The sequence below is a fragment of the Cibotium barometz genome, chromosome 21, assembly GCF_041138505.1.
Source record: "Cibotium barometz isolate CiBa-2024 chromosome 21, ASM4113850v1, whole genome shotgun sequence".
Classification (NCBI taxonomy): Eukaryota; Viridiplantae; Streptophyta; class Polypodiopsida; order Cyatheales; family Cibotiaceae; genus Cibotium; species Cibotium barometz.
The window spans coordinates 41,933,745-42,005,833 of NC_141066.1; the positions used below are offsets into that span (position 1 = coordinate 41,933,745).

Sequence of the window (72,089 nt, forward strand, 5' to 3'; positions counted from 1 at the left end):
GTCAAAGAACCTTGGCCTGTGCTAGAGGAAGAAGAGCATCGAGTCTAGAGGACATGGACCAGTACACAATCAGCCAACATAGTTGTACAGCCAATTGCACAAGACCTTGTGTTCCTTGTGTGCATGATGTTCATAAAGATATATACTACCCCATTGTCTTCAAGTTATCAAGAATAACTTCACCAAGACTCTTGGCACAACCTTAGTTAACTCAGTGGTACTTTCACCTACAAATGACATCAATAAACTCTAGAATAATAAAAGATATTGTGATGAAATAATTCTTGCAAATTTCAGCCATATGCTTAGTACGTACACAGCCCTAAACTTTTACATATATACAGAGTCCTTGGTCCAAATAATCACAAGTCAAAGGCAATAGCCCCAAAGAACACCTGCACACTAGTAAGAGGATACTCACAATGTTGAGAAAGCACAACACCCGCTTGTTGTACTCAGATCGCATAGCTCTACACAAGGTTTTCTCAAGCTAGCTAATGCCCTCATAGCATTGAGGCTTGCTAGAAAACTGCATGCAAATTCAAGTTATGTACCCACTTCATAATTTCACTTCATGCAAACCTTGCCCCACACGGCCTTGGGAAAAAATCACTGCCGTAGCCAAGCATCGTAAAATGATGCTGCCAACTTCTGCAGGCCATGCATAGGGCAGATGGAGTTACTCTCAGGACACATTGTCCTCAGGTTGTGAGGCTTGAATGGCTGTGACTCCATCATTATGCCAACACAGCACTAAGGGTTTTTTTTCCTTGCAACGATGGAAGCTAGTCGTCTTATAAAGGTCTTTTTCTTGATTTTATCCTGTTCTTTTGTTAGGTCTTCTAGTGGTAAGACCCTGTTGAGCCTTTCTGAAGCAGGTACCTTGAGGCTCAAAACCTGGGCCAAAGAGTCCAGACCTACCACCTTTTTTTCTTGGAAAGATAGAGGCATGCCTTTGTCTTGAGTAACAACTTTGGCAGCCACTTCCTCACTGCTAAGTTTTCTTTGAGAACTCTCAGCTGTGGCCTTTTTGGGTTCAAGTGTAGTGTTTCCAGCTCTCCGCCATGGGTCATGCTCGGCCCGCCATTTCCGAAGCTCCCCCTCAGCCGCCAGCTTTGCTTCCTGGGCGTCGTCCGCTTTCTTCTGCACCTTTTGCAGCTCATCCCTACCCATCTCTGCCTCCTTGACAGCATCATGAAGTCTTGACTGAGAACCTAGTTCGCTGACCTTAGCTTCCTCCACCTGAGCTAGAACTTCTGCGACTTTCTTGTCGGCAAGATCCTCGGCTTCGTGGGCTGCTTGCTTCAGAGCGCTATACTCTTCAAGTGAGATAGTGACCCCTGTCCCTCCCTCTGATTCTGATTCCATGTCAGCACCTTGTGTTTCTGACTCTGTCAAAGCTTTGAACTCAGCCAAAGCCATGGCTTCTGAGGCCCGGGCTGCTTCTGAACCCTTCAAGGCTGCTTGTTGCCTACTTATCGCTGTGCTAGTGGCTGCCTTGGCTTGTTCCATTTCTTGCCTTGCTTTATGCGCTTTTTCTTTTGATGCCTCTGCTGCAGCCTTGGCTTGATCAGCCTCAGATGCCACCTGTTTTATTGCTGCTGGCAGGGTCTCTTTCGCCTCTATCGCCCTTGCTTCACCTGATTGAGCGGCCACCAGTAATTCCTTAACTTTGTGCTGATCGTCTTGCAAGGATGCTAGCTTTGCACATGCCATCTGCTCTTTCTCATGCATGCTGTCAAGCTCCATGCGACCTCTTTCCCTGTCTGACTTGAGCACCAGGACTGCTGAAGAGAGTGTGGCTACACCCTCTGTTGCCTTTTCCAGTTTTTCCTTCAACTCATCAAGTTCTTCCAATACTTTGCCAAGTTTTCCAACAGTGCCCAGCTCTTCAGATTTGGCCAGCTCCAGCTCTAGCTTCACCTTTTGGATCATCTGATGAGCTTCCGTGGCAGCTATGACTGCCGTGTTTCCCACTCCTTTTGATGCTGTCAATTGATCTTTCAGCTGCATTGCCATCGCATTGGCTTCTTCTAGCTTTAATTCCAGACTCTTTATTTCTGCTGATTTTCTCTCCATGAAATCACTGGTCACCTTGTCCTGCAACTCAACTTTGTCACCAGACCTCAACAGCTCCACCTGCTCCTCCGCATCCACAAGAGCAATTTGAGCAGCAGCCACAGCCTCATTAAGAGATGCCTGCTCTTCAGCAAGCTCATCAACCCTCTTCGATACCGTATTCAGAGTTGTAAGAGCTTCTTGCAGTCCTTTCGCTGCCACCTCTTTAGAAACCCTTTCTGAAAGGAGTTCCTCCTTCACACTTTCAATCTCTCTGAATATTGTCTGCAGTGCGACCATTGCATGCTTGTCCATAACAGATGTCTCTCTGTTCTTTGGTGGTTCAGCAGCCTCTGCAGCTTTGGGCGGATGTACATGCTGATAATCCAAGATGTCGGTACCTTCCAGTGTTCTGGCAGATCCTCGAATCAGCTCTTTTACTTTCTCCAATTCAAGGAGGACAGTAGCCGTGGATGCCTGCGTCAGAGAAAGCTGCTCTTTGTATTGAGCAAGGTCCTCTTGGACCTTGCGAAGTTCGGATTCTGGTGCCATGCGCCTCTGCAATCCAAAAGAAGGTAGTTAAATACTTCCTCTTAACACAAACAAAACACAACAATGAAACAGAGAGCTGCAGGGCATGCAAATAGGCGACCTAGTCTTAGTCCACAAAGCTTACCTCCACACTAGACATTTGCAGTTGAGGCATTCGTGGTTGAGACTTCCAGTCCATCCTCTCCCCAAACAAACTGACGGCTGCTTTCACGGATTCAAATGGTGCAGCCGTATCAATTTCTGCTTTCCTGAGCTTTTGAGATGATAGGGCAAAAGTTGTAGATTCTCTGGCGGTAGCCTCCTCTGTAAAATATTTCTTTAGAAATGAGGTCTCACTTCTAGCAACACAATGCCACTACATTCTCTTGTCCCCAGTTGGGGAGCACATAACTTATATCACTTAACTACTTAACTGACCACAAGAGTACCATACTGCAAACCATCAATAAAGCACCACAATGTGCTAAAAATGGCTGGGCCGCATGGAGGAGAAACTCACATTGCAGAGCTTATTTGTTTTTAAGCTGGATGAGTCACAATTGAGGTTTGCAATTAGTCTCGTACTGCTTTATTAGCTAAAGGCAGGACCAATCAATGCAGAAACACATTGATATACATAATTTCAATTAAAAATACGCCAAATGCCTTCATTCTTAGGCCCAAACGGAGATTAAAACAAGATTAACACTTGATTAACAAGATGGGATTAGGGATTAATCACAAGATGAATAAACAAGGGGCATGAGATTAGATAAAAAGATTAGGCATACTTTGCACTATAATAATGGTCCTTTTTATAGGAGAGACCCTATTATACGAGGTGTGTGCATATGCTGCCACCATACATGCCACTGGCAAGGCATGATGCCAAGGTGTCACCTTTACAGATCATTGCTTACATAAGATCCTTCTAAGGGGCTGTTCCCAGAGATAAATGAACCTACACACTAGAACCACTTTATTTAAAGCCTACAATACTAAGTTTAAGTGCCAGTTTACAGAACTGGCACTTGTCCATTCCCACATTAATCATTATTAATATTTAACATTCACCATAATCACGTGGATATGAAACAACTAACACAGATTTCATCACCGCAAGCATAGCTGAATGTATGGGAACTTTTACCATTTGGAGACCATCACAAGAACCACGTCCTATAAAACCGTGGACGTAAAACTGTACCCTACTAACACTTTAAATAATTTTGGTGAAAGCTATGTTGCTCTAATTCGTGTTTGTAGGTTCACACTTCCTTAAAACTAGAGTGAACATTTTGTGTTAATAAGGACACCTAGTTATTTTAATTCGGGTATGGACCCAAATATTGGGCATTTTCTTTTTAAGTGTTTTTTTCTAACCTTCCACGGGTGCCCTTATACATATGGTGGCTGGCTGCATGTATTTTATCAACCTTGGGGTGAGGGATCCTTATTTTGCATAATCGTGGCCAACTACCACGTGGACCACCCCACCATCCCCTTCGCCAACCTTCTACTCCTCGTGGTTGCATAATCGTGGGGGATCGTTTTCCCTCTCCCGCATATGCGCATACAGCCAGCTTGCTCTCGTGGCCCCATGCAGCTGCTCGTCATCACTCTCTTCCTCTCTCTTGTGTGTATTTACTAGATGGCATTCATAATAGCTGATGGCTGTTCAAAATCGTGATCTTTGCTCCCCTGCATAGAAGAGTGGAAGCTCGGTGGATATAAAAAAATCGGTAACTTCAATGTTCAGAATTCAGCAATCTTTCTCGACAAAGATAACGCACAACATAGAAAAAGATGTGTAGAGAAATGAAATGAAATGAAATGATATATTAACGTCTCTAAGAGGCCATAGTGGCCTATGAGACCAAAACTGAGAGTACATCTGAAGTTGGTGTCTCATCAAAGAGAACAACTAAATGAGACTAAAAAGTACAATAAACTGATTGTCCTACAGTTATAAGAACAGAACTATAAGACTCTGAGATGATACTGAGTAGAAAATACTGAAAAATGTATATCAGGTAGATCCATGTATGCTGATCAGTTGAAGTGTTGCCCTCTCCTTAGATCAAGTATCTCCGCCATGGCGCTATCTAGAATGGAGAGGTCGTAGAAGCGAGGTAGGCGCCTCCGATGCCGAGCAATAATGGCTCTGATCTAGCAATGGTGAGGATGCCGTGGTCGGGATCTTGGTGGGCGTGGCCGACGAGCAAGACATAAGATAACTGCTCTATCAGTGGTGACTCCCTGGGAGCATCGTCGGTGCCCTGATGGCCCAATGGAGAGAGAGAGAGAAAGAAAGAAGAAAGAAAGATTTTATTAACGTCTTCCAAAAGACCAAACTCGACCTATGAGACAAATCGGTGTACCTGTATGGGGTATCCTCTGTCATCCCAACAAAATGAAAAAGTACTGAACTAAAAAGCTGAATCTGGGTGTGCAATAAGTACAATGAGAGAAAGAGAAATGAAATGAAATGAAATGATATATTAACGTCTTCAAAAGGCCAAAATGACCTATGAGACCAAAAAGGTTACAACAATTGGTGGATCTGATACAATGTCTGTGTAAGAAAAGCTAAAAACAACTAACTGAAACTGAAATAACTATTGAGGAAAAGTACGGTACTAGGAGCTCCTAATGGATAACATCTGGGAGGAAAACTCCAGCAACAAAGGTAAGCATCATACACATCACTATCCAAAGAAGTCTCTCATCGGTCGATGGCGGATATCCTCAATGTCCTCCATGGTGAGTACTCTGATTGGACGTCTCCCATGCCGTGCTAGTATGGTCCTGATCCTCTGTTGTAGTCTCCGCCGGTGTCGAGATGGGCCTCTCATCTTGGGGCGCCTGGACCGCCCCAGCTCTATAGCCCGATCAATCAGTGTACCTCTAGTGCGGCTATACTCTGGGGCTAGCTGCAATGCCTGCTGGCCTGACTGCTCAATCTCTGGTCGAAAGAAGTCTGTAATCTGCCTCTGTAGGTGTCTCTCCCTCTTTGATCCCCTCCCTCTCAAGAGACCCTCTCTATGTCTACGAAGCTCCAGCAAGTATAATCCGAGGCATCTCTGATCCTGGTATCTCATGACTCTAGAAAGTGGTCCGAAACCCTCTCTAAACAGGCAGTGAAAACGGCCTCGTATCTCATAATATACTGGACAGTGACATATGTAATGTAACTCTGTCTCTGGCTCCATCTGGCATAGCTGACAAATCCTGGCCTCAACTGGTACTCCTCTGAATCTGCGAGTCTCAATCTCTAGCTGGTGTGAGGATGTGCGCATCTGACCAATAGCACACCGTACCCCATGAGAAAGATGAGTATCCATGTAGCTGGGTCTAATCACAAACCCATCCTACGTGAGCTGGAGAAGATGATTGCCATCTTCGTACCAAGCTCCTGTGTCGGCTATATCCATGTCCTCCTAGTGTCCAGCTGAATCAAGTCCTGCCTGATAAGTCTGGTAATCTCTGCCCGTGTGAGAGAGAGGGAGGGTGCATCCAGGCCTTTCCATACTAAAGCCATGCAACTGGAACCAAGCTGTCATCTGTGCATACCAACATGATCCGTCTCCCTGTGATGCCAACTGTCGTGAAGACTCCAGGGCTAAGCGAGCATATCTGTCTCTAGGGAGAGCCCAAGTGCTATGTATAAAGGAGACTGATCGAGTGAGTGCCTCTACTACCAATGGGGGGGCAGCCATCTCTGCACGGATAATATCATGTGGTACGGAGGCCTTGGCCCTAATCATCCGGGAAATCATAGAAACCAAGGGCCTCTCCATATGTCTCCATTCATCAGTGCTACCAGCTCGACTGTGGTGATCTACTGAGGGTCCCCATATCTCCACTCCATACAGCATGGCTGAAGTGACCAAAGTGTCAAAGAGCCAGAGCTTTGTTCGAGGTTCCTGAAACTGAACCTGCGAACACATCCTCTCTAGTCTCCCCAATGCTGCATAAGCTCTGGTCAATCTGGTCTCCGTTGCTCTCCTCAAGGAAAATAGTGGGCCACTGAAAACCACACCAAGGTAAGTATATGCATCTGTTATATTCCACTGTCTCCTGACCATATGTAAAGGTGGGTACTGACCTCCAAACCCACTGTGCTGTGGTGTTAAACACCATCACCTTGGTTTTACCAAGGTTAACAGACAATCCACTGTCCTGTGCAAAGGTGTGCAATGCATCCAAATGACGCTGCATCCCCTCTGGAGAATCTAAGATCAGCACAATATCATCAGCATACAATAACAGCGGAATCCATCTCCCTGCTAGCTGTGCTCCTCTGTCACCCTCCCGCTCTACATAGTCTGAAACCTCATCCACGTACATCCCAAATAAGGTGGGAGAAAGGGGGCAGCCCTGTTTCACCCCAATAGTGGAGTGAACCATCTCAGATATACCCTGAGTAGTACGTACCTACCCCACAACTGTCCTGTATAAAGCCATGATTCCCCAAATCAGCTCTGTGGGCACCCCCATCTCCTGTAGTCTGCGCATCAGTCTGGCTCTCGGTACTGTGTCAAAAGCTTTGCGGAAATCCACAAAGCAACAATAAATCCTCCTGCCATATAATCTGCCCTCCTCAATAATAGCTCTGAGTGTCAAGATATGGTCAAGAGTGGAGAAACCTCTCCTGAACCCTGCCTGCCCTGATGCACGTATGCCCTCTCTCTTTGCCCATCTACTCAACTCCTGCTCAAGAATAGATGCATATAATCTATAGAGCCAATGTGTGACCAATCATGATGGTACGATAATTCCCAGGAAGCATGGGATCCCCTAACTTGAAGATAGGCACAATCGTGGACATATTCCAAGTCTCAGGAAAACCCTCACACATGGCTCGGTTAAACATCATAGCAATAAGCTCTCTGGCATGAATAAAGTGCTCTGCTACCAAACCATCATGATCATATGCTCTCCCAGTCCTCATCCTGTCAATAGCTTTCCTTACCATCTCAGCAGTAAAGAAAGCACATGTCTCTGGGCATGGCTCCGATGGGTCTGGCAGGGGCGGCTGTCCTGCTGCTGTGTACAGGGATGCTGCATACTCACACCAAATCTCTGTGGAGGTAATGGCTGGTGATGGTGAATGCTCATGGAATAGTCTCCATGCCTCGCCTGAGTCCTAACTCATAAATAACTGATACAAATCCCTCTCTAACTGAGCAAGATAAGCCCTCTTCTTCCGTCGCACTAGGTGCAGAACAGAGTATTGGGTCCCAAATACCCTCTGTAGAGCCCCCACCATGAATGGTGTGTTTGCTTTATTAGAATGATGTACAAATAACGCAAATCAAATCTGGTCCTTGACCTGCATGAATGGGAGAATTAGGGTTAGAGTTATTCATGTGGGAGACATACACAGAGAGAACAAGGGAGAGAGAGAGAGAGAGAGAGTTGTGGGGATAAGTCAACTCATGATATGAGTGTGTGACTCCCCTATCACACATGTATATTGCACTAGTACACATAGTGCACTTAGTACATTAAAAGTACTAAGTGTACTATGTACTATAACTTATGGGCTTGTACACACTATAAGGGTGGGCATAGTGCCTTTACCCCAACAACCTCCCACTTAAAGGCAAAGTGCCCTTAAGTAAAGGAAAAGAAAAAATCAGCATGTACATGATAATATACAAGGCCATATCAAGGCTGAAACTCGCCTCATCCCCAAGTGTCTGCAATGAGCAAACCGCTCTGGAGGCAAACTCTTTGTCAACAGATCAGCCGGGTTGTCATCCGTATGAATCTTAACAAGCTGAATTTGCTTGTTCTCTATCACCTCTCTGATGAAGTGATACTTCACATCCACATGCTTCGTCTTTGTCAACAGATCAGCCGGGTTGTCATCCGTATGAATCTTAACAAGCTGAATTTGCTTGTTCTCTATCACCTCTCTGATGAAGTGATACTTCACATCCACATGCTTCGTCTTTGCATGAAAGACAGGGTTCTTTGCCAACTGGATGGCACTCTAACTGTCACAATGCAACAATGGAATATCCCCTGTATAACCCAAATCAACCACTAACCGAGATAGCCATAATGCCTCCTTGCAAGCCTCTGTGGCTGCAATATACTCGGCCTCTGTAGTAGATAAGGCACTGCACTTCTGCATCCTGGATATCCATGACACAGCACCTCCTGTGAATGTAAACACATAACCGGTAGTAGACTTCCGGTTATCTGGATGACCGGCATAATCCGAATCCATGTAGCCATGCACTAATGCATCCTGTTTGCCAAAGCAAATGCACATATCCTGTGTGCCCTTCAGGTATCTCATGACACCTTTCACTGCTTCCCAATGCTTCTTGCCAGGGTTGGCCATGTATCTAGAAACCACTCCCACTGCAAATGCAATGTCCGGCCTAGTAGCAACCATGGCATACATGAGACTGCCACAAGCTGAAGCATACGGAATCTTGGCCATATCAGCCCTGTCTCTATCTGACTGTGGGCTGTCCATAGCACTGAGTTTCACATATGGAGGCAAAGGAGTACTAGTATTCTTCCCCCCGTCCATATTGAACCTCTGCAAAACTTTGCCAATGTATTCCTTCTGAGACAAATACAACACATGCTGATTTCTGTCCCGAAGTATCCGCATACCCAAAATGTGATTTGCATCACCCAAATCCTTCATATCAAAGGTTTCATGCAGCTTCTTCTTCAAGGCATCCATCTCTTTACGAGATTTCCCGGCAATCAACATATCATCAACATACAAGATGAGGATCAATAGACTGCCATCCAAAGCTTTCTTGGTGTACAAGCAGTGATCTATGTCACTTCTCCTGAATTTCTGAGATTTCATGAATGTATCAAATTTGTGATACCATTCCCTTGGTGCCTGTTTGAGCCCATAAAGACTCTTTTTCAGCTTGCATACAAGCTTCTCCTTTCCACTCACTGCATAACCCTCTGGCTGCTGCATATATATCTCCTCATGGAGATCACCGTGAAGAAAAGCAGTCTTCACATCCATCTGAATCAAGTCCAGATCATCATGCGCAACCAAAGCTAACACAGCTCTTAAGTGTGGTCATTTTGACCACTGGAGAGAAGATCTCATCAAAGTCCACACCATATTCCTGCTTGAAGCCCTTAGCCACTAACCTGGCTTTGTATCTTGGCTTTGCATCAGGTGCAACTTTGAGCCTGTATACCCACTTGCATGGCAAAACCTTCTTGCCTGCAGGCAAATGCACCAACTTCCATGTTTCATTTTTGTGCAGAGAATCCATCTCTGACTTCATGGCACGCTCCCAAAGAGCCTTGTCTGCCCTCTGTAAAGCCTCTTTATAACATGAGGGCTCCCCACAGTTAGTAAGCATCAAGTAGTCAACCCCTGGAACAAACCTGTCAGGGCCTCTGGAGGGTCTTGTGGACCTCCGTACCCAATGACCATCATTTGCAGGTTGCTGTCCAGCCTGCATATCACCCATTGGTGGCTCCTGTTCCATGCCATAAGGCTGAAAAATCATGCCCGGTATCTCCTCTAACTGTGGTATATCCATAGGGATATCTTCTGCCATCTCTGGCTGTCCATTTGGACCATTTTCAGCACCATTTAAGGGCTGGTTTTCCTGCTGTAATGGCTGATTTACAGCCCTTTGTTGTTGTCCATGATGTCCATCATCATCAAAGATGACTCTGCCAGGCTCCTGTTGCCTTGCAGGCTCCTTATACATGCATGTTTCATCAAAAATGACATCATTGCTGCGTATAATCTTTCTATTCACGGGATCCCAAAGTCTATACCCCATTTCACCTCTGTCACCATATCCTAGGAATATGCATTTGTGAGACTTAGGATCAAGTTTGGTGCGCATTTCCCTATTTGTGAGACTTAGGATCAAGTTTGTGAGACTTAGGAATATGCATTTGTGAGACTTAGGATCAAGTTTGGTGCGCATTTCCCTACGTATGTGCACCTACGCAACGCAACCAAACACTCTCAAGTGCTTGTATGACGGAGGCTTCCCTGTCCATACTTCCTCTGGCACTTTCCCACCAAGCCTCGTGTTAGGTGACCTGTTTATAAGGTGAACGGCTGTCATAACAGCTTCAGCCCAAAAACCATGAGGTAACGCAGCATGTGACAACATAGAACGAACCTTCTCCTGAATGGTCCTGTTCATCCTCTCTGCTGTCCCGTTTTGTGGAGGATCATAAGGAGTAGAGAGCTCCCTCTTGATGCCTTTAGCATCACAAAAGTCCTGAAACTGTTTGGACATATACTCTCCACCATTGTCGGAACGCAAAGCCTTCAGTGTTTTGCCAGTTTGATTCTCAACATGAGCAACAAACTTCTGAAACACTGAGAATGTATCACTCTTCAAACGAAGAGGATAGACCCACACCTTGCGTGTGGCATAATCAATAAAAGACAAAATATTTTGCCCCTCCCAAAGAAAGCTGAGGCATCTCACATACATCTGTATGCACAAGCTCTAACTGAGCATCTTTCTGTCCAAGAGCTTTCTTGTGGGGGCACTGTAGTTGCCTACCATATATACAATGCTCACAAAACTGAAAACTTGAAAACTTTAGAGAAGGCAAGTAACCCAAACGAGACAATTGCTCCATTCCTTTGACACTCATGTGTCCCAACCGGCTATGCCACATAGAGATTTCCGGCAGCTCGGTTGCATTTACATTAGCATGGTGACAAACACCTACATGCATGAAATAAAGAGTGTCCACCTTAGAGCCTCTGGCAACAACCAGTGAGCCCTTACTAATTTTCCACTTTCCACGACCAAATGTGGTAACATAATCAGCATCATCAAGCTGTCCAGTAGAAAGTAGATTCTTCTTGATCTCAAGCACATGCCTGACATCATGGAGCATAAGCTGTGAGCCATCTGAAAACACAAGCCTCACATCACCTCTGCCAAGAATCTTGCATGCATGGTTATCACCCAAATAAACCACTCCTTCATTGCCAGCAGTATACCTGACAAACAAGTCTCTGCAACCTGTGACATGAAAGGAGGCACCTGAATCAATGATCCATGAGTGCATACCATGACCACCTGTAAGAAGTGAATGGGCATCAAGTGAAGACGTAAATAGGACCTCATTCTCACTGCCACCTGCATGTGACACATTGATTTCTTCAATCTTGACTCCACTTTTGCCCTTTGGCTTTACATCTTGGGCTTCATCTTTCTCTTTGTCTTTGCCTTTTCCCTTTTCCTTTTGATCATTTTTCCATTTGTAGCATTGCTTTTTAATGTGTCCCTTCTTGCCACAATAATGGCATTCCAAATCCTTTTTGAAGCAAGACTTGCTCCTTCCCCTTTCTTGGCTTTTCCCCCTTTGCTGGGATCTCCCACGTGCATTCATTGCATTGGACTTTCCAACAGAGTTGTTTTTCCTGTTCATCTCTTCTTGTAGAAGAGCACCCTCAACATCTGCATATGACAGCATAGCATGCGAATTGCTAGTGGCTGTCCTGAATGTGTCCCAACTCTCTGGCAAAGTGCATAACAAAAAAGTGGCTTTGAACTCATCGTCCATTGCCAACTTTTGATTAATGACCTGGCTGACAATACCATTAAACTCATTTAGATGGGCTGTCATAGACGCCCCTTCCTTCATCTGAAGACCTATGAGTTTCTTCAACCAATACACTTTACTTGAGGCACTTTGTTGGGCATACAAGTCCTGCAATCTCTGCCACATTCCCCAAGCTGTCTTCTCTTCACGAATGCTGAAAAGTAATGAGTCTGACACAGACAACATGATAGTAGATCTTGCCAGCTCATCCATATCTTCCCACTCTTCAGCATTAAGAGAAGCGGGCATTACACCCCTTTCTTTGATAGGGTTGAGCTGCTTTTTCTGGAGCAACACATTGTAGCACTGGGTTTGCCAAATATCATAATTATGCGAGCCTTCAAGCTTCTTGATGTGAAGCAATGAAGAGCTCTCACCTGTGGTTGCCATAGCAATATGCAACCTGTCAATGCCTGACTCCCTGCAAAATGTGCAAACACTGCACCAAAAGCACACAAAGTGCTCACAGTTGTTCTCCCAAGCTTTATCTCCCACTGCGGAAGCAAGAATGCAACTTTTCTCCCACTTTATGTGATGAAATCACCAAAATCTGGTTGCTGCAGATTTTGGACAACACCTTAAATGTGCTCTATTGCCCTTCCAAAGTACTGTACAACACTACCAATTGCTCAACAATGATGTACCAAACCTGTACCGGCAAGTAAAGCAAATGTAAATGAACCTTTTGCGCACTCAAATCAATGTGCAGCCATGCCAAAACTTGCACAAAGTTGTGTCAAATCTGTACCAGCAGGTACAATAGCAATAAATGCTCTCCTGGCTGTCCAAATGAGTGAAAATCAGACTTTTACAGTCCCGAACACTGCATACAACAGTCCCGAACAGAAATTGGGCAAAAGCCCCTTGACTGCAAGCTGATTTTTGAGGATTCAAGGCATAAATGTCTTGCCTGCTGCTTTGCCAAGCTCAACAAACATACGAACTTGAAAAGCCCCTTGATTTAAGATCAATTTCTGATCATACATGGTACATTGACGCACATGAAGACATCCAGAGTGTTCACGATGCTTCCCCCTGGCCACATATACATCCAAATAATGAAAGCCCCTTGATTTACAGGCACATTGAGTGCTTGTCAGGCATCAACACATTGTCCACAGCATCAACTGCGAGTGCCTGCATGCAAATCAACCCAATCGGCACAAAAGCCCCTTGATTTGCACTGCAATTTGCTGCAATTTTGCCCAAATGTGCGATTTCTCACATCATACAGCATGTATGAGTGCTTAATTGCACGATTACATCAAAAGCCCCAAATTTCGACATCCAATTTCCTGCAAATTAATCCTGATTGTGACCAATGTCACCCGATTTTGCCAATTTTGCTCAAAATTGAGCAATTCGGCACTTGTATCTGCTCAATTGATGACTGTACTTGCTCAATTGCAAATCCCAAAAAAAAATTGAAGCAGAATACCTTGTAATTTCTGATTTTTCTTTTTGTTGCAGGAAAAAAAAGGTTGATGAATTTGGTGCTGCTATTGATGCTGATGCTGATGCTGATGCTCCTGCAGCTGTAGCTGATGCAATCGGGGGAGAAGCAATGAACGGGGAACTGTTGGTGCGTAGCCCTCTTGGTTGTGTTCAACACAGTAGACGACCACAAGCTGTGACACGCGTAGCTCTCTTGGTTGTGTTCAACACAGTAGACGACCACAAGCTGTGACACGCGTAGCTCTCCTAGTGGGCGACAGGACCTCCACGGGCGCAGAAGACGTTGGGTGACGAGTTGCTCCACGCGTAAGCTTTGTTACGCCTTGCAAGTGATGAGCGAAGTGCATGTGGGCTGCTCGCCAGAGACCGTGTCCTGCCTTTCGCTCTTCACAATCGCTCGTAGGCGTGTTCGATGGACGACTTCGCCTAGCTGCCTTCGCTAATGATTCAACGCCCGCCACCTTGTGTTCGCTCCACGCTCGACGCATGAAAGCCTTCGCCTACTGCAACCAGGCGGATACGTAAGCCAGTGATTTCATCACATGCAGTAGGCGCCTGACACGCCTGCCCTTTGTTACGCTACTGGCTGGAGTTTGGATGGGCAGCCCACGCTGGCTGGGCTGCCTACGCCCAGCTGCTGTAGGTTAACTGCGCTAGGCAGCCTGGGCAGCCTTCTACGAACGCTCACCTGATTGGCTGGGCAAACCTCCCTCTAGCGCCACTGGACAGATGCTGGTCACCGTGCTTTCTTCAACGAGAAGGAGCTTCTGGATATGCGCCTGATTGGCTGGGCAAACCTCCCTCTAGCTCTGATACCAGTTGAATGGGAGAATTAGGGTTAGAGTTATTCATGTGGGAGACATACACAGAGAGAACAAGGGAGAGAGAGAGAGAGAGAGAGAGTTGTGGGGATAAGTCAACTCATGATATGAGTGTGTGACTCCCCTATCACACATGTATATTGCACTAGTACACATAGTGCACTTAGTACATTAAAAGTACTAAGTGTACTATGTACTATAACTTATGGGCTTGTACACACTATAAGGGTGGGCATAATGCCTTTACCCCAACACTGCACTCTTCACCTTGGCTGCTAAGAGCTCCCCTGCGCTGGCCTAGCCCTTGGAGCACACAACCCCTTGTAAATAATGAGATGAGTAATTGAAATCTATGCTTGGCTATTTATAGCCTTTTTTGGTGCTGGTTAGCTGGCTCAAACAAGGGTTGGCTTGTTATTAATATCCCACAACCAGGTCTGCCCTTTATTCAAGCGATTGTTTCACACCATGCTTTGTTGACCGCCTTGCGTTTGCTGTCCAGGCCTGCCCTGGCTGCTGGGCAGCCCATATGCCCTGGCCACCTACAGTCCTGGCTGCCCCATGGGCTAGCCGCTGGGCTGGCCTCTAAGGCAAGTCGGCTGGCTGGCCAAGCCCCCATGGGCTGGCTGACTGAGCCACCTGGTGGGCAAGGCCATGGGCCCCTTGGGCACTTGGGGTGGCCTAAGGCCTACCCCTTGCCCATTCACGGGATATAATACCCCTTTCTGGGGTAGCCATAAGGGTTGGCACCCTTCTACATGCTTCCTATACAAATGCCTGTCATCTAGTTGCAAACCAAACACTCAGGACACCTAACATCATTCCAGAGGGAGACTCACAGTTGGGACTGGCACTGCTTCATGTGCAGGACAACGCACACCTGACCAAGACCATGTACAGGACTTGTACACCTGACCTTCGACGCTTAAAGTGGAACCCTAGCTAAATCGAGGGACATTGTCCCGAAGAAAAATCTTCTAGAACTTTTCATGGAGAGCCTAGTACTTCTTGGAAGCACCGACACCGTCAGGACAGTGTGGATATAAATCATCACGCATTGTGCACCTTTCCATATTTGTTGTTCAGCTTGCAAGTGGCTTATGAGAGGAAAGTTCCGGAATCCTGGTTCACACTTAATGGTCACTGGGGCTTTGGAGTTTGGACACATTCCGGTTACTTCGAAAAGTGTGCCTGTCTCAATCAATGTCTGGCTACAACTTGTGAAACCATTGAATTTCCAAAATTACATCTGCTCCTACAAGAGGGGCAACCATAAAGTCTCGCACAAACTCTATGCCCTAAATCACTAGCTTGGAACCTTGAGCTTCAAACTTGATGCTCATTGCCCCATGCCGGTGCTAAATGAAAGAGTGCAGAGAGCGGAAGCAGAGTGGCACTAGAATGTGTTGAACAAAGAGTGCAAGAGAGAGAGAGATATGGAGAGAACTATGCTGAATATACTGAAGCAAAACAGTCCCAAGCAAGAGACACTACAAGTCTCATAAGTGAGGGAGAAAAATATGTACAAGACTCAATGAATAATGAGAGGCCAACCCCACCTATTTATACGTGAGGAGGGCTGGCCGACTCGAGCTGAATATGCTGGCCGACTGGAGCATATGAGCTGGCCGACTCGTAAAATACCAAAAGGGCTGGGGAAAAATTCAGAAAAATATGTAAAATAGGGCTGGCCAGCCCACAATCAAGGGCCATACAAATGGGACCAAAAGGACACCAGAAATGGGCAGAAACTGGGGATGAATATGCTAACACTCCCTCTCAGCACCAGATGCTGAACATAACTCCAAGAAGCCGAAGAAGTCATCCTCTGTCAAAGACAAAAGAAAGCAGTAACAACAGGTACCAAGAAAGCTCCACAAGCAATCTCCACAGCAACTCAGCTACAAAAGTAACAGAACAAGCAACCAGATACACTGTTCTTCTAGAAGATATCAAACATGAAGGTTGCATTGTGCTGCTCCAAATATCGGTGCCAAACCCAAATATAAACACAGTGTCACAGGAATCCCTAGAATCCTGTAGCTCCAAGAAGATAATACCCTCAAAAGAAACAGAGTCCATTTGGTCCAACTATGTACCACCAAGAGTAGCCAAATGCTGTATAATAGCACCCTCCTCGAAGGTCAGCATCGCCAGATGTAAAAACTCAACCGCCCCCTCTGAAAACTGATGTCAGGACTCCACAGGCCCAACCAAATCCAAATCCCAATCCTTCAATCCCTGGAAGTACCACTGTGCCCCAGGCACGGTCACGGACACACCTGACCACAATCCAGAATCCTCACACACAGTAACAGGAAGAGGAACATCCACTCTAGTAGTAACTGAAGTAGTAGTAGCCTCTTCATTAGCATCACACAGCGTAGAAGAGGCTCCTCCATAGTAGGCAAAGGGACCAGCAACACATCCTGGTTACTGGTAGACGAAGAAAGAATCGGAGGCGAAGCAATAGGAGACAAATTCCCCTCAGAAGATGTGAGCAAAGATAACCCACTGTCTTCTTCAAAAACATTACCAGAGATATCATCCTGGCAAGGAGAGTATGCACAGAAACTCAAGGCAGGGCAACAGGAGAAACAAACTCCTTAGATGCAATGAGCAAAACTGGCCCACTATCCTTCACAAGTCTCATAAGTGAGGGAGTAAAATATGTACAAGACTGAATGAATAATGAGAGGCCAGCCCCACCTATTTATAGGTGAGGAGGGCTGGCCGACTTGAGTTGAATATGCTGGCCGACTGGAGTATATGAGCTGGCCGACTGGTAAAATACCAAAAGGGCTAGGAAAAATCCCAGAAAAATATGTAAAATAGGGGTGGCCAGCCCACAATCAAGGGCCATACAAATGGGACCAAAAGGACACCAAAAATGGGCAGAAACTCCGGATTAATGTGCTAACACTAAATCCCTCAACCTTCTTGTCTACCGAAGTCAGTAGAAACCGGGCTCGCCGAACGGCCTATACCATTACCACGTCCTCCGTGCTGCCGCTGTCAAACAAGGCGACGATTCTCTAGCCACCTATGTAGCCAAAAGTCTTGAGTAGTTCATTGCACTCATACTCCTGGTCTTGGACACTCTTCTGCTTATCTTCGAGCTTCCAACTAACAATTGCACCAACCAAAGAACTCGGGTCCAAAGAACTAGGGACGACTGTTGGGGTCTGTGTGGGAGCGGGGCTCAGCAGAGAAACCATGGAGGCTGGGAGTCTGCGGAGTGGTAATCTTCTTTGGACAATCCTTAGAAGTGTCCTTTTGTGTGACAAAAGGAACATCTGCCCTCCTCCTTGTACTGAGTTGTCTCTTCTTGACTCACTTTCCCACCAGTCTTTCCTGCTTAGGCTTTCTAGTCTAGAGTAAGCTTGGCCACAATAGTCGAGTTCTTGGAGCCAGAGGCTCCAGTGATCTGGCCTGGGAAGACCCTGCCTGGTTCTAGCCTTTTCTCCCCTAGGCAAGTACCTTGAGAGTGGAAGACTAGGAAGTCTTGGGCTTTCCGTCATTGTACTTCATTTCAGCACTCTGCACAAGCAAGAGTGCATCCTCTAAGATGGCTGGCCGAAACATACGCACCACCCATTGGATTTGCATGTTCAAGGCCATAAAAGAACTGTCGTTTCTTGTCATTGTCATAAATGTCTAATTGCAAACAGAAGTTTGAAATTTTATTGGCAAACTACATGACTAGTTGTGCATCAAAATGCGCCTCCTGAACTCATCTTTGAGTCACTCAAGGTAATGGAGCGATAGAAACTGCCGCTTAAGATCTAAGACAAACTCGTCCCAGAAATTAGCTGCCATACCTAATTTGGTGTAGGCTCATGAGCCCACTGGGTCCACCATGGAATGGGATCACCTTCTTAATACCACCTAGCGAAGATCACTTTGTCAGTATCGTTTTTTTTTTACAATAGCAAAATAAGCTTCAAATTGATGCAACCAAGAATAAAGAGTTGTGGGGTTGAGTTTACCTTACTGAAGGTCATCCTCTCGAGAGGATGAATTGAGGATGAAGCTCATGTCACTCTTGCATCTAAGGCTACAAGAAATCTTTCATGCTCCACGTGTCACCTAGCGTCTTCTTTCGAAGCAGCTTAGGACGCTGCCACATGATCTTCCATCAATCGAATCTCCAATGCTCACAACTGCCACTCGAGTGTCGAACTCAGCTACCCTTCACGAGGGTTATCAAGAAGAGAATCTGCTATCGGGATGTGGGAAAGAGAAGGAGAGAGAGGAGGAGACAGAGAAAAAGGGGCTAGGAAACGAGTTCTTTCTTCTAGGGACAAGATCTGTGCCTTCTACTCTTCCAATTTGGTGCTCTGGTCTGCGATTGCTCGCATCATCGTCTGGAACATGTCGTGCACACTCATGTTTGCTTCCCTCAAAGGACTGCTTGGTACTCCTTGTTTTGAAGTTCTTTGTTCTCTCTCTTCGTGGAAGCTCACCATAGTGCGAATATGCACTTCCTTTCCAAAACGCAATAAAATCATCCACTATGCGTGTTGGAGACTTTCCGGAGGCTTCTGAAGGCTAAAAACCAACTGTCCTTCTAGGGAAAGGAGTCACACCAAAAGGAGTGGTCCTTCGGAGTCTAGAAACCGGTTCTTTTTTCTAGTTTTTCTAGCTGAATCTTCACACTTGAAGAAGGCTCTGATACCAATGTAACACGCAGAAGCTCGGTGGATAGAATCGGTAACTTCAACGGTCAGAATTCAGCAATCTTTCGCAATGAAGATATGCACAACATAGAGAGAGATGTGCAAAAATAGAGAGAGAGAAAGAAAGAAAGAAAGTTATATTAAACATCTTCAAAAGACCCAGTGGGTCTATGAGACCAAAAGAGAGAAAACAAAGAAAGAAAAGAAAAGATATATTAAAGTCTACGGAAGGCCAGATTGGCCTATGAGACAAATCTGTATACAACAAGTCCATGTCCTAAGTATCATGGAAAGAAAAACTGAAATGAAAAGCTAATCCTAGTCATATGCAGCTTACTATGAAGTCACTGTCTAGATGAACAATCATGATAAGTGGTATACTACTAATTCCACCCAGTGGAGATGGTGGGATATAGCACATCATACATGGGGCATGGGGCGAGGACTCTCACATCTATTGTGCCCTGGTGTAGCCTCTGGACCCTCTCCTCCATAGCTCTGCAGTATCGTGCTTGGATATGGGCAGACTTGGCTTGATGGAGTAGTGGTGGTCTGCGTCTGGGTTGTCGTGGTCTCCTGGTAGCTCTGATCTTCGAGGCTCTCTGTAGTGTGAGCCCTTGTCGGGAGGTAGATGATACAGGGGGAGGGAGATGTGGCTCGTTGATAGGCCTGAAGAAGCTGATGATCTGTGGCTGGGATCTTTGGCTCTGCACTTGTAGAAGCCTCTCTCTATGTCGGTGTAGCTCAAGGAGGAAAAGGCCTAGGCATCTCTGATCAAGATACTCCATCACCCAACTAAGGGCTAAGTGGACCAAAACCCTCTCTGAACAAGCAATGGTATCTCTCTATGATCTCATAATATACAGGACATCTACATATGTAATGCTCCTCTGACTCACCTCTCTGTTGCATAATCTGCATACTCTGTCCTCTCTACGGGTCCGAGCTGCTCTCCCTGCCTCAATGTCCAGAGTGCGAGAGGAAACTCTGATCTGACCAATAGTCACCTTCATAGTGTGAGACGTGTACATCCATGTAGCCTAGTCGTCTGACAAGTCCATTCTTTGTGAATCTAAGGAAATGATCTCTTTAGTACTGCATCTTGGTGGGAAGGGGACCCGACCAAGTCTCCCTGGTGTCATAGTTGTTAGGAAACGCATTGAAATGGTTTTGAAACGTTTCCTTGTAGGAAACGTGTTTCTTTCATGCATTTTTTTGAACTTGTTTTTTTTGCCCCAAATCCAACGTCTAAAAATCGTGAATATTTTGATAAAGATGTTTCTCTCTTTCTAAATTGTCACAACTTACATGTAGGCTTCAAATTGACGTTTCCATGTATTCTATGCATTTAGTGTTATTTTTACATATTTTATACAGTATATATTTGAAATTTTGTACATGCAAAAACCTGTAGGTAGGAAACTTTGGGCTGATTTTACGAAACCCGTTTGAAACTTTTAGGAAACCCGTTTCAAACAACCCCCTAACTACTATGCCTGGTGTGCATCTAGATCAAAGCCTGTTCATCTAGACAATGACTTCATAGTAAGCTACATATGACATATTGTATCACATATTAAAGCCTATTCATCTAGACAGTGACTTCATAGTAAGCTGCATAACATCATAGTGTATTTTCCATATCCATGTATCACATATTGTGTATCCAAGAATCGTGTACAATATATTGTGTATTGTGTATACAAGAATCATGTATATTGTGTGCGCCAGAATCATGTGCAATTTGCATACAAGAGGGGCTTTATATAGCCATCCAACCATGTGACTCTTGGAATACCCATGTGACTATTGGGCTACCCTTGTGACGATTGGGCTCCCATAACCTCCACAAGATCCTAACTCCCCACTAGCCCTCTTGTAACCGCTTCTTGATATGACATCTTTTAATAACTAGCCTATGCTAATGCTACTAATGCTAGGGGGTGTTCACACCCAAGCTAATGCCAAAATGCTAAGGGGTGTACATGAAACATTGGCCGCCAGTCACTTGGTTCAAAACTCCTCTTACAAGAGTCATGTCCATGACACTCCCCCACTATAACTATTGCTATCCTCCATGGCTTGAACAGCTCTATCTTTAGGAATCTCCTTGCCCTTTTGCTATTGGACTTTCTATAGAGTTCCAGACTTGGAGCTCTCCCACGTCTCAAGGGTCCTAGGAAGACAACCTGTATTTGAAAGATCATGGAGTTGATATGCACCAACATTTGCGTGCAAGGATAGATTCAAACCATCCACAATGCTCAACTTGCTCCAATTGTCAGATGGCCATCGGGAGTATGAGCAGAAGCTGCTAGAAACATGACAAGTAGTCAGTTACTTGCTCACCTTGCTTTTGGGCAAAGCACTCCCATTGCAGCTTTAGCTCACAGGAATAGTCCACAAGAATAAACTGCTTCAAGACCGTTTGAGCGGCGGCCATCCCAACATGCCACGGAGTGGTGCCGAAGGTGGTCTTCCCACCACAAGAGCCCGGCACCTATCAAAGCCGTACACACCAAATGGAGCCGAAAAAGATCTGAACCACCTGTTGTCGCCAACGTGGCAGCCATCTCACAAGTCCAACCAGGAAGAATGAGTGTTAAGGAGATGCATGTGTGCACGTCTCAACTTTTTCATTTCCTGGCTTGAGCACACACCAGGGGTGCTTCATTGAATTAGGCCACAAGCACGAACAAAGGAAGTATTCAGCCAAGTCTCTAAGGGAGAAAGAAAGAAAGTTCTATTAAACGTCTTTAAAAGACCATAAAGGTCTATGAGAAATAGTTACAAAGTTGTGTTACAAAATCTCATAACATATGCAACGAAATGGATAAAAGAAAAGTTGTCTACCTTAAGCCCAAGGCCCAAGGGTCTTGGACTGCCCATACATCATGTTAGTGTTGGTGTGCCATTACTATCCACATCCACATCCACATCTATTAGGTAGGATACTTCCACTACTAGGGGAGGACAGTTCCAATGTCGATGTAGATTTCGGATTTGGAGCTGCGCATAGCAGGGCCTCTCCTCTATGATATCGGGGTCGTCGTACCATTGGATTTGGCAAGCCCTCTCGATAGTAACTCCCTGTGGGTATGTGTGCTAGAAGGTGTGCCTTGGCTGAATGTCCTAGTCATGGGCATACCGTCGTGAGGATTCTGTCATGTGTCTCCTCTTGGTCTATGTGCTCCACATAGCGTATCTCAGTGGTGACGCATCTCCAAGAGAAATAGGCCTAGACATCGATGGTCCTCATAGTCCATGATTGGAGAGTGGGTCAAAACCCCCTGAATAGGCAATTGTCATGTGCACACAAGAACATGGCTGATCTCCAGGCTAATCCCTGATTTGGGCAGTAGACAAACATTGTTTTAGGGCACTAGCAAGGCTTAGGAGAATCCCTAACTGGGCAGGATAACACTCGGCCTCGTGGACAAGACCTTGCAGATGAAGTCAATATGATTATTTTGTTCGATTGCTGTCCTTGTGTAACCGCTCCCTACGGTAGGCCTACAAATCGGAAGATAAAATACACATTATTAGATCACTTAACTAATACAAACAATGGAACAATACTTGTAACATTAAAACTGGAAATGACAAAGAACACTTGACACCACTGGGGCCGGAAAGGGTGCCCCCCCCTCCCCTCAATACAGTTTGTATTTCTTGGAGTATTTATATGTACAAGTGTTCAAGGGTCCCAAGGCAAAATTTATCCATAACATGGAGTGAATACAACTGAAACAATAAGATTTCTATCGATGAAGAATCGGTTGTCGGAGTAGACCAAATCATAGGCAGTCTCCCACCTTCATTGGGTGAACATCCGCCCCCCCCCACTGGTCTTCCGGGACCGTGCACCAACAAGCACGCCCGTACTAACACCTGGCAGGGTGAGGCACCGCAGAGAGAGTGATACCTGGTGCTCCCAAGTAAGCTTTGCTCCCAGTTTCCCTCAAACCCCATTGACCTTCACTAGCTCCTCTGAATGTGAGGGCGCGGTCAGGGTACTCACGAGGAAAGATCACCATCCCAGTGGCCTTCCATGGTGAAGGAAACCAATGGTGATGATTACCTACACAAGACTTGGAAAATCAACATTTAAATTTAATCTTATCTGAATTCGAATTACAGAAACAAGTATCTGATTTAGATATTAAATATTATTAGACCTTAATCAATGGTAAATCCTTGGGCACCTACATTGAAAGGTGTCCAGTCATAAATTTAAATATGTGTGAACACCCAACCTTGTAAATATTAAGGTTTACACTACTTTATAGATTTTACATTTAAAAAAGACCAAAAAGACAATACTTACCACCTATTCACATGCCACACCAAGTCGTCAGCAAACAGCACACCAAGTCGTCAGCAAACAGCACACCCACGGTACACTAGGGATGTCCCGTCTAGTGTACTGGCACGTCATAGCAAGTTCGAATGACTGGGTAAGGCAAGGCTACAGGACACTTCATTGATCCTTTCAATCACTTTGAAGGGTCCATAATATGGAGTAGAAAGCTTGGGATATAATCTCTCTCGTCCTAGCCTCTTCCGAAGCCTAGCTTTCTCAAATTTCAGCAATACCCAATCACCTTCCTTGACTTCCATGTTCCTTCTATGCTTGTCGGCAGCCCTCTTATGCTTATCTTGAGAGCGTACAATGGCTGTCCGAACCTAAGCAAAGGCGACATCCAAATCATGCCCATACTCATCGGCTACAAAAATCTCATCCTTTGTACGAAGGATGGGTGGCAAGATCACTTTGCCATAAATAATCTCAAATGGGGCCTTTCCCGTGGAGGCATGTACCGTGTTATTGTAGGCAAACTCTACAAGTGGAACATACTTCTCCCAAGCACTCTTTTGATCTGCCACATAACACCTCAACAAATCCAACAGAGCAGAATTTGCAACCTCACTTTGACCATCTGTTTGGGGGTGATAGGCAGATGAGAACTCAAGCTTAGTGCCCATGTTGTCAAATAGAGCCCTCCAAAAGAGGCTCTTAGTCCTGGGATCTATATCCACAACAATGGACTGAGGCATACCATGATGCTTGAATATGTGAGTAAGGAAAAGCTTCACCATATGATTGGCTTTAATGGTTTTCTTGACGGGCAAGAAGTGAGCTTGTTTGCTAAACCTATCAACTATGGTCCAAATAGTATCCTTCCCATGTGGGGATCTAGGCAAGTCCATAATGAAGTCCATAGTAATGCTTTCCCATGGCTGCGAGAGAATAGGCAAAGGTTAAAGCAAACCTAGAGGCTTTTGCCTATCAAATTTTACTTTTTGGAAAGTAATACATGCGCGTACATAAACCTCAATGTCTTTACGCATGCTTGGCCAAAAGAAATATCTTTCTATCATGCATATCGTAGGTAAAATACCTCTATGACCAGCATAAGGTGGAGCGTGACATTCCTCCATAACCTTTGGACGCATACCTGATAGAATGTGCAGCGGAAGAAGCGAAAGTGGAAACACAGGAGAGAGAGAGTGAGAAAGAGAGATAGGGAGGAAGCACAGGTGAGAACCTGCTCTCAATATCATCACCAAAAGGAATACATGTCCCAAGCAAGAGGGGAGAAAACCTCGTATGTGAGGGACTGCAGTAAACAATGCTAAGCAAGCAGTGAGAAATTAGGGAGGCAAGACAGCTATATATATGCCCATGAGTAGGCAGCCGATTGGTGATAAAATCCTCCACGACTGGGAAAATACCCAAGACTCCATAAAATGGGAAAAATATAGGGGAAAATATATGTGAGGGGTGACCAGCCCCTCTAACTATCATGGTCACGCCTAGAGGCTATAATAGGACACCAAACAGGAAGCCAACAAGAAGGGGATGATATTTAACACCCCCTCTCAGCACCGGATGCTGAGTAAACTCCAAGAAGCCAGAGACGCCGTCCTCGATTAAAGATGAAAGACTACAGAAACACGTACCAAGAAAGCTCCACAAGCAATCTCCTCAGCAACTCAGCGACAAAAGCAACAGAACAAGCTGCCAGGTACACCGCTCCTCTAGAAGAAAACAACCATGTAGGCTGCGATGTGCTGCTCCAAATAATGGTTCCAAACCCAAGTGTGATCCTGTATATAATCAATCCTGGGAGAAGCAAATTGCTCCTCACTGGAACCCTCAAAAGAAATAGAGTAAATCTGCTCCAACACTGTACCAAGAGTAGCCAAATGTTGTACAAAAGCATCCTCTAAAAAGGTCGGCATCGCAAGATGTAAAGACTCTGTAGAAAAGATGGGATCCATGTGCTCAAACTCTGTACCACAAGTTGCCCAATGATGTACATAAGTACACGCCACTGAGACGGGCATCGCAAGATGAAAGGACTCCACATCCCCCTCTGAAAAAAGATATCGTCAAGCTGGTACAAGCCCAACCTGATTCTGATCCAAATCCAAAAAACTCTGGAAGTACCACTGTGCCACAGGCACAGTTAGCAACCACAGATCCAAAGCATCCTAGGTCCAAAAAACTATCCTCCAAAACAACAAACCTGTAGAACTGGCAAGCGGAGGGGCATCCTCAGAAGCATCACAAAGAGAGGCAGAGGTAGACTCCTCACAATGAGGAAGGGAAGCAGGAATATAAACTGCAGTGGTAACATAGCCCTCAAAAGCATCACTGATAGCAGAAGATTGTTCCATAAGTAGAATCAGATTCCAAGAATCAACAACAAATAAATGATCCATGTGAAAGGATCACACCTCAAGGGCAAAACACCCTCCTTGTTCTGCAAACACTGCAAAGAACACAAGCTCGGGCAAAATAAACTCTACTCAGGATCTCTGAAAAGATCACTACTCTCCTCCAAAATCTGTAAACTCCTGTCACAGAAGAAAGTCTCCACAAATACAAAACAGCTCCCAAACTGATCCTCAACTGAAGTAGCTGGAGATAGGGCCCCCTTGAGTGTAGAAAACTCTTGTGGGAAGTAAAACGCAGCCAAAACACTGCTATCCAGCAAAAATAGCACTCCACCGCCAGCAGAAGGCAAGGAATATGGAGAAACCGGGAAACCATGTAGGCCAGGAACAAAACACAGGTATAGATGCTCCAAAATCAGCAAAACGCTGACTGAAATCAGAAATTCAGAATCCTCCTCAAGTACCAAACTGCCTCCAAAGCCACAATCCAAACAAGAAACCCCCTCTGCAAGTGATTTGTGCCCACTGGAGAAGAAAACGCAGCCAAACAAGGTGCTACAAACCTGAAAATTCAGGCCAACCAGTGTCCACACCTCCTATGAGGAAAAACGCTGAAGAGAAGGTCCCTTCGGATCCAAAAGATGAAGCCCAGGTGAAGGTAGAGCTACCAGCAAGATCAGTTCATAAAAATGCAGCAACCATGGTTGCAAATCTGAAAACGCAGAGGTATTCGGGGCAGTAGAAAGGTCTGAATCTAGAAACACAGAAGAAATAGGTACACCCAAGCCTCAGATCAGCAAATCAGCATCAGAAACCTATAGAAGAAAAAAACGCAGCAAATATGCTCATGCTGGCCTATACAAAAACAGGCGACCAACACTACAGGTGGGGGTATGAATGCTGCGAACCGCAGGAAACTGCTGTAGACAGCCACCTGTAGAAAAACGCAGCACACTAGGTGCTGCTGCCCTAAAGACAGTGCATAAAACAGGTGTGAAGGAAGTCTCAGGAGGTCAAACCGGCTATGGATGACCACGGGTTGCTGAGAAGAAACGCCTGGAAAAGGCAGGCGACCAGCAGCAATGCTGAGAAAAACGCAGATCTACCCACCTTGCTGAAAACGCAAAAAAGCAGGAGGGAGCATCCAACACTAAAGATCACTGGCGCTCTGATACCATGATAGAATGTGCAGCGGAAGAAGGGAAAGTGGAAACACAGGGGGGGGGGGGGAGAGAGAGAGAGAGAGAGAGAGAGAGAGAGAGAGAGAGGAGATGGAGAGGAAACACAGGTGATGGAGGTTTTTTCCCCCAGTTTAGCTTAGTTACACTTATAAACAGTTTATAAGTGTTTTGGTCCACCCGGCACATTTTATGGCCGGACATGTGAACACATCTTTTTAGGTCACTTTATTATGTGGCTATTGTACTTCACATTATCATCTGAATACACACAAGAGTCGTGTTCTCTCTCTCTGCTTCTCCACGCTTGTGTTTGCTGTACCTCCAAACCCTAACCCTAACAGCCCATAGCCTTCATTTGGTATCAAAGCTTCCAGGTTGACCAGCCCTTGCCCTGCCCGTACTGTTCATCACCACCTTCCGTACTGCACTGCCCGTATAGGTAAAGCTTCGCCTTCAACCTCCCGTACACTGCAGCCTTTTAAGTCTGTACGGTCGAAACAAGCCAAGCCATCAAGCTTATCCAAGATGTCATCTATACGTGGGATTGGAAACCGGTTCTTGATGGTGAGCTTGTTTAGAGCTCGATAATCCACACACATGCAGAATGATCCATCCTTCTTTTGCACAAGAAGCACAGGAGAACAAAAGGGTGAGGAGCTTGGTTGAACCAAACCCTTTTCCAAAAGCTCATTAACCTGCTTCATGATCTCCTCTTGTTGTGCGGCACTCACATGATATGCGGGTTTGTTAGGTGGGGAACTACCTGGCATAAGATCTATGCGATATTCCTCGGGCCTCTCAGGAGGTAGTTCTGCTGGCAATGCATCGGCAAAACAATCGTTAAAGTTTATATGCATTAAGAAAATTCAGTCTATCTTGAATCAATACATCCACATTCACATGACTGTTCAATCTTGTCACGAACAAAAACCAAATACGTGGAAAGACTCTTTTTCATTGCCTTATTAATTAATTTGGATGTGAGATACTGTTAGCAGTCATCTCCTGTCTGTATATTTACACCAGGGTCTCTGTTGAGGGTGTGCCCGCCCGATTTAAGTGTTTTCTCATTTTTCCCCACTCCATATTTTTCCCTATTTTTTCCTCAAGTGTGGGAGGTTGTCCTGTGGGGCTGTTGGCTCATCCAGATGGTGGCCGACTGATTCTGCTGCCCCCAGGTTGTCCTGGGGCTCACCGCCCCTCTCTGTAGTAGCTGACCGACTTGACCTGTGTGCTGGCCGACTATGAGTAGTTGGCCGACTGTTGTTGCAGCAGGTCGGGTGACCTACAAAGGGCTGTCGACTGGTTTTCTACAGGCCGACTGGCTCATAGGGGCCATATAAAATGGCCCCTTGCCCCCCCACAATTTGTATTCAATATTCGGGATTTTCTTGTGTATATAGTAGAGTTACACGCTTCTCTCTCTCCCCCACTATTGCTGCATATTCTGACATGGTATCAGAGCTCTAGGCTCTTGGAAGATCTTGGAAACTGTGTGAGCAAGAGGGGGGCTGTTTTGTTGCTGATTGGTGGACTGTTTTGGACCGTACGGGAAGAGGAGAAGCAAGAGGAAGGCGGGCTGATTTACTGGACAGCCACTTGCAAATTTAGTTACACCCACCCTTTTCAGTTACACCCCCACAATGGCAGATTTACTTGAGATGGCTGAGAAGCATGTGAAGATCCCAACGCTCCCCACATTCCCAGTGGACCGTCAATTGGACCGGAACAACTATGGCATATGGAAGGTTATAATGGAGTCTGTTTTGGAGTCTTACGACCTTGCTGATTTCTTTGTTGTTGGGGTTCCATGGCCGGAGTAAGAGGAAGGGGAGTTACCCCCTATTCGGAAGGAACGTGAGGCACAGGCTCACTTATGGGACCGTGTCAATGCCAGGGTCCGTTCTTTCATTTTCCTCAATTGCACACCACAAGTAATTAATCATATCAAGCATATAACGCTGGCCAGAGGTATATAGCAATATCTGGCTTCTCTTTACAACAGGGTATCACCTGTGAAGAGGATCTCCTTGGAAGTACAAATGCAGGTTATAACCGCTCCCTACGGGAGACCTACAAATCGGAAGATAAAATACACATTATTAGATCACTTAACCAATACAAACAATGGAACAATACTTGCAACATTAAAACTAGAAATGACAAAGAACACTTGACAACATCACTCGGGCCGGAAAGGACCGGCCCCCCCTCAATACAGTTTGTATTTCTTGGAGTATTTATATGTACAAGTGTTCAAAGGCCCCAAGGCCAAATTTCTCCATGGCATGGAGTGAATATAACTGAAACAATAAGATTTCTATCGATGAAGAATCGGTTGTCGGAGTAGACCAAATCACAGGCAATGTCCCACCTTCACTGGGTGAACACCCGCATCTCACTGGTCTTCCGGAACCGTGCACCAATAGGCACACCCGTACTAACACCTGGCAGGGTGAGGCACCGCGGAGAGAATGATACCTGGTGCTTCCAAGTAAGCTTTGCTCCCAGTTTCCCTCAAACCCCATTGACCTTCACTGGCTCCTCTGAATGTGAGGACGCAATCAAGGTACTCATGAGGAAAGATTACCATCCCAGTGGCCTTCCATGGTGAAGAAAACTAGTGGTGATGATTGCCTACACAAGACTTAAAAAAACAACATTTAAATTTAATCTTATCTAAATTTGAATTACAGAAACAAGTACCTCATTTAGATTTAAATTAGGATCTAAGGAGAGGAGACTATCCCCTCTAATGTGGTCCTGGTTGGTACAAACAGCAACAAGACAATCGGAAGAAGAGGTGGGGGCTGCAAAAGCAACTAGTTCTAATGGCGGGTACAACAGCAACAACCGACAGGTGTGAGGGCGGGTACAAGAGCAGCAGCAACAAGTGCTGATGGCGAGTACAAAAGCTGCAGCAACAGATGTTGATAGCGAGTACATGAGCAGCAACAGCCAGCCCATTTGATAGCGGGTACAGGGGCAGTAGCAGCCGGATGCACATGGCGGGTACAGAAGCAGCAGCAATCGGCCCGTTTGATGGTGGGTACAAGGACAGCAACAACCGACCCATTTGATGGCGGGTACAAGGGCAATAGCAGCCGGGTGCTAATGGCGGATACAGGGACAGCAATCGGCCCGTTTGATGGCGGATACAGGGACAGCAGCAGTCGGGTGCTAATGGCGAATATAGGAGCAGCAACCGGCAGCAGGAGAAAACCATTCACCCTCCTCCAATCTAGTCGGCGCTCCCTTTCCATCCACCACCCCCTTACCACCGTCCACGTGCTGGAGAGAATTTTTCCCCATGCAATCCTTAGTCTTTTTTTTTTTCCCGAGAAAAGATCCTTTCATTAGTTATATAAAAACGCCCGTAGGGCTACAAAAGATCTCTCCTGCTCATAAGAGAAACAGAGCAGTGAATACAGCATGGCAGCCCGGGAGACTCTCCCTAGGTGCTGCAAAATACAAGCATCAGTACAAAGGACTGAGAGGCTAAATCATACAATAGGGGGGAGGGAAGAGCCAAACAGGTGGCCTGTAGTGCCAACGGGGGAATCCCGTGTGTAAGGTGTAGAAGGGGCCACAACGCCAAGTGGTGTGAAAGGCCTGGCGCCGCAAGATCGCCTCATCCGAGTCTCCCCGGATGCGGTCGTATTGTCCTCGCAGGGTGTGGATCAACTCCTGCCAAATCCCCCGTACAGTCTCTGCTGGTGGCTCCAATCTCCCCTCAAAGGCCGTAAAGCACCGGGCCCTCCAGGTGAACCAGATGGTGAGGCTGCTGAGGAGCTCCCATCGTAAATCCCGCTCCTGTGTCCAGCTGGCGGACGAGAAATCCGGTGCCGGAACCAGGCGAGGCTGGCCCCTAATAAATCTGATGGCCTGACTGCCTTGCTCCATCTCATAGCCCATAGCAGGCCCTGACGAAGTCGACCAAGCAGCGGCACCCCACGTAAACATACCCTCTGGAGAGAGGGGAGCCAGAATACGCAGCATCCGCAGCCAAATCTGCTGCGCCTGAGGGCAATCCCAAAGGCAGTGTCTCTGTGTCTCCATAGGGTGGCCGCATCGGACGCAGGCCGTGCAATCCTTAGTCTTAAATATTATTAGGCCTTAATCAATGGTTAATCCTTGGGCACCCACATTGAAAGGTGTCCAGTCATAAATTTAAATATGTGTGAGCATCCAACCTTATAAATATTAAAGTTTACAATTTAAAAAAGGCCAAAAAGGCAATACTTACCACCTATTCACACACCACACCATAGTCACAAGGAACAGGGGACGGTAACGGGGGATGGGGACGGTAACGGGGACGGGGGACAACCATAAGTAGGGAACAGAGACGGAGGAGGGAACGGCACTCAAAAAATACTTTTTTTTTAAGTTTTTCTACTCTACACTTATTCTACTTTGGAAGTACATCAAAATCAGCACAAATTTACATAAAATGGTAAGCTTTTGAGTCATATTAACAAAATACACCAATCAAAGAGTGAAGGCGTTAACGGTTGATTGTATTAATAATTAAGTAGATACAAAATGAGAGAGAGAGAGAGAGAGAGAGAGAGAGAGAGAGAGAGCCTAGAGGCCTAGAGGCTTGGAAGTTGGAAGACTCAAGAGGCTTGAGGGAGAGGTGAGAGAGAGAGAGAGAGAGAGTCTAGATAGTAGAGAGTAGGGCCTTGTGTGAGAGGCTTGGAAGTTGGAAGTTACTAAGTTAGAAGAAGCTTGAGGGAGAGAGACTAGAGAGAGAGAGAGTTACTTGAACTTTGAAAACTTGAAGGGATGTGTGTGTGCTTGTAGCCTTGTAGCCTTGTTCTTATATAGATATTAGATAGGCAAGAGAGAGAGAGAGAGAGAGAGAGGCAAGGGCAAGAGAGAGAGAGAGAGAGAGAGAGAGAGAGAGGCAAGGGCCAAGCCTCAAAGGCCAAGGCCCAAGGCCCAAGGTTCAAGCCTAAAGGCCAAACCTCAAGGCAAGAGAGAGGCAAGGGCCAAGGCCCAAGGCCCAAGCCTCAAAGGCTCAAGGCCTCCCCAAACGGCTAGAAACAGCCAAGGCAAACGGCTAGAAATGGCCCCGCAAACGGCTAGAACCGGGCAAAAGAAACCAGTCTGACTGCGCAGAATGGCTCCCTACCGTCCCCCCACAGTGCCATCCCCCACAGTCGTCCCCGTTCCTACTGTCGTCCCCTTCACCGTCGCTTGTGAGGGACGCCTCCAAGGGGACGTCCGACCGTCCCCTGCCGTCCCGTTCCTGAACCGTCCCGACTCGGCATCCCTCCATTCCAACACTCCGTCCCTTCCGTCCCCTGTGACTATCCACCACACCAACTCGTCAACAAACAGCACACCTAGTGCCCACAGTACACCAAGGGTGTCCCTGTCCAATGTACTGGCACGTCATAGCAACCAAACACACGAAAATAAGTCATGCGAAAACAAGTTTATGCATGCAAACATGAATGCATGTGCACATGTAATGGACGAAATCTCCCTTTCATGAAACTTGTACACGAATTTCTTGTCAGGCACAAAATTGGCGCAATAGAAATGTGAAGTCATGGTCTTCCTATGGAGTGACAATCCCATAGGCAAAACACAAATCCCGGCACAGGCCTTCTTATTATGGAGTGACAATTCCATAGACAAAGGTCGGCACAAATATCAGTCCTACCATGGAGTGACAGTCCCATGGGTAAGATGCAATTATGGTCATACACGGGTGGCAACAAACAGGCTTCCGTCCATATGGCACAATACTGGTTACACACGGGTGGCACAAAACTGGTTCCCGACCATGTGACACAAGATGACTGACCCTTTCACATGGGACACTGGCCTAGCCACATGTGAACATGGTACAAATCTGGCCGCTCTATGGAGTGACAGTCCCATACAAGTGGCTCCAGAAATGGAGATGGACCAAATGGTGACACCTTGCTGCTAGCCGACAGCAGGTTGGCCACTTTATGGGAAAGTGAAGAGCCTATGTAAAGGCTAGGCCAAGAGATAGAAGGTCATCTCACCCCTTTGAAGCAAGTCAAGAATCAAGCATTAGAAGGTTTTTATCTGTGGTGTTTTCTCATGGACGGTTGGACAGACGGAAAGTGTTGGATCAGGCAAAATTTGGTCATCTGCATGTTTCTTTGCATGTCTTTGTGATGATGCATTGAGGATGGCATGTGAGCATTCGCAATGGACGCAAAGTGGTCTCACAATGTTTGGGATCTTGGGATCGAAAATCAAAGGCACAAGGGAAAAGAATGGTTGATGGAAGCCAATATCGAATATCAAAGGCCCAGGATATCTTGGATGAAGTGCTCAGATCTTTTCCTTTTATGGAAGGGCACTTTATATGGACACTGTACAGCTGAGGACAGCTGCAATGCAAGTGGGGCATGTAGAGGCCCGTGAGCAGGCACAGATGCCACGAGGCAATGATGACGCAGCAACAACACATGGCAGGTCGTGGACCTGGCCGACATCAGTAAAACAAACTGACCCATAGCATCTGTGCATATATATACGTGGGTAGCCAAATCATTAAAATCGTCTACTTTCCTCAGCGTTGGGGACTTCTTAAAACGTTTCTCTATAGGTGAAGTGCTAGCCAAGAGTGTACAGTAAAGGTCACAGGGCTGCAATTGATGTTTCTCTATAGGCGAAGCGCTAGCCAGGAGTGTACAGTAGAGGTCAGATGTTTTCACTCAACCACATCCATTGTACTAGAGATTGAAGTATATTACTTCTTCCTTGTATGTAATACAAACAGTAGTTTAGGACTCTTGTTTGTGATGTGTGTGATTCTGCCACACTCTTCTTTCTATCTTTGAAAACCCTAGCACATAGGCACAACTGTTCTACAAAACGTACACAACCCAACAGAAGGAGCCTGATTGTTAATCATGAGACTCTGGGAGAACAAGTGAGCGGTATCAAGTGCATCAACCGTTGTACTACCATCTCCATCTTCATATTAGTAAAGAAAATACTCCACAGAAGGGAGGGAGAGAAGTTGCAATGGGATACATTTTCTACAGTTGGAAACTATTCTGAATGTTCCATGATACAAAATCAGTTTTCCTCATGCTTCAGTTTTTGGGCATTTTTTAAAGGCCATTGGAGAGAGAAGGGTTCCTAGCCATTGGGACCCAATGTAGTTTCTTGTACATGTGAACGTTTGTATGTTTTACATTCCATTGGAACTATTCTCCATTAGACCAGTTAAGAGGATGACCTTGCCATGGATTATCATGAATCTTGACTAAGGATAGAGATTGAGCAACATTTCTGGAAAAAAAATAAACATCTCCACATAGAAAGTCTAAGAGTTCTTATGGGCAACATAATCCAATATAGGGTCATCTAGCTTAAAGTCCCCAATGGAAGATGAAGATGCAACTTGCAAGGGCCATCTATCACTCTAGTGTTAACGGGAAAAATCACAACTGTTGTAGGGCTCAAAGAGCCTCTCTCCTTCTGATTATCTGGATGTCTCTGAGATTACATCTTGCTTATCAAAGAAGTCAAGGAGAACAATCAAAGTCAACAAGATCAGGTGGCCTACTTAACTCATTTGGTACCATGATCTGAAGAACAAGAAGGCCAACACCAAGTGCACAAATTGCAAAATAAATAGCCATTTAGCTAAATATTTATGCCCATGTGGAGAAGCCACCAGGTTTTTCAGTTCCAGGGTGTAAAGCACTCTACAGGCTGAAATGCGCACATGAACATGGTACCAACAGATTGGTGACTTCTTCCTTGACATGATTTTAATTTTTGTTTTTTTTCCCTATTTTTAACACAAGGGGAAAGATTACTTTCCAAAAAATGCTGAGCTAGATGCAAGGATAAAGCTTTTCTTACCTGTAGAAGATCCATCAACCTCCGCTGAGGCAGCTGTCTCTGAAACCCCTCTTGTCTCTTCCCTTGTGTAAGGTTCTATTTTATCATCAACAGGTTGACTTGATAAAGTGTCTGTGGCGTGTTTTGCCAAGTTGACACCATCCAGCTGTGGACCTTGTATCTTTTTGCTGGTAGAAAAGCCCAATGACACATGATTAGCGTCCTGCTGCAATGATGTTGAAGAAGCTTGCTGCTCTGTTGAAGGTTTGATGTGATGCTCTAATGATGGCTCGTTGTGATGCCACTCTGCTGATGGCTCAATATGATGTACCTTTGTTGATGATGGCTCAATGAGATGTTGCTCTGTGGATGGCTCAATGTGACGATAATCTGTGGATGGTTCCATCTGATGTTGCTCTGGTGATGCATTCGTCTGGCATTGCTCTGCAGATGAGTTCATCTGATGATGCTCTGTTAATGGGCTCGTCTGGTGTTGCTCTGTGGAAGACTCCATCTGATGTAGCACTGTAGATGGGTCTGTCTTATGAGGCACTGCAGAAGGGTCCATCTGATGTTGCACTGACAATGGGTCCACCTGATGATGCTCTGTGGATAGGTTCATTTGACTCTGCTCTTTAGCGGATGGGTCCATCGGAGGCTGCTCCATGGATGGGTTTATCTGATGTAGTTCTGTGGAAGGGTCCATCTGACGATGCTCTGTTGATGGGTCTGTCTGATGGTACTCTGCTGATGGGTCGATTGGATGTTTCTCTGTAAGAGACCCAACCTGATAGTGCTCTGCTCCAGGTTCCATGAGAGATTGTTCTGTGGAGGGTCCATTACGATGTTCCCGTGTAGATGGCTCGATCTGATGTTGCTCTATTGGACTCTCATCAGCTTTCTGTTGTTGCTCTGTTGAATGCACAATTTCCTGTAGTTGCTCTGTGGAAGGTTCAAGCCTATGTTGCTCTGCTGTTGGCGGCTCCATCTGCTGCTGTTGCTCTACTGGTGTTTCCATGTCTGCCTCCAATGGATAGAAAAGATGCTAGATGATGGGCGACGGTAAGGGGGAAGTTCCGTGGTCAGCCAGAGAAATGGTTTTTTAAGTGTTTTTGTAAATTGGGCAACTGAAAAAATGCCGTGTTATCCTTACCACGTTATACACAGGCGCACAGAATCTAGCTCGTCACGCGTGACGCGTCCCCTGCAACGTCGTCAACTATGACGACCGCGTTAAAACAAACGGCGCTCATTATTTTTTGCGACTTATTTATGAACGGCCAAAGCATAAGCCTTAATTCATTATAGCTGTCAACATAGATTCAAATTAAAAAAAAACATGGCTTGGCTCACACAAAAAACTAATAAATTCAAACTTAAGTTTGCTTCAAAAAACATCCCCCAAACAAACCACATATGTTTAGATCTATAAATTGCCAAGCTCAACATGCTCCCAAGCGTCCACAAATGGTTTAATAAGTTGCTCGATAAATTGCTGAGCAAAACATGCGCCCATGTTGTGAAGCCACCCTACTCATGAACATCTTAGATAAGGCATGGACATAACACATAAAGTAGTTTCATCTCAAATTCTTAGAAAATGCGAAGCCACCCTTAGAAAATTCTTAAAGCAGTTTCATCTCAAATTCTTAGAAAATGTTAAGCCACCCTTAGAAAAGAACACATAAAGCAGTTTCATCTCAAATTCTTAGAAAATGTGAAGCCACCCTTAGAAACCCATAAACCATGAACATCTTAGCTTTCTAAATAGGCATGGATAAAATACAAAAAACAATTCCATTTCAAGCCATGCAATTTTTTACAAAATGTGTGACCAAAAAAGGTGGCCCCAATAGATAAATTATGTGTAGAGAAATATAGAAATGCAATAAACTATTGATGTAGCAAAAAGGCATGAAACAAACTTTAAAAATCAACTCAACAAATAAAGTCAGATATTGGAAAATAACATGAGGTAATCATATGTGATCGTGGAAGACTCTAGAGGATATGAATAATATATAAGTTCAAGAGTGACTATGCATGGATATGCAAAGAGTGGGCCCTTGGAAAGTGAGCGTATCATTTTAATTCTATCATTTCAATTCACTTGTCTTTGAATTTTTTCTCTCCATGCTTACTGATTTGAAACATGCCCTTTTATCCATCATTTTACCATAAATCATTATGGTTCTCCCCAGATATATGTGTTTGATCATTATCACCAATTCATGCATCAACCTCTTCCCACCATGTAGCATTTGTACTTCTGCCACCATGACTAAGAAACCAACATTGGTAATAATGCTAAAGCCTTGTGTGAGATGTACATCGCACTATTTTCAAATCATTGTTTTATGTGAATAACTTAGAAGGTGCATACTATTTGTAAACATAAGGTTGGATATCAATGTTCCACCCTCATATTAGGCCATGTTTGTATAGCCCCCACGATGAGGACTAGCCATGATTGAGAAGCATGGGTGCTCAGTATCCCTATATTCACACATGATAGTGGCTTAGGAGGCCAGATGGCTAATTTGGCACACTACCAAAAATAGGCCACATACTAGTGGACCATTATCCCATAACGGTCTGCATATGGAGTAGGTAATCTTTGCCACATCATGTCCTGACATGACGAGGTCAAATGGGGCCCAAGATGAGCCCAAATGGAAGTGGAAGTGGGGAAACTATGTAGCATCTTTTGGTTTATCTATATTGACACCATGGATGGTGGCACTGACAATGATCGCAGACCTATGCAGCCATGTCATAGAGGTCAACGTAGATACACAACCGGCCCCTTTTCCACATAGTCTCACAATCATCACTGTGAATCCCATCGAAGCTCTTGTTCTTCACAGCAGCACATGGGTGTGTGTTGGGCTTTGCCATCTTTTATATTACATGAGTAATACTACAATATTCTTATCTATTGTAGTACATGAGTATTACATGGGTGTGGGGCTTTTCAATCTATTATATTACGTGAGTATTCCTACATGTAAGGCTTTGCCATCTATTTCTACATGGGTGTGGTGGCATGGGACCTCATGTACTTCTTGAAGAATTAATCAAAACTCACATATACATCAAGGAAATAAACCATAGAGTTGAATCAAATTGAAAAGATTGAGCATAAAATAGAGTAGACATCACCATCACCACACTATTATGTGTAATCTCCCCCCTCATGCGTGTAGCTCCCACTTCCACGATATAAGTATTTTGAAAATTGTATTCAATATATAGCCCAAGGAGCTAATAATAGTTGTGCATATAAATTTGGGCTTACTTTTCCACTTTTACAAAAATAGCTTAAGCACTAAAGCTTATCCACACTCCAAGTGTAAAATAACTAAGACTCTTCTAGCATATATGTTAATAATATAACAATGCCACGCACAAGCATGCATAAATAATTTGAATGATCTTTTAGCACGTGACCAACAAAAATAACTCATAAAATAACCTTGTGCACATTCACACATTCCATTTATTAAGCTGGTTTCTACACACAGTTAATTAACCATATTTTTCTATGATTAGTGTGCATAAAAAATATAATAAAATTTATACCTGTATAACAGTCCTCCTGTTTGAGGAGCAACTGTCCTCAATTGTGTAAAAGGAATCGAATAACACAAAATGCTGCAACAACAAGGTGTTCACATCACTCTAATGATGATGACATAACCTACAAGGTAAATTCAAAGGTCCGAACATGGCTCAGAGGCTGATCATGCATGGCTTATAGGTTATTATGGACATGGAATACCACAAACATCCTAGAGGTTCTGTGACACCGAGCATGACTTAGAGGCATAAAAGCATGGCTCTGAGGCTCGAGTGAACATGGACTGCTTCAATAAAACTTGTGCAGGACCTAAATTGGTGACCCTCACACTCATCATCAAATCACATGTAATAATACGAAATAATAATATTCCGAGATGATATGATATAGAAAAGATCCTCATGTGCGACACACGCATTGCTCATCATCTATCTCACAAATGTAAACACATTAGTTGTTCCAATTAATTACCTTCTCTACAATTAATCCCAATTTAAAACATTAATAGACACAAACACAACATACACTCACCACTTGTTTCACTTACGATGAGAGCATCATTATACACATCATCTAGCATGGCGTGTATTGCCACTTGTTACACTTCAATTACATGGCAAACCACTTATTACATATTAATTAGCATGGCACATCAATTGTATAAACCACTTGTTATGCTTCGACCGTGTGCAGTTGTCTAGCATAGTCCACTTGTTTCACTTTGACCACAATACAATCGTCAAGCATGGCACTACTTGTTACACTTCAACAACATACACTCGTCAAACATGGTCTCAAGCTATACCAATAACCCTAGGTAGCTAGTATTTAATGTGATGTCACCCACGATGCCAACTCACTAGGACGGCACACTAGCGTTCCCATTCAGCTAAAGGGTGGACATTATGTAGCATCCCTCCTGCTTGGATAAGCAATTGACCTCACTTGCATGTTTGCTTATTGTGAGTAAAGAAGATCATTGTCTTACTATATACAAATTTTAGTATCTTCTCTAATTATAACAAAGAGACATTGTATCAAAAACGACTTCTATGTATAATAAATTCTAGTGTCCCATACCACCATAAATTATCCCACATAAATATAGAGATAAGTATGCATCGGAATCCTTCACATAAGATTAATCTTGATGGTGTCCCATACCATATGACTAATACATAGTGAAAAATTCATAGAGCATAGTTCGAAATGGAAGGGCTAGTGTAAAAATAATCAAATGAAATAAACATCTTACCTTAGGAGTCAGAATACTTGTCGTAGTAAAAGTCTTCTTCTTTGTCATTCAATTTTAGGACCCTTTTTTGGTAAAATAATTTGAGAAGCTATAATTTAGAAGTTGAAAAAATAACAAACTTATCTGATTTTCATTTGTTGGAAAGATGATTGGGATTTTAAGTAGAGAGTGTGCTTAGCAATTGTGAGAATAGGCCCCTGATCTCCTCAATGTCTTGATTGCATCCATAATGGTCGGATTATGATGAGAATTAAAAATTCATGAAAGTGGTTTTGGGAAGAAGAAGGATGGTGTTGGGATTCACATAAGTGGTTTTTGAAGAAAAGGTGACAATCTCTCTATTCCCTTGATTCCAATCTTAATCCGATGGCTTAGAAATTTCCCATAAAACTTCCAAAAAATGTCTTAAGCCAATTCCTCTCACCCTTGAGGATTTCATCTCATTACACCGACATGAGGAGACATGGATGTAGAGTTGCAATGGTGGTAACTAGAATTTCTTTGCCTATAAAAGAAGAAGGGTAAGGATTATAACTCTTCAAATCAAAAGAAAAAGATTAAGTGTTTGTATTATAACATAGAAAGGGCATATAACCAAATAATACATGAATAAGTAGGTAAACACTGAGGATGGCACTCTTAAGACAAAAAAAGAATCTAATCATGCTATATAAATAGAGTTATTTGTTGCCATTAAACCATTGTGTAGTGACATAACCAATGTTACAACACATGATTCTTGGATCATCCGAAAATGGGGCTTTTAGGCATATGACTAGTCACAAGGATTGGTTTTCCTCCCTAAAGCATGTTGTCAAAGCGACATCATTGTGGGGCTTTTAGGCATATGACTAGTCACAAGGATAGGTATTCCCCTAAAGCATGTTGTCGAAGAGAAATCATTGTGGGGTAGTAGAAGACAACGATGTATAGTTCCCAACAATGAAAAGTAAATGTACTATTTCACTCATGTCTATCAAATGTTCCTTGGGTTCTAGATATAAAGAAAAACCTTCTTTCTATCTCGGCCATCATAGACCATGACTTATGGGTTTACTTTAATAAAACTTGGTTTAATAAAATGGGATATTCATCCTTGATGGAGAGGACTATTCTCGTATAAAAAATGGCATGAAAGAGTTATAAAGGTGTTGTCCTATGGTTGTCTCACATGTGTACAGGGGGTGCACATGTGTGGGGTTTTTATTTTTTGGGAGTGTACACATGTGGATGGGTGTGTATTGTGTGTGTGCACAATCGGGTGGTTTAGGAGTGTGTATGTGTATGTGTGCACATGTATGTAAGCAAACGTGTGTTTGTGCATGTTGTAGGTGGATGTGTTTTGTGTGTGTGCATGTGTTATTATATTTATGCACATATGTGTTATGATATTTATGTGTTTTATGTGTAGGTGGATGTGTTTTATGTGTGTACACACGTGTGTATGCATGTGTTATCATATTTATGTACGTATGTGAAAATGGGTGTGTGTAGAGAGTGTGCAAAGTGTGTGCTTTGTGTGTAGAGAGTGAGCAAAGTGTGTGCTTTGTGTGTGTGTACATGCATGCAGGTGTAATCGCGGGATTGCAAATGTACTCATTAGTTTTATATGTTTACATGTGCTTGTGTTTTTAGTTTTTTTTTGTTATTTCTAGTTTAGTTTTGGTTTTTAGGTTTTTAAATCATTCCCAGTAGATGTATCTATACTCTTGGTTGGGGGTATTATGTCACATATGTACAACAAGGGTATAAAGGTTACAACTTACCATGTGGGCTTAATGAGTGAAGATGACAAAGAGCTTACCTATCCATGATGAAAGATTGGATGTCAATGTTGGTATCGTTAGTTGGTTTGCTTGTCTGAACTTTGGCCTTCCATAGTTGATGAGTTGGTGTAACAACATGACACATGGAGGAGGTATAGGACGATCATCATCCCTTTGAGCTTGAGCTTTACTTGGTGGTGCTTTTCGTTAGTTGGTTTGCTTGTCTGAACTTTGGCCTTCCATAGTTGATGAGTTGGTGTAACAACATGACACATGGAGGAGTTATGGGACGATCATCATCCCTTTGAGCTTGAGCTTTACTTGATGGTGCTAAGGGAGTGTGTGTGTAGCTCTCGTGGGAGCATGGCACCAAGGGTGACTTCTATGATTTAAAATGATGGGGGTACGACCACCACACATTGACTTGATGAAATGTCATGGGCTCTCTCGACTACTTAGTGGCATTGGCACATGAGTCAAGGTGGCAATATTGCTCTCCACTCTTGCTTAAACTTTGGGGGTGGCATCTAGGACAAGGCTTTGGGTCTCCACACTTACTTGGATTTGATGTTTGAGGGTGTGTTTGTAGAGGCACAATTTTCTTTGACCTTGGAACCCAAATGTAAAGGTTCCCTTCGTAGAAGCTTTGTTGGGATCCATCAAAGTGTTGCCTATTGGCGTGCAATGGTAGGTGTTTGGGCTATCGCTCAACTTTTTTTTTTGGCTTAGCAAGGTTGTGGGATAGACAACGAGGTAACTAACCTCTCTATGAAAGGGTTTCCCTTGAGGTTATGCCTTGTTGCAATTTGAAGGCCTAGAACCAAGTGTTCTATTGGCATGATGATGTCAAGCTCAAATGTAAGCTAGAAAGGTATGTTGTTATTGATATCCATCTTTGTGTATAAAAAACACACACACACAAGAGTAGGCAAGCACAAAAGAGAGCTGGATGACTGAATTTTCTTCTATTATCTTCTTTTCTCTACAATAATAAACCAAAGATATAAGAGTACATACTTAAGGGAAAGTACTTTCCGACTATAACACATAATGGTTCGTCCATAGTGTGAATATAACTACATGAGTTGGCGCTATAACTATGCCATAACTCTAGTACATTAAAGTGGTTGTCACACAACCTATAAACTAGTGGTTGTATATCACCCATAATCTCATAAACCATGTTGGTGGCATAAGCATGGAAGTACCCAGGCAGGTCATCAATGTTTGCAACACTAGTTGAGCTCGATATCTCAACATAAAACAATCTTTAAGAAACAATACAGGCTCAAAATTAACATTATAATTGATTCCCAAAATGGTTAAGGCACAAAAGTGACTTAAGGCTAATTTTTAAATGAAAATAAGGCAAAATCAACTTATAATTCCATGAAACTTCAACTGTAAGGCACAAACTTAACATTATAATTGATTCCCAAAATGGTTGAGGCACAAAAGTGGCTTAAGACTAGTTTTTAAATGAAAACAAGGCAAATCAACTTAAAATTCCGTGGAACTTTAGTCGTGATAGAAGGAACATGCCAAGACTAGTGTGTTGTAGCCATTTTAATATGTGCTAAGGGAAAGTCAACTCACCAATTCTCCATTGATTATGATATTTAATAGAAAATTTACTCATCTACACAAAATTTAATCATGTAAAACCTCCACAACCTCATAATAATCTCCACTTCAATGAACATTATTTTCATATTTTCATTTGAAACCCTCGAAATAATTTGAAAAATAAATAACATCTCATGAACAACTACATAACAAAAAAACGTAAACAAATGGTGAATAACTATAGAACATTATTGAATTTATTATTTATTTTAGATTAAAATTAAATTATTTGTTACTTATTTATCTAATTTTTTAAAAAAGAAGAAGAATATGACAATTTTAAAAAATATTGGATTTTATTATCTTAGAAAAATAACCACCACTAGGTGTATTTTTAATATGTTATGTTGTGTTTGGATTCATCTATGTATCTCTTTTATTTGTTGAAAGAGAAGAAGATAGCCGAAATGCCAAAGCAAATATGCTAGATGCATATAGCAAAAAAATGTGTCTAGAAAATGTTCTAGATGCATCATCGTTTATCTTACCCCCAAGTATGCATACACTCCCACAATGGGAGATTGACAGCTATTCTTTAGGCAAGTGATGAGGGATCTTGCATGCCTCCAAGAAGGTGGTTGAGGTGGACAATGAATAACCAGTGCCCTAGCCCCCTCTACCCTTGACTGCTCACTCTTTGTGTGTTCTCTTCTCCCACTCCATCACATTGTGCACCGTACATGACATAGTCTATGAATAAATAAATAAATATAATCTCATACATATGCTTGGCCTGTGTGACTAAGAAAGAGGAGAGAGAGTTGAGTTGAGAGTCGAAGAGAGAAGGAAGTAAGAAAAAAAAAGAGCAAGCTCCTAGAACCTGCTCAAGAGTTGGTAAGAGCTTGCCAACAGCATATAGGAGGGTGAGACTCTAACAATCCCTACTATAGGAGTAGGTATAATCTAGATGCCAACTTTATATTGCTTCTTAGAGAGGACCAAGGAAGGAACCAACCCTTTCGATTTCCCAAGAAAGAACCTCTCCAAGAGAGAGAACTCAAAACAAGATCCATTTGACATAAGATTTAACACCATTATCTCCAAGGTTCTAGGAGATAGTTTGAGAATTCCACAACTGGGAAGGGCTAGTGCACTCGTATACCATTGCACGCTAGATAGATACATGAGTGTGAGAACAAAGACATTGCTAATTTCTCTACCTTCCTTTCTTCTCAAGTCCAGATCCTCGTTGGCTCCTTACTTCAAGGAAGCCCTAGTTTATGAAATGAATTAAAGGATTGGATGGAATGAGTGCCATGGAAGAGCAACCACCCCTAGAGTCCTTAGGTGAGTTGGAAGAAGATAAGCATGCCAAAGAGGTAACAAAGCCATAGAATCTCCCTCCCTAAGGTGCTAGAAGTCAACAAATCGGGTCACTACTTTCAAAGTGACAATATAAATGTGGCACTCCTAGTGTAGTATAAGAACTCATAGGTCATCGCCGTCTTGGGATGGTGGAGATGCTGAAGTCAACATTATCACAAAGAAATTTTGCAAAATGTGGAAATTTGTTGGTGCTGATGGAGCCTTTGGAAAACCCATGGGACTTTTACAAAATCTCAAGATAAAAAATATTTGGATTAAGTTTTTGCCACTCTTTTATGGTGATAACTTCACTCCTCCATTTTCCTCGATCTCCCACCTACTCATTTTTGTTACCTCACATGTTTCACTCTACCTTCTCTACCACCACACCTCGCAATCGTCATTACACTAGCCATCATGCTACACCCATTATAGTCTCCCACCTAATGGTCCTTGTTACCTTCCATGTTTCCCTTTGCCTTCTCTACTATCGCACATCACAATCATCCTTAAACTAGCTACCATGCTACACCCATTAAAGTCGTTGTGCTATATCCCTTACCCCCTGTCTTCTTTTGCACCACACCTCAATTTTTGGGCCTTTTGAGTGCCCTAGCCACCTCCTCTTCCTACTGTTCACTCTCCAAGTGTTTTTCTCCCACTCCATCTCCTCGCCCATGAATGATCTCTCTTGTATTTCATTAAACATGCCATAGCCTATGTGTCTGTGTGCACGCATTTGTGTGTATGTGTACACACACACACACACACACACACACACACACACACACACACACATACACACACACACACACAGCTTTGGATAGAAGATGTATGGGATTTATATATGGCCTAGGTGGGATGATTTTCTCTTTTTTGTCCTTTAAATCTATTATGTTTGATATCCAATCCACTGCACTAACATTTCAAAGTAGAGAATATTGTTTCCAATTCCCTTGATTTATCATCATCAACTACTATAGCAACACATCTTCTCCTTGATCGTAATCCTTCTATTAGAGTAACAACATTTGCATAAATATAAACAACATGCTAGTGCTCTCAACACATAATTCTGTTTAAATTTCTTTGATAAAAACAACATACTAATGTTCATGACCATAATTCTATTGGATAACACTATGGGTATAAATACAAAACAACACATCTACCATAGAATTCTAATAGAATTTATCAACATAATTCTATTAGATTAACACTATGGGCATAAGTACAAACAACAAAATTCTATTAGAGTAACACTATGGCCATAAGTGCAAACAACACTATTAGAGTAGCACTATGGGCATAAGTGCAAACAACACATTTATCACATAAATATATTAGAATTCCTTTAATAGACAAAGGGTCCTTAAAATCATACTTATTAAAGTGGATTTTATCCATTACTATCAGCCAAGATAAAAATTGATGGCTTCCATGATATATTCAAAATCATACTTATTAAAGTGGATTTTATCCATTACTAGAATTAACCAAAATAAATATTGATGGCTTCCATTATATGTTCAACTTTGATTAGTTGATTGAAAGAACTTGTCAAATGTTTGTATCAAATGTATGTATTTAATGTATCATCCTTGCTTTTAAATTCCACAATGACAACAACAATGAAGGATTTAATAGTTTACCTTTCTCTTTTTTCTTAGAATCATATTTAAACTTGCCTAAATTACTATGTATGGGTTCCTTTTAGTTTAAATCCCATGAAGAGGACCAGCACAATCTATGTAGCTTCATTGAAAGAATCTTTTGTGAAAATTGATATATATTTCGTAGTGGTGACAACATCTAGGAAAGCCCCAATGAAAATAGGACCACCGATTATAAACAAAGTGCTCTAATTTTTTTTAAAACTTTGATCCAACATCAATTATTATCCACCATGAAAGGAAATATATCTGTGTGTCTCTAAATCTTTTGACTTTTGATATACGTAGAATGAAGGAGTAGCCTTTGTGCTATTGCTTATCCTTTATCTTATAATTAGCCCATGGTACACTTTATTATATACACCATCCCCAATTTTATATTACCCAATTTTATATTCAATGCATACTTTACTTCGTGCTAAATCATTCTTATAGGATGCATCTTTCATATCTCTATCACTCAAGATTTCTTGTTATAAGAATTATACCTCATGTGGCTCATACATCAAAAAAGGATTGAGAAATTTTATATTTCTCTTTTCGTTTGTGCTATATGCTTTTGTTTGACTTTATTTCTAGATACATAGATTCTCATAACTTTAATCTATTGGATGTTATCTTCTCACGAGATGTGGATATCATGCTTTTTTAATCCTTTCTAGAGTATGTATTTCTGTAAAATCTTGACACAAGCAGCAACAAAACATTAAAGCTACTTCTTGATTCAATTTTGGAATTATTAAAAACAAAAAAAAGAATGTGAAAGCTATGGTAAGCTCAACTCCCATACTTTGTTAGCTCTATACCCCTTTTAGATATTTACACTAACTCTTGGTTTTTGTGGTCAATTGAATGCCTCCCATTGACCCCTAATGTGTGTTAGATAGTTGATTCACATAAAGATATTCAAACCATGTCCTTGCTTTGATTATTAACAATGATTTTACATATCTATATTTGTACACTATCTTTGTGTTTTGCACTCTCTTATCTTTAAGTCCTTGTAAATTTTTTGCATCTCATCTATATTTGTACACTATCTTTGTGTTTCCACTGTCTTACTCCTTGTAAATTTTTTAAACCTCTCTAGGATGTTATTATACTTTATGGACTAGATTTTTCCTTATAGTCTTTACTAGCTTTTAGGTCCACTACACCATAACATACAAAAGGCAAGTACTATATATTATTGTACTTTTTTTGCCAGCAGTACAAGGCATGGAGTACTTCTGAATCCACCCCCTCAATTACATTTCGAAAAACACCCATGTCACCATATTTTTGGTCCCTACTTACAATATCTTCCAATGTGGAGGTGAATGTCATGGATAGGATCAATCATTTGTCTACGAAAACCATCAGAGTTGTTTGTGGTTATGACTAATTAAATCAATGTCTACTTCCTTATGAACATTTTTGTGGAATGTACTTTCCTTTTTGGAGAAATTAATACAAAATTTTTACAATATATAATATGCATGGAGCATTTTAGATAATTTTATGACCAGCACAAAAATACGAATTTAATATGCAACTAGAAAAGGTACTATGGAGCTTAAACTCAATGTCAATCCATGCATACGAGACCATATACAAGAACTTATAAGAAAACTTCTCAAGTACTATAGGGTTCAAACTATAGTTTAAGCCTTGAAGCACATATGGATATAGATTGTAGTGTATAAATATTTATCACATGTGTGAACTACAATAGTTTAAGCCTTGAAGCACATATGGATATAGATTATAGTGCATAAATATTCATCAAGTATATGGACTACAATACACTCAAAAGGACACATATATATGGACTACTAAATAAACTCAAAAGGACACATCTCTATGGCTACCAAATACACTCAAAAGGACACACCATACATTGTTTTAGGTCAACTATGATTTAACAAAACCTAAAGAAATATTAAATGAATGGATCAAAACCTAAGGTTGAGCCTAAATGACTTTGTGATTAGATTACATAACTTAAATGGTTTAATTAGACCCAAATGGTATAAATTTGTGTTATTAAAAAATAACAAGTTAGTTGAGCCTAAAGTATAGTCATTAGTAACTAGTTGTGTCATTTCCTTTTTTACCTCCTTTTAGATTTATCTTAATATAAGGATAGAATATATATACTTCCTTCCCTCTAATTTATATCTTCTAAATATTGCTCAAGTGTATAATCTTTAGGTATGGGAAGGGGTTATGCAAAACTTATGAGAGCTCACAAATCCTCTAGAATTATCAATGAATGAATGTGCATCAACCTTCTTAGAAGCCCTCTCTACTAGCAAGCTAATTGCACCAAGAAGCAAAGAAAGAAAGCACCATCCATGTTATTAAAGACAAATCTTTCTAAAGATTTATAAAATTTATTACATTTAAGTCAATTCCATTGTATGGAGAGGGTTCTTGTGGGTTGCTTTCTATGCCGTTGGTCCCCACACAAGTTGAGGCCTTCGGAGGGATACTTGGTTGGTAGCCATGGTGGCTTCCTTGGGCTTTTTAAAGACACCCACATGATGGGTTTTCCATCATAATATCCTTGAGATTGAACAGGTGCTTAGGCACTCATTCTATATGACATTGGAATACAGGGAATTAGTGCTTGCGCACCATTTTTTTTAATGACATAGAGTACAAGGAATTGGTGCTTGGGCACCCATTTTTTATGACATAGAGTATAAGGAATTGGAGTACATGGAACTTATGCCATAGAGAAACCAAGGTTGAAATACAGGACATGGAAAAGGAGCATGTGTGGAGGACCTAACCCCAAAAGAGCCAAAAGCTACAAATGATGTGAATGCAATCACCTCAAAGGCTACCCCTCAAACCACAAAATCCACATGTACGATACATGATACAAAAGCTCAAAAGAAAGTTTGTTCTCATCACATGGACAAACATATGAAAACCTGATGATCCAAAGAAAGTCAGAAGATGAAACAAGTTCTAGTATGTCACTTAGTCCCTCAAACCACAAAACCCACATGTGCGACACATGATACAAAAGCTCGGAAGAAAGTTTGTTCTCGTCACATATCAAACATAATGAAAACCTGACGATCCAAAGAAAGTCAGAAGATGAAAGAAGTTCTATTACGTTACTTAGTGAGGACGAAAGAAGTTCTGACTCGTCACTCAATGTACCTCCCAATACAATCACAAACCCATAAGTGGCCCAACCACCCCTAATTGAAAATCATAATCATATGACATATGTGGAACATAAAAAGAAAGCTCAGGAGAGCCTGCTTAGCATTGTTGCGTATCATACAGGATCACCGGTTATAATTGAACCTCATAATGTCAAACCTACAAAAGCAACCAAAATACCAAAATCGGAGGAGTATCGCTTCCCCTTTCAAGAGGAAGATGTAATCGCTATAGAAATGAACTCATCAAGCCCAAGAAGAGTCATAAGGGAAAGATTGTATGAATGATGTAGTTGAAAGATCACCTGAGGAATTCGATGAATCCCTTACAAAATTTAAGCAGTTTCTCAAATCCTCATTTGGAGGAGTGACCTTTTCTCGTGGGTGAAGCTAGCAAAGCTTCTTCCCTTACACCTTTAAAGGCTAACCATGAGTTATACCAAGATCTCTAGAGCTACATAGAACAACACTGTAAGGATTTGCAAGTTTCCAAACAGACCTCAGTTTGAAGTTGTCAACAAAGGATCGAGTGTGCCACTGTACACATTGGGCACTCTTGAAAAAACCGAGAGCCAAGAAGAGGATGAGAATGAATGGGAATATAAAATTGAAATGGGAACTAAAGCTGAAACAAAAACTCAAACTTCCATGGTTCCGCTTGAGGATTCTATCATGGTATGGTTAGATTTCCCTATGGGCAATGATGTTAAGTACAAACACGCATTAATTAGCCCTTGAGCTAGTCATAACATCACGAGACAATAGACACTTAGGTATTATTAGGATAACTTAACATCATGAGACAATAGACACTTGGGTATTATTAGGATAACTTAAAATCATCCCTAAAGACAATGGTTTTGTAAGAGCTGCCAATGGACAAAACATTGAAGTTCCAAGTTGCTTTAGCTATGCCACTCAAATCAATGGAAATGTGGAATTTAGATTCCATGCTACCCTAGATCTCCCTTAAGTATGATGTCATCATGGGTGGAACTTGGATACGTGACTTGTGGTATTCAATTGGCGAATCCATGCAAACAGTCACCTTGACCACTTCTACAGGCATTGTGAAATTGCTCTTTTACGGGAGGAAGAGACCTTGGAGGAGTTAGAACTTCCAACATATCTTACTCAGAATATCCCAAGGGGGTTATGGTTTGATTTGAACTTCACAATAAAATCACCACAATCCAAGCACAACTTTATCCACAACGAGAATACAATCTCATGACCCTCGAGTTATGGGATTTGTTTGGTCAGCCGCTCATCTTAAGAAAATTCCATTCACACAAGACATCAACATGCCATGTTTGAACAAACAATGTATATAGAATCTAACCCCCTTTCTTGCAAGTTTTTGTGGTTGAGTATGTGTTGGAATCAGATGTGATCTTGGGGCATAAATGGACTCTTGCTGCCCAAGAACCACTTTGCTTTGCTAGCGGCGATAAGGTCATCTCATGATGGTCAACGACACAAAGTTGACAATACCATACTGCAAGGAAGAGGATCCAACCCTAATGGATTTCTATGATGTTGAATGTAAAAAGCTACAAGCCTCTCCCTCGGAAGCCTCTCTACACAAAAAACTATCATCTACATTAATGACCAACTCGGACAAAGCATCTAACCCTTCAACTCCATCCTCACCAACAAAGTCCAATGCCAAAACCTTGCAATCGACAGCAGCCACTTTTGAAGAAGTCCCCCAAATGTAACCATCTATCTATCTCCCAAAGGGAACTCAAGGGAAAAGCCCTGGAGCCAATGCCTCTTCATCAACCAACCTTGTCAAAAGAGTGGCATGCTAAATCAAAAGCATCATCATCGAAAGAAACTCCACAAGAGACCCAATCCTCATCGTCAAAAATGCCCACAACCTCAGTACCAACTAATGTGAAGGACGGTCCCAAACCTTCCACTTCATTCAAAAAGAAAACTCCCCATGACAGCCAAAATCAAGGTATCTTAATGGTATTAAAATGTGGGTGGAAAAGCAGCTACTTATAGCTTAAGGTTACTACAAAGCTGCCAATCCAATTTGGGTGCCTTGATCATCAAAGCCTCTTCTTCAATGCAAAACTCAAAGGCCAAGGAAGAATAAAAGTACTCCACAACATCGTCCACTATGCTAGTCCCTCAAAGAACTCCAACAACTCAACAAGTGTGGGTAGCAAAAAGATTATTGTAAGCACAAGGGTACTACCAAGGTAATACCAAGGCTTGGATTTCCAAGCGCATCAAGAAGTGCCCCAAGTCTGCTCAAATAAAGAAGCCTCAAAGGTATCAACCATTAACTCCTAATATAGGTGCTTGGTGAACGTGCTTTAAGAACAAGGGTATTATGATGGTAATCCCATCATATGGTTACCAAGATCTAATAACAAGAAGAACCGTTCCGCCACCTTCAATCCCAAAAGCTTCACCTAAAGTTCAACAAGAATGGAAGGCCAAGCAAGCCACTCAACCCCTATTTTGCATACAACACATTCACACGAGCTTGCATGTCTAGTTAAAACCAATTGCATGTCTAGTTAAAACCAATGGCAACCAACCAAAAGCTATACTTCTCGCCTTAACATCAATTGAGTCACAAATTCAAGAATCAATCCCCAAGTCTGCAAAATAGAGACTTATGAGCGTATCAAGAACAAACTCACAATTCTCTTTTCACCCCTCTAGATGAGAAGCATGAGTGCAGAGGCTATGCGGACATAAGAACCTATTCTCTTAAAAGGGGAGTAGCCACAAGAACCCGTTGCTCGCAAGGTGGTAACAAAAAAAACAACAACAAAAAAGCCCAAAAAAGAGAAAAAAGAAAAGAAAAAGATAAAAACACAAGGGAGTCACACAAATAGCCTACCTAAAAATAGTAAAATATTACAAGAAACTCCCAACAATCTTCAATAGCCATTACATTTTTGTTAAGCTTATAGCTTACTATTATTTTGGCTAAATTAACCTAGTAGCTACTCCATGAGTACATATCCATACTCATGCACTAAAGGACATTTGCATCGGAGCCTCACCATTGTCAACTTTCTAGTTACATCTCTGGACAGGGGGGCCATGGTGGGTGAAAGCTTGGTCAATGGTAAAACCCATCGCCTAGAATTTTTCTTCAAATTGCAAACCTCTCCAAACAACAACTAGAGTCTTCACAACACATTGATCTCTAATCCTTCGTGAAGATATCTAAATTATCCTTGCAAGTTGACGTAATTCTTTCATGCTTCACCAACAAGTGGTTACTTCAACACGCAGCAGCACAATAAGAGTCTATTTAACTCGTTTAATGTACTTTATGTTTATTTACTTCATAGAGTACTTAAATATACATAAAAGCAAAAAAAGCACATGGGAAGATGCATATAGGAACAAGTCCTACTCAACAATATTTGACAAGAATCTTTCCAGAAAAAGGGACATCATCAAAGGCCAAATTCTTCAAAGGATTAGTGTCGCTTCAATGAATTAGATGAGGAACTGAGAATCACAATCTCATTTTGATGACTTTGTCTATGTTCCTCCGAATCCTTACTTCTCTTCTCCCATTATTAACATCTCTTAGATTCCCAACTAACAAAAATAATATGTAACTCTGTTTTTGATTGCCAACAAGTGAGCAAAAAATAAACCTACAAGAAAAAAAATGCTCACAAAAATATAAAAATGCAATCACTCATCGCGAAACCCCCACCCCATTAGGAATTCCCACTTATCACTAACCTTACCAACTAGACTTTCTTATTCCTTCCAGAGGAACAAGGACCATTGAACGCCACTCAACATCAAAAGCCATCAACAAAACTTGTCAATTCTCCCCATACAAAGGTCTTCAACGTGATCGTAAGGACGTGATCAACATCAGGAAGGGGCGAATGTTAACCCATTCCTATTAAGGAATATCTCTCATAATACAAAAAACTCTCCCATTGTGCAATACAGTCTTCCTCTTGTTGCTAATCCTCTTACTAATTTCTCTCTAATCCATGCTAGTGTGTGTGAGTGAAGTGAGGTGAGAGGAGGGATGAGTACATGTAGTGCAATGCGGCGGTCTGGCAACGCTTGCAGGATACATGGTGGAATTGCTTCTCAAAGAGTTGTGGAGCTTGGAGACCTCAAGGGTTACAAGCTTGGCTAATGGAAAGATCCCTAACAACAGTTGTGGTTCACCAGGTAATCTTCTTGTTGGATGTGTTTCAACAAGGGTTTGGGTGAGCCATAACACTTGCTTATAATTTATGATAAGCTGTTAGAAATCCTTTTAACACTTCTTACATAACACTTATGCACAAACCTATAATCTTTAGCATAATGGTATAATAATTATATATAATTAAATAGTCACACAATAATACATCTATTAACAACTCGCAAATCTCATATTCTTCGCACAAACTATTTTACAACCAAATTTATATCATAACTTTCTTTGCACCAAACCATAAATTGGGCATACACAACCTAAAATGAACAGTTTCATAAAAGTGCATGTGAAAAATTTAAAGAGCCAAAATGGCCTCAAATTAAATTCTAAAATTACAATATGTTACCCCTTTGTTTCACCCATTGAAGGGTGCCTCAAGATGTGATAGTGCACCTTACTATTGTGCCATTTTTAGGAATTTTTTACTAATTTTAGTAAGGTCTACTAAAAATAGGCAGTGACTTAATAGTGTTAGATTGGGACCAAATTTGGTATGAGTGGAGTCGAAACTGATGTTAACACATATGTAAGCTCAAATTTGATCTCTTGCCTAGGTACTTGCAAAGATTTTCTTTTAAACTAAAAGGAAAGAGCTGAAGTTACCCTTACCCATTGTACCTTTTCTTGCCTCTTGATCTCTTCACACAAAATGGTGCTTTGATACCATGAGAAGAATGTCGGGAAGAGGGTGAGCTTGAGCTCCTTGTAAGCAAACACACACACGAGAGTAGAAAAGCACACACAAGAGAGAAGGATGGCTGAATTTTTTTAAAATTCTTTTCTCTTCTCTACAACCATAACATAAAGAGATAAGAGTACATGCTATAAGGAAAAGTACTCTCCTACTATAACATATAAAGGTCGGTCTATATTATTCTTTTATTTTCTTTACAACCATGAATAAAGATATAAGAGTATATACTATAAGGGAAAGTACTCTCCTACTATAACATATAAAACTTAGTCTCCATAGTATAAACCTGACTACATGAGCTGACGCTATAATTATGCCATAACTCTAGTACACCAAAGTGGTTATTATCACATAGTCTATAAACCACTATTTCCCATAATCTCATCAACCCAGCTAGTGGCGCAAGTGTGGAAGCTATCACCCAGGCAGTTCATCAATGTCTGATATCTCAACAAACCTCCACTCATATTGTCAAATATGGCTTTGATGGTTGAGATAATGAAAGTACATGAGTTAGCCACCACAATTTAGAGGGGAAGCATTAGGGGGCCCATATAGTTAGAGTATGACTTAATTATGAGAACCACACTTGAGATCTTATGGATCATCCTTTAAAATGGAAAATTATTAGCAAATGAAAGTACATGAGTCAGCCACCACAATTTAGAGGGGAAGCATTAGGGGGCCCATATAGTTAGAGTATGACTTAATTATGAGAACCACACTTGAGATCTTATGGATCATCCTTTAAAATGGAAAATTATTAGCAACAAATGGGTTTAGAGAAGACTAAGTACAAGTCTATTGATGGTACTACATTGGATAAGGCTTTCGGTGAAGGATTTTACATAGGTCGAATGGTTCGATTATTACAAATGGATGTGAAGTAAACATTTCTAAATGGCCATCATAACAAGTAGGTTTATGTGACACAAATCCACATAAAATCGGGTGGCACAAATCCACCTGGGTTTGAGATGCTTAGTTCAGAAAATAAAGTGTACAAACTCCGAAAGGCATTATACGGGCTGAACAATAGGGCCCTTGGATATGGTACTATATAGATGCTCTCATTGTAAGTATTGGTATTTCTAAAATCTTATCACATAGATGCAAATTCGTATATTGTCTATGAGCAGGTTAGATACATGATCATTGTCTTACATGTGGATAACCTCATTATGATGAATAACTATGAAGAGAAGATCCAGTGGTGGACACAAGAGATTGTTGAGTTATGTTTGAAATGACCTTGGGCTTATGCATTCCTATTAGCATTCACTTGATAACCACAAAAGCCGAAGGATTTTTAAATGTTAACATTTCCATAAAAAATAATTCCTTGGTCAGGAAGGTGTCATGCCTACAGGTTCCATGGAAGAAGAGATGATTCTAGGACGATCTTGGATCTATGCCAATAAATGCAATATCCAATGGGAATAATGAACAGCATTGCTAATAAGCACAAGCGAGAAGGTCATATCCATACCCTTATGGAACTTGACAAAGAGAGAGAAGCACATCATAACTGATGAACAAACAACGAGTGTAATGGCAACACCTCAGAGGACCAAACCAGCAACCGTTTCGCGAAGCTTACCCACACAATACCCTACATCTAAGTGTACATAGAAGTGGGTTCCCAAACAAGATGGATAACATGAATCAACTAACAGATCAACCAAACAAGATGGATACCATGAATGATATAAAGGACCCAAGAAGAACCTCTTGTGCATCAGTGGGTTCAAGGTGTGGTTTATCTAATGCTACCCAGGTTTCATATGAGATCAAGTTATGACTTGACCCCATATCTATTAAGGCAATGCTTGTTGCATGGCCTTTAGCTGTATAGTAAGTCCCACCTTGAGTCATGCTAGCTCAATGTTTAGTTCCCCTTCGTCCAAAAGGGTCACAGAAGCCATGTTGACATGTATCGGCTTTGGCCTCTCTAGCCTTAGCCTCTTCTTGTGCTTGTTGCTGTATCTTTTCTTTTGCAAGCTGTTTCTGTTGTTTCAAGAGGTGTTCTTGCAATAGCATCTCTTGGGTCAATGGTCCAAAGTATTTTTTTAATTTACTTCCATTGACATAACCCTCCATTTGGAATTTGAACAGACCCCTGAGGTGTGATTTCCTATACTTGTAATGGTCCCAGGCCTCGGTATTTAGGTTTCTTTTTCCTGGCACTACCAACACCATACATGAGGACAAGGTCCCCTGTTTCAAGTTCTTTTTGCTTAAGGTTTTTGTCGAACCAATGTTTCCTACGTAATTTTTCAACCATGAGTCCATGTGATGCTATCATTATGGTCTCATCAAGCTTCTCTAAGTCAATTAGCCTTTCAACTAATACATTCTCCTTTAGACGCTCTTGTACGGCAATTCTTAAGCTTGGGACTAGGTATTCCATAGGCATAACTACTTCCACACCATAAGCTAGACAGAAGAGAGTGTAACCCGTCGCTATCTTATATGATGTTAGATAGGCCCATTGGGCTGCTTTCAACTTATGTTCCCAGTCTGTTTGACTTGCTTCCAAGATTTTTGTCAAGATAGTACACAAAATATTGTTTGTACTCTCTGCTTGACCATTGGCCTGTGGATAATAAGGTGATGGAATCACTAAGAATCCCGCAAGTAAATGATCAATCACCTCATTGATAAAATGTGAGCTACGATCACTAACCAATTCTAAGGGCAGCCGAACCTTGAGATGATCTGCTCATATAAAAATTTTACAGTTGTTCATGCATCAGCTCTCTTTGAGGCTCTGGCTTCTTCCCATTTTGTGAAATAGTCCGTGGCCACGATCACGTATCGGGCTTAGGATGGATGTGCCGCTGGACTAATCGGTCCCACAAAATCTATTCTCCATTTCTCAAACGGTTGTCTCACAATAATAGGGGTGAGCGACATCTTGTCCTTTTGTTGTGGAATAGCGAAACATTGACATTCTTTACATCTTTTGACAAATTCTATGGTGTCTCCAAATAACGTAGGCCACCATAGTCTTGCTTGAAGCACTTTTCGAGCTGTGATTTCTCCAGCAACATGCTCGCCTGCTATCCCTGAATGAGCTTCTTCCAATATGGTGATGAACTCATCCTCTCTAACGCATCTTATGAGCACATTATCTTTTCCTAGCTTATATAGTTCTCCCGCAATCAGTTGATAAGGTGCAGCTAGCTTGATAAGCCACCACATTTTATCTTTGTTCAAAGGTATTTCTTATGGAAAACCATAAGCTAGATACTCTGAGATTTCTTCACTCCATTCGGGTACGATGTCCAACTTGAATAAACAAGCCTCAGGGAGATCATCATCAACACTAGTTGCTGGTTCCCCATTTGGAATTCTTGACATATGGTCGGCCAACACATGTTGTGTTCTCTTCCTTATCACCCGTGAATATAAAGTAGAATTCCAATAAATAATAGTAACCATCATGTGATTCTCCCGGTGGTGCAAGGTTTATTACTAGGTATAGTAAGGCTTGATGGTCCATGAAAAATACAAATTTGTTGGCCAAGAGGTAATGTCGATATTTCTTGATGGCATAAACCATGGCCAATCCTTCTCTCTGTGTGGTGGTGTAATTCACCTCTGCATCATTTAGTTGACAACTAGCAAAGTAGGCTGGATAGTCCAGCTCCTATTACTGACAATTTTTAATATTTTTGAAAAGAATAAGACTTAGTAATGAAATTATGATAGTATAACTATCTTTTAACCTTAAATCCAATTTATGGATTTAACTCATAAGATTACCATAATTTACTAGCATATATAAGTATAAAAATCCATTTTCTTAACCTCTAGCTTCACAAGCCTAGAGTTTGATTTGTGAATTGAGAATTTCTCCATGAGAAGCATCAATTGAATAGAGAATTTGTCATAGGAATGACCATTCTTTGGGGGAGAGAGAGATAAACATAAAAAGCATCCTAAATTAAGCATAAATATAAACTTTTCTTAATTATTCATTACAACCTTAAGAAAATCTTGATTTGCATTATAACCTCTTAATTAAAAACTTCTCAAGCTTGAGAGGGGTTGAGAAGTGAGAAACATTGAGAATAGTAGAGAAAAACCATAAAATTACACTTTATCTCTTGTTTTTGCTTGCTTCTCTATCATAGAAGAAGCCCCCAACTAATCACTTGGTTTGTGTGTTGAAAGGAAAGCTCCAAGGATGGTTGAAGAGAGAGAGAGGCTCCACTCTCTCCAAAAGTAAAGGATTTTTAAGAGATAATAAAAAAATATCATTATTTTAGTATAATACTAGCATGTTATAGTTCACAGATTTTTTTACAAAAGACTAAGGATCTATTTATAGGTGAGGGAGGCCTCTAACCAAGTCCAACTAGGTTCTAGAATTTTCCAGGTTGAGTTTGGCTGAATTTAGACAAGATTTGGACCTAGTTTGGCTCCCTTTTGATTTGGTTTGATCCAAGAGAGAGGAGAGATAAAAATATCACAATTTTTTTGAGTTAAAAACTCCACCACATGTGTGAAATAGGTCCCTCCTTGAAGTCCCCCCTTCTCTTTACCAAGGTGTCAAAAATGTATCATTATACCAAAATATCTCATTTTTTTATCTCATAGTTTTTAACTATAATATACCTTGTACTCAGTCAACTCTTCATCTTATGTGGGCATTTACTCATTTTTGGGTATTTTCTTTTATTCATTGGATTTATCTCCTCCCCACACTTGGATTGATCCTATTGGCCCATAAGAACCTTAATTGGACCATAATCCAAAAATTTCTGAAAATCTAGACCCTTAGGCTAAGGTCCTTTATACACATTTTCAATTAATTCCAATTGCACATTGGAAAGTTCTTTTTGAATTTCTATTTCAGGGGAAACCATTTTAGAGACTAGGAGGATTTTTATATCCAAAAATATCTCAATTCTGGACTACCTCCCTCTAGACGTTTTCTCTCTCCAGGCCAAAACAGGATAAAACAAGATCTTTCTTCTATTTCAGAGAGGGGAATAATTACAAGATCAAAAGGGGAGGTTCTTACACCTGTACACCTCAAAAGCTGGAGGGAGGAATCTTACAGCTATAGTACCTTCTCTGTACTTGATGTCTCCCCTCCTAATTCCTCATCAATGAACTGCCAATTAACCATGCAGATAGAGGTCGTTGGAGACGGTTCCAGATTCCAAAGATTGGGTTCCCTTGGGCTGCATCACATCAATGCTGGCCAACACATGCATCCAGTTTTCACTAAAGTCCGGAGAAGGAAGTGACACATACATTTTCATTTCCTCTTCATCTTTGGAATCTCCCTCCAAGGGTTGGTATATTTGTATAGAGGTGGTTCGTTCCGTTGTGACCGAATCATTACCAAACAACTACCCCTCCATGGGGTGTGCTTTCCATGTTCTCAGATAATCTTTAAGGTTTGCGAATCCCTACGTACATACACATGATCCGAGGCCCAATCATGCACCAGTTTGGATTCCCTCATGAAGGGTCTCCCCCCAATATTATGTCATATGAATCAGATGGGCGCAAGAAGTCCATGACCATAAATGTATGATGATAGCGAAACGTAAAGAGTATGAATTTAGCATTCTCCAGAAGCCCAACGGGCCTCGAAGATGTTCCGTCAGCCATTTTAACGATTAGATTTGCTTTTTTTTAGAGTGGATTTTTCCAGTTTTCCTAGCAACGTTTTGTAATGATGCTAACTTCTACCCCACCATCTAGGATAGCCAGTGCCTAGTACCCATTATGGTGAATCAGAATGGTAGCCTTTGTGCCATCGCTTTTGTAGAGTAGCATCCCAGTTGGTTAACTGGTATCTTAACAACTCGGGTTTTCCTTGTATGCCTCAAGGTCCTTTCTGCGAGAGGTGGCAGAGTCTCATCTATAGTGTCGGCTGGCTGTCTTCTACCCATTCTTTTACATCTATCCATACGGTTGGTGAATTGTGTAACAGTTGTCCTAATAGCATTTATACAGGCGTGCACAACACAGCCACGAGACTTCCTATGTCTTTGGGCTCTTTGGAGATAGAGGGGGTTCTTCCCATGTATGTGTCTCATATTCCTCCACAGCGGGGAAGGAATGGACGGACTCCACCAACCCATTTTCCTCAAACATTCTGGACAATGTGTTTTCTTGGGACTCCTCTTATGTTTCTTTCGGATTTGGGGTTGGCACATCTAATTCCCTATCAACGGGTTAGCTCATTTTGTGGATAAACTATATCCCTTACTCGGTTGGCCCTCAGCTTTGGCTTCATGAAGCCGTTGGCACTCTTTGACTAAGGCCTTGGCATCTGCATCAAGAGTAGCAGGTCGGGCTAGTACCAGGTAATCATGCATTTTGTGGTGTCTAACCCCTCTCTCTGGAAGCAAGGCAACAACTGATCATCAATTAACCTCTCCCGAAGTTTGCACCTCAAATTTAAGTACTTAAGACAAGAAACGTAGTCTCTCATTGATTCATCTTCCTTTTGTTTGATATTATGTAACTGTGCCACAGGGCTCCATCTGTCACCACTTCGAAAAAAACTAGGTACAAAAACATTCTTTAGCCTTGTGAAGTTAACCTTATCCTCAGGCTTAAGGGTTCGGAACCATTGATGAGCTTTTCTTTCCAAGGTTAGTGATGAGAAGGCATGTATCATTATCACATCACTAACTGGCCCGAAGGTTTCACATGTGGATTCAAAAATCTCTACATGTTGGATAGGATCCCCATCCCGAGAGAAATTTTGAACAAGTTTTGAAATGATATGTGATTTCATCTGGGAAGGTCAGGATTCTAGAGCAATGCCTAGTTCTCTGACCATCCCCTGGCCCATCTCTACCGCCATATTTAGCAGGTCTGTCCTTGTGGCTACATTAAGGTCCATGGTTGGATCCATCCTAGGCCTTTGAGGAATTTCTCCCCCCCTTCCTAGACCTCGTCCCCTTCCTGTATTGGCTCTTCTAGGTAGTACTGGTCCATGGGATGGTCGAGTCGCTGTACCTTGGAGTGACTCCCCATTAGTCGCCTTCGTACGTCTTTGCAAAATCAAGAGTTCCATGTCTTGTAGGAACGTAGGGTGATTGATCATCTGCTCAATATCCTTTTTAGTGTACAAACGGTCCTCTACTTCACCTGCCATGCTCGATAGGTTACCTTCCTCTTCTATGGTTGTAAACCCTTCCTCCATTCTAGATTCCTCGTTTATGGGTTCTAAGTTTGGGATTTCTCCCTCACTTCTACCCCCCATAACTATTTCTGGTTCCTTCCCTCGTGAGACTGGAGTGGGTTAAAACTTCTCATTTCCTTTTGCTCGGCTCTCGTCCTTCAAGTATCGAGCTCTTGTTTCCTTAAGCTCAATTCTCATAGTTGGCGTTCCACCTCACTCCGTTTGAAGTCTAACTCTACTTCCTCGGTGATGGAGAAGAATATTTGACCCGTCCTGGCCGCACTTTCTATGTCTCGTCTTATTCGGGGGGTGCCGGTATTCGACAGCCTAGAATTCGATGTTTGGATGGGCACTTCTTGTCGTGGACCGAGACCAGCGCTGGTTGACAGACCCACGCCCACAGATTGCGCTACTTCATCATGATTGGTTTGGAGACTGAAAAATCCCCGAGCGATATCACTCTTATAGTCCAAATTGCTGTTGAATGGAAGATTCATTGGGGGCTTTGAAATTAGAAAATCTGTGAGACAGGGATGCCCTCTGGATCCCTTGATATTTGCTATCGCTTCCCATCCCTTGATTGTGGCTTTGGAAGATGCATGTGTCATGACATCGAAATTATCAGGAGCCTAGAGAGATCAACCGTCCGGGCAAGGCACAGGTGAGGTTTAGGGAAGCCAAAAATGACTCGATACGGCAGACTCTAGGTTCACCGGGCACTAAATAAGAGTGGCCCGGCACATGTGAAGGGCAAGTAGCCAATAAAAGAATGGGGTCCAAGGATAGAAGGTCTTGTAGTTTTTTGGTTGTGGTCGGGAGGAGAACAAGGAGCTGAGCACCCTTGCCTTGGGAAGAAGTTGTGCAGCTAAATGATTTGTAGCGCCACCCTTTTCATCTTATGAGTGTTGCACCTTGTGGAAGTGCAAAAAAACAATCTAGATCTTCCATAGCCACCATCGTTGCAATACAGCCCACGCTTTGTAGCATCGCAGGAAGAGCCGCGAGAAACAATTGGCGGGCCGGCACACCAACTAGTGTGGTGTACAAAGCAGCCATCGGCGCGGCACACTGCGCAACAACACAATCAATGCACATAATCAACAGAGTCGACATCACAGCATCGAGGATTTTGTGGCTACACAGACGACCCAGTCGACAGTCGCCAACCGGCTTTGCGAAGAGAGAAAAAAAATAGAGATGTCGTTTGAGAGACAAGCCGCTAGCCACAATCACCTTGTTGGAAGCCGCTGTATTGTAGAGCTTCACCAAAATTCAAAAATTCTTTTTTTTTTAGCGAAAAAAGAAATTTTAAAGGTTTTAAACCTTTGAAGTTTAGAGCCTATTCCCGAGGAGGAACTTCCAAGTGAAGCTTCAAGGCTATTTTTACAAATATCGGGAGGTACTCTGCAACAACAACCCTCAGCTTTTCATACTGCACCGGTGATTTCACTTTGAGCTAGCATTCCGATTTCTTTCCTAGAGCTTGGGTGCTTGTGTTTATTCTCTTACATCGCATTTAGAAGGTTCATATGGAGTCTAATAACCCTAATGAGTCTGTAAAGGGAGATCCTAGTTGTTTGTCAGACACGAAAAAGGCAGTGGTGGCCGATCCTGATGTCACGATGACTGAAGATGATTTCCTTGATGATAATTTTGTCAGCACTAAACAGTTTAAGGCTCTGGAATCCCGTACTTTGGACATTGAGGACAAGTACGATAAGATACTCCTCTTTCTTCAGGAGTTAAAGGATAACATACAAGCTTCTACCACTAAAAGTGCTTCAATGGGAGGGATGCCACTGGCTTCCGCCCAAGGAGGCAATGCAAATGTTGGTACATGCTCTTGGATTCTTACATGCTAGATGGATGCTTATTTGAATAGGTTTGATTGTAGGTTTTCCTCTTCCATTAGCTTCTTCTTCACCCGCCTTTCATGAGAGAGAACCATCATGAGAGGGTCGTCTCTTGATGCCTCCATCTAGGCATAGAGCTCTCTCCCTTCACCCCTTTAGCAAGGATGCGACAAGCAAGCCAGTGTACCCACATAAAGCAATTGTAGTTTGTGGCTCGAAGGCAAGACCCAACAACACATGCTTTGAGGTTAAGGTAAGCTCTTTACTTAACAGTATAGATGATACACATGGATGGCAACTTCACACTTAATGCCACTTGCATGGTTGATGAGATTACAGTTGATATGCCATCAATGGTTTATAGGATGTGTGACAACAACCACATTGCTTTACTAGAGCTATGACATAGTTACAATGCCAAGTTATATAGTCGGGATCACACTGGACCTTGTATATTTTAGTAGTAAAAAAAATTCCCTTATATAGTATTTACTCTTATCTTTATGCCATCTCATATAGTCGAGATCACACTATGGACCTTGTACGTTTTAGTAGTAAAATACTTTCCCTTATATAGTATGCACTCTTATCTTTATGTCATGGTTGTAGAGAAGTGGAGAAGATAGTGAAAAATTCAAGCATCCATCTCTCTCTTATGTGCTTGTCTATTATTGTGTGTGTGTGTGTGTGAAGAAGAAAGCTTGCAACAAGGAGCTCAAGTTCACCCATCTCTTGCATTCTTCTCATTGCCTTGCATTCAACCATGCAAAATGTCTTGAGTACCTCCCCTACATATTTCTGTTGAGAAATGAAAATATTATCTACCTTTTGCTAAACATCAATCCGCACAATAATATATAAGCCTAAGATTATATGTCTCAAACTTTGTTGTTTTTTTTGGTGATTTCTTATCAAGATAAGGTCCTCTTCATAGAGAACATAGATCATATACATACCCTACTCACAAAAAACTTATAAATTTACATTTGAAGAGTTATATGTCTGAAACTTTGTTGTTTTTTTGGGTGATTTCTTATCAAGATAAGGTCCTCTTCATAGAGAACAAAGACCATATACATACCCTACTCACAAAAAACTTATAAATTTATATTTGAGGAGTTATGTAAGAGACCAATTCTCACACAGAAGCATCAATTCCTTGATTGAGCACTAGTACCATGTGCGTCTCAATTATGGCCCATTCTTGAGCTCTAAAAAGTCGGCAAGCGTTAATGGCTAAATCCGCTTTGATGTACACATGTTTCTTACTGACTTTATGCTTGAGGGTTGAGAAATTTTGAACGGTAAATTAAAGTGGGTCCCATGCACATTTCAAAAATAATATGGAGTTGTTGATTTAGATTCTATCATTGTTTGACATCACCCGTGTGTTGTCCTTTATTTGTGACAACTCATGACCCTTGTAAATTAGGCCATGTGCTTAATTTAGACATGTGAGTAACCACCATCTACCATTATAACCCTTTAAGGTTATCGTTTTAAATCAGAGAGCCTTGTATCTTGGCTAGAAAAGTATCAAATCATCTCTAAAATTTTGCAAAGAAATTGTTAGGAACCTTCAAGGTTTTTCAAGGTCACTCCAAGCCTATGTTGCATTATTTGCCACACATTTCTTAAGCAAATGGTTCCATGTAGTCATAACAAATTGTATTCACTAGTTTTGTATAAAAACCTAAAGGTGCACTCTACATTTTTGATTTGTTTGAAAGCTCGTCATTTTGAGAGAGAGAGAGAGAGAGAGAGCTTGGGGAAGGTACTCCATCTCCCCTCTCAATATGTGTCATTCAATGTGAGCCCATCTTATGCCAATGTGAACGCTCCAGATTATGTTGTTAATTTAATTTCTATTTTACAATTTAAGTTTGGTAATTAATTTAGGATTGCCACGACATTAACTTAAATAGTTTTTAGCTTGTAATTTAAGTTTGATAGTTAATTTAAGATCATCATAGTGCCTTAATTAGTTCTTAATGAATATAATTAGTCCTATACTACTAGTTTTATTATTTTGAATTATTAAGCATTTTATTTAAATAATAGTAACTTATTAATCTTAAATTTTGATTAATTTCAATTTAAACAATTTATGTGTGTATTTTTAACATGTGAATTAGGCTAGTGTGACCAAGTGAGACTCCTAATTGGACAGTTTGAACTGTTATGCTTATTTGAATTGGGCTAGTGTGCACATTCTATCCTCTCTCTCATAGGCCAATGTGAACATAGTAATTCTACGTTAGATCATTATGTTTTCTACATGCTCTTTCCCCTTAGGCTATACCCGTATCTAACACAAAACAAATTTCTATTTTCAAATACGATACTAACTTATCTTCAAACAAACAAAAGCACCATGCTTTTTATTTTCAAACATGGTACTTATTTTACTAATAATAATAATAATTTTTGTCTAGAACGCTGTACACTGTCCAGAGTTCGAACCTTGACAAATAGTCCAGCATAATTACGGTCTCACAAAAACACTTGCTTTCCCACTTATTTTAGGCTGCCTGCTGCTCTTATTCTCCTGCACGGAACCCCCAAAAGGGAAATTTGATGCCTGCTGCTCCTACTCTCCTGCACGGAACCCAAATTCGATGCACAATTCCAATGACTACCACCAATCGCCTAACTCAACAAAATAATCCATACGTTGAAACATCAATCAATCAATCAATCAATCAGCTTCAAACACACACACACACACACAGGCTCAATTCGCTTTCTCATTTTTCAAACATACCACCTCACATTTCACTAAGACAATGAGCGTGCATTCTCACACTCCAACATGGTTGGTTGGTGTAGGGAAAGGCCGTCGCCTTTCCCGGGCGGAGAGGCCCCCTTCCGACCGGAAAGGCCTCCCGACTGCCTTTCCCGGCCGTCATGGTACTGGGGGAGTGGGAGGTCAGGTGGGCGAGGTCCACTGTCAGACTTGCTCACTCGCAGAGCGCAGGGAAGCTCTGAGATGGAGGGGAGAAAGGCGGAGGTGCTGGTCTTTGCAGCTCATCAATTGCTTCATGTTCAAGGAGAAGTACATCCCCACTTGCTGATGTTGACAGATCTCCAGCGTTCCAGCTGCTGCTGATGTGGCGAAATCCAGTTTGATTCCAGCTGCTGCTGTTGTGATTGGTTGGATGGGTCATTGACATGTCAGAATCTCCTTGATTATGTGATTAAAAGGACACTGATTGAACGGTCTGTATCATCCCTCCCACGACCCCAGACCATGACGGATACCATGGTCTCCCTATTATTTCTCAAGAATGGGTTACAATAAATACCTCATGCGTGAATATGCATTAACAAGTTACTGCATTCAAAGGATATAAGGCTATGGATAACTACTTGAGCAAATGTGAATGTTCTCAATGCAAAAGAAACACGTAAATGACCATGGAATTGTTCATGGCCTGGTGGTTTGGGGTCTGTTCCCAATGGAGCTTCACTTGACAATAGATGGAATGACAAGCAGAGGCAAAATGATATGACAAGCCCACCCAAGTACTTAGAGCAATGCAGTCAAAATCTCTGGAGCCCCAAAAGAAGCTTTATGTTGATCACTCAAAAAGCCTGATATTGAGAGCATGCAAGCAGAGAGTGCTCTCGGATGAGAGGTAAGAGCAAGCAAAGCAAGAGAGAAGAGCACTGAAATAATGGGAATTGAAGGGGTTGGCAAATGAACGAGGGCATCACGCAAAACTGTGAAAAGGCATCGAGGTCGAGTATTAAGAGCGAGCAGACCAACGTTGATAAATCTCTCTCTCTCTCTCTCTCTCTCTCTCTCTCTCTCATTTTAAAGCTCACAGAGAAAGGAGAGAAATGCAAACAGAGCTTACCACCCTTGAGCGCAATAGCCCATGCCAGCTTGGGAGCAATCCCCTTCCTTGCGTGCACTACGTCATAACCCATGTGACCAGAAAACATAAGTGTCTTGAATTCTCTTCCATTGTCATCAACCGTCACATCTACTGTGAGGTAGCCAGGAGGTATGTCAGAAGTGTCTATGACCGGAAACTCCAATAATGTTGGGCCTCGCGGACCAGGAACATTGAATCTGTTTGCCTGCCATTGGCCATCTCCACTGAACACACAGAAGGCTGTAATCCATCCCCACTGAGATAGGTAGGGCCAGACCCATTGCTAGTGTAATGGCAAATCTGGGACCAGAACTTTAGGTCAATAACTCCCCTACTGGTCTGTACCAGTTGGCTTGTGATCTTCTTGAGCATGGAAGCCCACGCAGAGCAGATTTCCCCAAAGCTCTGTAGCTTTTCAACACGGTGATGGATCTCTTCCCAGTCCTCTACAGATCCTGCAAGGGTGACTTGAGGGATCCCACAGCAAAGACAATACTTGTAGCTGAAGTATTGTTTCATGGTTGCCATGAGGGCCACGCTCCCAACAATGGTGTCATTGTGGGTGGTGGTGGAAAAGCGGGGAAGGACCCAATCACAGAGGCTAGGGTCCTTGAGGTTTCCCTTGAGCTCCGTGGCCATGTTGTGTGCAAGGCGGCCGTAGTCGGCAGTCTCTAGTGTTCCGAACTCTTTGACGACGAGCTCCTTCTTGCCCGTGTGCTCTACGAAAATGGACCTCATGGCCTCTGCGTTGCAGTTGACGTGAATCCCAAACTGGATGATGATGGCCAGCCACACATCGTCCGGGCGGATGACGAGGTTGTGGTGCTCGTTGTAGGCCTTCACAACCCCTTGCACGAAGCCATTGTCGGAGGGGCGGAAGTCAGCGCGCTTCCAGGGGCTCTCCTGGAGGATTCTCTCTCGCTCGTACTCCCGAAATTGGTACAGATAGTGCAACTGAGAAGAAGAGGAGTGGATTCTCACAGCTTCCGCAGGATGGCCTGCAACCTTGAATGTTACCCCCCCGGAAGACATGGTAGTGTCTCTCCCGGATGAAAATAACGGGAGAGGTTTTCTATATATATATATATAGAGATCCAAGATCTCTCTCTCTATATATATATATATAGATCCAAGATCTCTATATATATATAGATATATATATAGAGAGATCCAAGCCGAGAAGAGGATGAAAATAACGCGGAGCAGAAAACCACGGGACATTCAAGAAACCAAGAAGAAGTCAAATAGAAAGTAAATAACGCAGAGTCCCAGTGCTCACGAAAAAAAGTGTATTTTATCAACAAGGCAAACTTTGGACTTAAAAAAGGGGGAAAAAATTTTTGTCTAATCCTTTATTTATATTCACGGTAGAACAAAAATCTTCCTTTTTTAAAATTTTTCAAGCAAGGGTTATGTATAAGTATGTCCTTATTTTAAAGGACATAGAATATATATAATATATACCTTTTAAAAAATATATAATATTAATAATACATGTGTGAGTAACTTAGGTTCCACACATTTAATAATCTCTACACATTTAAAAATATATATAATATTAATAATACATGTGTCCCTTTCTAAATTTCTAATATTACCTTATCGCTTTCTGGAATCTGCTAGTCGTCCACCAACGACTCCAACCTTACCACTTGCGTTTCAGGGCCAGGCCCCAGGCCTTCTCTTCGAAGTCCGCTGTGAGTGCTCTTCTTTGCACAGCAGCGTGAGGAGTCCAGAGTCCCAGTGCTCTGCTCCCAGCATGAGGAGTCCAGAGGCCTTCTCTTCGAAATCCGTTGAGCGCTCTTGTCTGCAGCGTGCATGGCAAACTTTGTCCAGTCGAGCATGCTTAACATGTGTGGCTTTACAAAAAAAAAGGACGCACCTTCCGTATCCAAGAAGCGAAGACTTGGTAGTTCTGGGGAGCTCTCAAGTGGTCCTTCTGATACTGTTGAAATTGCTAATTTTTACTGGTTGCTCTTCCCTTTCATGTGACGCTTATCACAATGATAAAGCTTGTGCAATGTTTGTGCATTATATTAGTGAGTCCTTACTAAGGTCACAGCTAGAAAAGCTAAAAAAAGGTCACAGCTAGAAAAGCTAAAAAAGTCTTCATTTTTTAGCTTGATGCTAGACGAATCGATCAACATAGGTATAAATCAAAATTTGTTTTGTTTATGCACCGTACTTAGAAAATTATGAGCCTATGACAATGTTCTTGGGACTGTTGGAATTGCAAAGTAGCACGTCATCTTGCTTGTATGACTCTTGCATAGATTTCATGGTGCAATATGGCTTGGATTTGAATAAGCATATATGTTTTGGGTCTGATGGTGCATCATCAATGGTTGGGCATCATAACAGGTTAACGACCTGCTTGAAAAGAGCTAATCCATTCATGCAAGCATCCATTGTATTGCACATAGGACTAGTTTATGTTTGGCTGATGCTGTAAAGGATTCTAGTATTGCACAAGAAATTGATGCTTGCTTGAATTCAACTGCTGCACTCTTTTCTGCAAGTTTTGTCAAGAAAAAAGCTCTAGAAAGTATACAAGATGAGTTTAATTGTGCCATTTTGCACATGAGTCGCATCCACAAGGTAAGGTGGTTGGGTAGACAAATGGCTGCTACAAAATTGTGTGAGTCATATGAGGCACTCCTGGAATTTACGAGAATTGAAAATGTTACTCGATTTCAGACGCTCTCAAGCTTTGAGTTCATGTACAATGTTCATTTTTTGGCTGATGTTCTAGATAGACTTGCAATTCTTAGCAAAGTATTTCAACACACCTTTGTAGATGTGAGCTCTATTGTTGGAATCATTGATTGAGAGACATTGATTGAGAGACTGAGATAAATGCACTAGAGTCATCTTTCTTGGTGGATCCTATAATTGATGTGAATGCATGTACTGAAGATCGACATGAGTTTCCCATTATTACAGAGTACGGGCCTCCTGATGGCCAACTTCATGCTCTACGAACTTCCATTCGTCGAGGCTCTATGTATAGGAGCATTCATATCCACAGGAAGCAGGATGGGTCTGATTTTCTTAATTGTATGTCATTTCAGATATCTTTTGTTGAATCAGTAAACAGCTAACTCGAAAGATCATTTTTCTGATAATAGCATCTTATCTTACTTTAAGGCATTGTCACCTTGTAGTTTTCCTCATAGTAAAGTGGCCTTTCAACAATTTGGGAATCGTGAAATTGACATGTTTGCATCATTTTATGGGGTTAGAAAAAATCATTGGGTAGGAGAGGAATTGGATTTTATAGTTGGAGATGTTCGAGGACATCATGAGCATATTTCCTCTTTTTTTGGGATCAATATTAATTATATATATAAACTTAAAAGATCTCCAAAAATACTGAAATACAGCAAAGTAAAACCTAAACTTCCCTACAGTCCTCTACAAATCACTTTTGTCTTCATTTAAAATTTTACAAAGAAAATCCCATCTCTCCTCCTCCATAAAAAAACTAGAATGCTCCCAAGATATCTGATAATCCAGCAAGATACAGGCCTACATCATTGCTTCATTTTAGTACAGCCTCTAGGGGATTACTTTCCCAACATTCCCCCCTTCTTGGACCATATCTTGACAGTGGGTCTGGTTCCCACTAGATTCTTTATAAAGGCAACAAAAGTGTGCTCTGAGTTCTCGGCCCGAATCTGGGGAGTCTCTTCCTCCCTTCCCAACACCTCACCTACAGCATACAAATCAACATTAAGGAGTTCACTCCCAGTATGATTAAAGCTTCACCAAAACCTGGGCAGGAATCAGATGATGTTCCTCTGCAGATTCAGTAACAGCACATCCAACTCAGTACATCTTGTTGAGATATCGAGCTCATCTAGCGGTGGACACTTATGGCCCCCACACTTACACCACTGGCATGGTTGGTGAGATCATGGGTGATATGCGGCCAGTGGGATGACAGGCTGTGTGACAGCCATTCTAGAGACTGGCATAGTTATAGCGCCAGCTCATTTAGTTGGGTTCACACTATAGAGAACCCTAGTATGTATTTGGTTGAGTACCTTTTCATATGTGAGTACTCTTATCTTTGTATATCGTGTGTTGAGTGTTGAGTGAAGAAGAAGAAGATTTTCAGCCTCTCACCTTGTGCATTCTCTATTAGGGTTTTGTGAGTGTGTGTGTGCTTGCAAGAGCTCAAGCTCTTTTCTCCCCTGCATCTTTTCATGGTATCAGAGCCTGGTTCATGCTAAGGGCTGAGCTGCAAAGCAAGAGAAGCACAGGAAGCGGTACGAGGGTAAGAGCTTCAACTACTCTTCCCTATTTGTGTTGGCGACTACACCCTTGTCGTCGGGAGCTCTACGGGAGGCACCGGCAACGATCTCTGATTGAGGAGCTTTCTTCGCGGGAGTAAAGCTATAGGGCAATGGACATAATTTTTTTTGGGCCGAAAACGCGTTTCAGGCGCGTCAGGACCTCCGTTTTTCAGTTCGAGCACTGCGGGTAAGTCATCCATTCTCTGCAGAACTCTGTTTTAAGAACTGCAGGAAGGCAGATTGGCTGTGCAGACACTGTGTGTGCTGCAAGGAGGTCACCAGTTGCCATTGGGTGTATGTATGTACATTGAGGTCACTAGTTGTGACATTTGAGTGTACTACAGTACTGCTGCAGAAAATATAGCAGTTTGTGTAGGACAAACCAGAGTGCTATTCTGGTAAATTTGTGTGTCTGGCAAGATGTCAAATGATGGCATAAACCAGATTGTTGCTGAAGCTTGATAAGAACAACTTCCATGCTTGGAGGTTCACGTTGACGAATTTCCTGATGGGAAAGGGTTATTGGGACTACATAGAAGGTGAGCATGAAGAGGCACCGGAGATACCGAAGATCAATCCGACTGCTGCAGATGTGAAAGAGTTCAAGGACAAGAACCAAGGAGCCAGGAAAGTTATGTATTGGCTCTCTATCAGTATACAGGACACCATGATTGGGCACATACAGGATGCAAAGTCCCCCAAGGAGGTGTGGGACACCTTGGTAAAACTCTATGAAACAAATACCAAGGCACGAAAGATATAGTTGAAGAATGA

General features: G+C 42.3%; 1 protein-coding gene and 1 pseudogene across 3 annotated transcripts; both read right to left on the reverse strand.

Moving 5' to 3' along the window:
• Positions 1 to 267: 267 nt before the first annotated feature.
• Positions 268 to 35,981, reverse strand: LOC147627183 (protein WEAK CHLOROPLAST MOVEMENT UNDER BLUE LIGHT 1-like). 2 transcript variants are annotated; one of them, XM_086815810.1, is made up of 4 exons: positions 35,183 to 35,936; positions 34,873 to 35,039; positions 2,735 to 2,913; positions 268 to 2,616 (listed from the first exon to the last, which is right to left on the reverse strand). In XM_086815810.1, exons 1-4 carry the CDS (start codon positions 35,278 to 35,280, stop codon positions 754 to 756), a joined length of 2,307 nt encoding a protein of 768 aa, XP_086671936.1. In that variant the 5' UTR covers positions 35,281 to 35,936; the 3' UTR covers positions 268 to 753. The 2 variants fall into 2 exon arrangements, with proteins under 2 accessions (XP_086671936.1, XP_086671935.1); XM_086815809.1 differs by having other exon boundaries at positions 34,873 to 35,981.
• Positions 35,982 to 65,445: 29,464 nt separating this feature from the next.
• On the reverse strand, positions 65,446 to 68,065 carry LOC147627184 (uncharacterized; annotated as a pseudogene). The gene is made up of 2 exons (XR_015268530.1): positions 66,997 to 68,065; positions 65,446 to 65,734 (listed from the first exon to the last, which is right to left on the reverse strand). The product of XR_015268530.1 is annotated as an uncharacterized LOC147627184 (transcript).
• Between the last annotated feature and the right edge of the window lie 4,024 nt (positions 68,066 to 72,089).

Excerpts from the sequence above, each read along its gene's own strand:
- LOC147627183 (XM_086815809.1), bottom strand. The coding sequence starts at position 35,869 with ATGGAAACACCAGTAGAGCAACAGCAGCAGATGGAGCCGCCAACAGCA. Across the intron at positions 2,914-34,872 it reads GGTTGATGGATCTTCTACAG|AGGAGGCTACCGCCAGAGAA; the intron begins GTAAGAAAAGCT and ends AATATTTTACAG. Across the intron at positions 2,617-2,734 it reads TGCAAATGTCTAGTGTGGAG|AGGCGCATGGCACCAGAATC; the intron begins GTAAGCTTTGTG and ends TTTGGATTGCAG.